Raw genomic sequence first — 72,089 nt, 5'->3', positions numbered from 1 at the left:
AAAGTTACTGGCCCTAACCGCATATATATATTAGGAAGTCTATATGGTAAAAATGAAAGTCACTTTATTTAACTATTTTGATTGCTTATGACGGATTTGCCCTTAACAATGAAGTATACAGACAGGCTGCTGGTTTTGGCCAACATGGTGAACTAACCTGGGGATGCCACTGACGAGGGAACAGAAGGCTGGCTGAGGACAAAGCAAAAGGCAGACACCTTGCAACCTCCCCCCCTCCACCCGCAGTCCTGGGTGGGACATTCTGTGACATTCTTTAGGAATCTCCCACCCATCTTAATGTTGATACCTTGCTAGAGGGCAAAACGACCTTGGTAATGGCAAGGCTTCCCCATCTGATGTCTTGTAGGTCCTCTTTAGCATATGAAAGTTCTATTGAAACCTCCCTTTTCCTTACCTCCCCCACCCCCATGGTACATAACCTGCCACCCCTCCCAACCCCGGGGCAGCAGCTCTTTCTGCCCACAGGTCCTGTCCCTGTGCTTTAATAAATCACCATTTTGTACCAAAGATGTCTCAAGAATTCTTTCTTGGTCATCGGCTCCGGACTTCACCCCACCGAACCTCACCTTTAAGAACTTCATCACCACCTTCTTGCCAGAGAGTAAACGCTAAGGATGTCAAAAAGGACTTCAAAAATGTGTGCTAAAACACCAGACAGTAAGCAGAGGATATTGTGGATACCCGAGGAAGGTGACAGCATGCCAATGTTGTTTTCGGGGGACAGCATACATAATGAGTAGAGGCGAAACCCTGTCCATTCAATGACTGACTTTGGGAAAAGCTAGGCTGCTAAAACATATCTGATAAAAGAAACTCAACCTTCATAGTTTTCCAATACACGTATTAGCTTTTTCAGGCATCAGTTACTAAAAATTAGAAAACACTATGGCTCTGCAATAAAACCATAGAGGGATGCTGATCAAACAAACAAGGAACATCAGAACTTCTGATATGTTGGGGCCAAAGGCAGGCTGCCCCCAAGATGTGCCACTTTGACAAGAACACTCTTTTGAGTTAAAAGCAATGAAACCCAGCCGAATAAAAAAAGCTCTTTACCTTCTACTCAACTGCCTCTTTGTAACAGGAAGAAAACAATTAACAGAGCCTCCTCTTCACCTAAGAAACTTATCTGCATAATAAAGCAACCTTTGTTTTTCAAACATCTCCTGTCACCATCCTGCAGATGGTCTTTTTGCCCTTTGCATGCTCAGACCTTTACCCCTCTCCTTCGCTCTTATAAGCATCCTGTTGCCTCACTGTCTTTGCACTTTCAGGCCTTCATGGATTTCCTGTATATACACTATTAAATTTGATTTGCTCCCATTAATCTATCTCACGTCAGTTTGATTCTAAGTCCAGCTAGAAGCACCTTGAAGGGCAGAGAAAACTCTTCCTCCGACAGATGAAAGGATAAGCCCGTTTAAGACTCAGTTGCATATATATAATTATGCACATTTGCATGCCTACATATACCAAAAAGCCCTACACAGACATATATGTGTATATTTAACAATTTAACATTACACATACATGTATTTCATTGTAACCCTCTGACAGCTTCAGCCCTTACCATCTTTTTGAACTTTCTCAATCCTCTTCTCACTTCGTAGCCATGGCCTTTTCTGGGCTGTAAGGTATAGAGAGAACAAAACGTTCAAACCCTACAAATCTAATTAATACTAATATAATTGACAATATCCTGGATCAAAATAACTCATTTCACAGAAGAAGGAGAATGTATACAGTTCGCTAATAGAAGAAGAGGGAGCAAAGGAACTAAAATCTTTTGACACTGTTATATCAATATAGATCCCAAAAAAGGATAAGGTCTGAAGTATCATCGGATGTTTTCAAACATGCATTTTTGCAAAATGTAATCATCTCCATCCTTTGTTTACTCTGTTGATTTGCAATAACTCCTTAAAAAGAATTTGCTACCTTGGAACAATTCTATAAAACTCTCTATTTCTGTCTTCAAATTCATCTCCTTTGATACATTTCTATTATTATAGAGAGAATCTATGGGTATAATCTGGCAACTGCAAAGTCTTTCCTGGATAATACGTGTAAAGCTACTTGATTTTCTTCTCAGGGTGGTACAGCCATCTCAAGTTCCTCCAATGCAAATTTTGCAAAGAATCAGGCAATTACTTTCATTATCTCTTATGTACACTAGTTAATGTTAAACTGGCCCACTCGTTCCTTTATTGTTTTCACTGCTCTAATGAACTTGGTTCTGCTTTTAATGTCATTTGTTTAGTCTTATAGGTAATCATTGATATATATTTTTTAAAAAATACTACTGTAACTTGAACATATTAGTATATTTTATGGTCAATTTTATTCCTTCTCATTTTAGTCCAAAAATCATCTATAGACTTTCCATGAATAGATTTTAGCTCTACCACATGGGGTTATATTTCTAACTGCTATTTACTTCATTTGCAAATGACTTTTCTCTTTATATTGTCAATGCATGGGGTGCAAACCCATTATTGGAGCAAATGGAAGTGATATCTGCAAAGTGCAGCCTTTTAGAGAACTTCAAGGCTACTTGTCCACATACTAGATTCTTGGTCCACTTTATTTTTACATTTATAAAAAGACAAAAAAAAAGTTCACAATTGCATATATATAGCACCACAAGATGTTCCTGACCTCTATCCATTTTACATAATTTCCTAATTTGCATTTAAAATTTTTTGAATATATATTCCCTTTCTTTGACCAATATCATCAGAAGTCCCCTACTGATTAATTGTGCTCACTTACCAAGCTTTGGAGTAGAATATGGAAGATAAGTTTAAGTATCATTTTTAATAAGCTTATGGGTCAACTCCAAGTACCAATTCAGAAGTTACAACATTCATACTAGCAGCAATGTTAAATAGAAGGAAACTGATCCTGTCAGTAGAAGAAAAAAAACAACAATGGTAAGTAGAAGACAAGCAACAAGAAGGTAGAAACAAATCTTAGGTTATTGGTAGCTACAATAAATGCAAAGTTTTAAAGTAATTGGTTAACAGTACAGAAACTAAGATTTGATTTAAAAATCATTCATCATTATGCTATTTCTACAGACACATTTAAAAATAAAAGAGAAAGCTTTAACAATAAAATTATTAAAAACATGGGTCAAATAAGGAAAAGGACAAACTATAAAAGTGATCTTTAATGCAATCATTGTCCAAGTTTAACACTGATACAGAAAAATGTACAAATCAAAAGTATGTTCCTTGGTACATTTCCATGATAAGAAGAAACAGACCCAGAAATTCCTCTCAGAGAATTTCCAGCCACTCTTCTTTCCCCATGGACAACTATTATTTGGGCTTCCAAAAGTAGGAAATAGTTTTGCTTATTTTGAACAGTTAATAAATGGAATCGCATAGTATACACCATAGTATACACCATACTATAGTATACACACATAGTATACACCATTGTGTCTGATTTTATTGCTTCAATTTTGGTTTCCAAAATTTACCCAAGTTTTTCATGTAATTATCATTCATTCATTCTCATAACTCTCTCACATTCCACACAGTTAGTTATCTGTTGCTGTAAAATAAATTGCCACAAAACGTCAAGGCTTAAAGAAACAAATGATTATTATATTACACCTTCTGTGGGTCAGAAATCCAGGCAGAATTTAGTTGAGTAATTCTGGTTCTGGGTCTGCCACAAGGCTGTAGGCAAGGTATGAGCTGGGGCGACAGACAACCCAAAACTTTAAAGGAAGAAATTTTGATTCCAACTTAACTCACATTGTCCATTCTGGATGTTGGGCATAGGGACTGATGCCTATGCTTTGTAAATCCCTTCATGGGGCAACTCACCATGACAGCTGGCTTCCTTCAATGCCAGTAGGAAAGTGAGAGAACTAACAAGCCGTAGTTTCATTGTTACCTAAGCACGAAAGTAAACGCTAGCTAGCACTTTGCCTGTATCCCACTGGTTAGAAGTGAGTCAGTATTTCCAGCGCATGCTCAAAGAAAAGTGATGATGCGTAATGTAAATACCAGGAATCAGAAATTATCAGGACCATCGTAGCAGCTGCCTACTATATCTGTTACCAAACTCAAACTCATCCGTGCACCTGATGTGCAGTAAGCCAATGTCTGAGACACCGGTTTTGAAGCAAAGAAGGCTGAGAAGGGCAGCCCAAAGAGAAGATAGGGAATCATTCCTAAAGCTGCCCTCTTGAGATTAGGGACAGTTTATATACATGAGAGGAGGGTAAGGAGTTTCTTGAAACTGGTGGTTGTGGTGGGGGTGGGGTTGTGCCTTGAAATAATCTGGTGGTCAGCACTCTTCCAAACAAGGAGGTGCTGTTTGGGACCTGGTTTGATCAGATACATCAAGATAAATGTTACCATCAAGTCCCCACTATAGTCCTGCAGTCAGTGGTAAATAGGCAGTAGGGGTAAAAAGGCAAAGTTAATGATTGATAGAGTGTGAGGTTAAGTGATGCATAAAACATAATTAAAGAGGGAACAAAACAGAATGTGGAGCGAGTTAGTAAGACAACTGAAACAGTGATCGTTTTGCTTATGCTTTCAAAATAGGTCCAGGAACCAAGCATCCAATCTCAAATCCCCACTTTTATATATTTTATAATTCCTCAATCTAGGGGAAGAGGATAATGACAGCTCTAGCTTCTCCCTAGTGATGAGGGGCAAAGAGAATGGGGAGTGGAAGTGGGAAACTTGCCATGGAAAACATTCTTGAGAGTACGGGTGTAGGGATTGGATCTTCTTTTTGAAAGTCATTGTTTCTCTGGGAGACTTTCCCAAGTTGGCAGGGTGAGCAGAGTAGCATGCTGTCTTATTTCTTTTTGTTTTGCTGTTCTGTGGATATGATCCAGTTATAAATCAAAGCAATTCATACTCATCCCCAAGTACCCATCTCTGAATCTCCTTCTTTTTGTGATTTCTTTCAAACACCTGGGGTGGTTTAGCTAATAAAAGTCATATTTATCATTTTTAAATTTTCATGTGCTTCAGGATTAATATCAGCATACTGATATTGTTGATAGATCCATTCAAGAAAAGATGGGCAGTCTTCTTGAGGCATCTGATTAACTTGTTAAATCTTGTTTAGATACTTTTCTGTAGATACCCCAGATTTTAACCCTACCAGGATTATTCTCAATATTTTTGAAGTCTGGGGGGTCCTCCCTCATTTATATTCTAGTTGGGTCACAAGTTGGCACTGCCTTTGGTGCCGGCGGCCTGACAGGATTGTTTGGATCTAGTAGATAAAGCTGATAGGCTTCTTATCTAACTTTATCTGAAATTACTCAGTCCTCTTCAGCAGCAGGTAAGGTATTTCTGTGGAAACAAAATAAACACACAAGTTAATGGTTGGAAAATATATATATAAACCCAGTGTCCAAATTCTGAGTGCTGTCATTGAAACGATTTTTAGATGTTGGGCTCAAAGCTTTCTCAAAGTAGGCGCAGGCCGTGGCAATCTGACAGATTTCTGGCCTGTCGTTTAAATGTCTCTGGTGATCTTTCCAAGTGGCCCATACAGCAGCAGGCACGATGACTGCCTTAACATGGACTGTTTTGGCAATTTCTCTGAAGCTTACTTTAAGTTGTGCAGTTTTAGTCTACAGGACTTCCAGAAAATAATAGTCCATTGTTTGCCATGGTTACAAGTTAAAAGAATGGGAGAAAACGAGAAACCTTAGCTGGAAGAGTCATAGCTAGATATTCAAAGAAACCAAAAGAATTTAGGATCCACTAGTTTTATAGGCAAACAATAATCATTTAAAGTTAATTAATCAGAATTAGAATTTAACATCCACAAAGGTATGTTATTGAAACATTTTTTTCTTTCTACAATCACCCTCATTTTTATCAAAGACAGTCAAATTAAAACCAGTATGTTTGCAAAATAAATTTAGTTTTAACAAACTTGGCTCAATTATTTACATAAGACCAGTGAGAATAATGACTGGCCATTTAGATTCTTTTAAATCTGCTTTGCTGGAACTTTTCAAAAGGAATTTCAGATTGAACTTTTCAATCTTTCAAGGCCAGAAGCCAACCCAAATATTTGCCCATCAGATTTGCTCTCAATACCTGTAGATTTGGGTTATTTCTTCTCGTCTCAAGGTCCGCAAAATATCCTGAAGTTTCTGCACCTGCCTGGAAGTAAATTTCTTTACTCATCTGTTATGGCTCCCAAGAACCCTGTAACCCTATAACAGGCCAACATTTCCAAGGGGCTTCATTGGCTCTATAAAAAGTCAACCTTAGCTTGTTAAAGTTGTTTGATCATATCTATGTATGTTGTTCTCAAATACGACATTCCAGTCAAAGTCTTAATCAAATAACCAGTGTTTCCAATAATGTCTTATAACAAGGAGAACAGATTCTTATTGAACTTACGTAAATAATTATAATGGCCGTAAAAGAAAAAAATACTCGTTGAGAGTTTTTGAATTCTGGAGGGTTCAGGTAAGGAAAAATATAAATGTTTCAATTAGTTCCCAAAGGAATATTTGATCAAATCTCTATAAGTCATAGATATCTTAAGAGAAAAAAATTTTCTTAAATCTGGAAGAGCAGATATGAGAGAACCAGCAATGTTTGAAACAAGAGTCATAAAAACTATAACAATTCCAAAAGATATACCTATTTTAATTAAACCAACAAACGAGAACTTTAATTTATCAGAGATTATCCCAGATCACATGAACCTGAGAAGCATTTGAATTAGTTTCTATCTTTGAATGTTAGAATATGCCCAATTCTTAGAAGAGCTTGTCACCAAGTGAATAAGCTCGTTTATAATTAATTTTATCAATACCATTTGAAAGTAGAAAACATCATACATGGACAGACACAGATGAAATCTTTACGATTAAGATTTGCATTTATCTTTGACAAATAACCTTGTGGAAGCTGTGGGCTAGACTTTGAGCAAGGCTGTTTTTCTAAGCCATTTGTATTTTAAAAGGCCTCTCTCCCCCTGCTTTTTTTCCCTTTGAGTCTTAGGGAGAATAACAGTTCCCAGAGAGGTTGAAGGACTTTGAATTGTTTCTGTGGTAATATTTTTAGTTTTGCAAAAAAACCGTTCCAATTGTATTGTGGCCAAGCCACATTACAAAGAATATCATTTTTCAAAGACCCCTTTGGCATAATGCAACTCAAAGGGCTATATTCTGGGATCCAGTTGGCATCTCTTCTAATACATATAAGACAGACTGACAAGGCAGGACCTACACTGTAAGCGTCGTGGGGGAGAAACAAAAGCAAATCATCACGATAGATCACAAAAGCAAACTTAGGGTGGTTATACCACTGTTCTGTTTCACGAAAGGTGAGGGTCGTTCTTCAAATGTCTGACTAGGAAAGATTCCTGAAAAGAATGAAAAGCAAACGAGAAGAAACACAGTCATGTGCTTGTCAGAAACTCCCACTTCAACAGAAGTTCTCCCAGCAGCTGATCGGAGTTTTCTTTGCTTCAGCTAATGTTTGGCATTTAGAAGTGGCTGGGCGGTGGGAAGGGCAGCCAGGGGCATTTCCCTAGATCGCATGAAGTTCCAAGCAGTTGTGGGAAATCCCACGTTAAGTCTCCCATGATTTCCCTGCTAGGACACAAGTTTCCTGGTGGACGCACCAAAGCCAGACTTGTTACCAAACTGAAAATGGACCATGCACCCAAAGCACAGTAACCCAAGGTCTGAGATACCAGTTTTGAAGCAAAGAAAGTTTTATTATCATAAGTGTGGCCCAGTGAGAAGGCAGGGGATCATTCTTACAGCTTCCTTGCCCTGTTGAGCCCAGGGTAGGCTTATATACATGGGAGGAGGGGAAGGAGTTTCTTGAAACATTGACGGGGAGTGGGGGGTGGGTGGGGCTCGAAATAATCTGGGAGCAAGTATTCTTCTGGACAATGAGGCACTATTTGAGACCTAGTATGATCAGATAGTCAAGACAAATGATACATCTGGTCCTTGTTAGGTTTCTATAGACAGTGGGTAAACAAACGAGTGGTAAAAAGGCAAAGTTAATGATTGATTGAGCATGAGTTTAAGAGGTGCATAAAACACAAGTAGAGAGCAAAATAGAACACGGAGCTAAGTTAATAACGCAACTGATACAATGATAGCTCTGCTTATGCTTTCAACACAGGTCCAGGAAACAAGCGTTTGGCCTCATATCCACTGTGGATATATCACTTAGATATTTATAGATATATTTACTTATCTCTTCTTAGTAAATGCATAATTGGGTTTTTTGAATTTTTAGCCATTACAAAAGGGGTTTCCACCTTTTTTTGAAGAACTATTTTGTTTTTCTCAAGTTTATACCTAAATGTGGAATTGTTGGATCTACAGGAGATCAATTGATCTATCTATATCTCTAGCTTCTTTAGATACTTAGAGTTATCTAAAGTAGTTGCAAAAATTCAGATTCTACCGGCAGAGGATAAAATAAAAAAGTTATTAATTTTATTTTACTCTAATGTCTCTACTATTTCCTATACTTTGGTGCCTTATGTATCATTTAAAAAATCTGTAATTAAGGTCCCAAATATATTCTCTTATGTTACCTTTTATAGTTTTTGTTATTTAAATTCCATGCTTTGATTTGAGTACATTTGGAAGGTATTTTTTTTTTTAAAGATTATTTATTTATTTGACAGACAGAGATCACAAGTAGGCAGGGAGGCAGGCAGAGGGAGGAAGGGAAGCAGGCTCCCCGCTGAGCAGAGAGCCAGATGCAGGGCTCCATCCCAGGACCCTGAGATCATGACCTGAGCTGAAGGCAGAGGCTTTAACCCACTGAGCCACCCAGGAGCCCCGGAAGGTATTTTTGTATATACTGTGAATTAGAAGTCAAGATGCATGTGTGTCTATTTCTTTTTTTTTTTTTTTTTAAAGATTTTTTTATTTATTCATTTGACAGATAGAGATCACAAGTAGGTAGAGAGACAGGCAGAGAGAGAGGAGGAAGCAGGCTCCCCGCTGAGCAGAGAGCCCGGTGCGGGACTCGATCCCAGTACCCTGGGATCATGACCTGAGCCGAAGGCAGAGGCTTTAACCCACTGAGCCACCCAGGCGCCCCTGTGTGTCTATTTCTGTTTGGATATCCAGTTGGTCCAGGAACTGCAGGAAATGACCATCCTTTCTGCTGCAGGAGAATGCAACATGTCACAGGTGGGACAATTCCTGGATTCTATTCTGTTCCATTTATTTTTCTGTTCTTGTTTCAACATCATGTTGTTTTAGCGATTATATTTTATGATAATTATATCTAGAAATATATGTCCTTATATTTTTTCTTTTCTTAAGATTGCCTCAGTTATTTTTGTCCTTTGCATTTCCAAAAATATTAAAAGTAACTTGTCAATTTGTCTCAAATGCCATTTTTTAAAGCAGCTCTCCTGATGATTACCTACGTGTCTCTGATGTTGCCTTTCTTTCGTTGTCATTCTCTCTGCTGTAGTTTTTCATGTCAGTGAGGTTTAGTCTTTCTTTTTCTCAGTCATGTTGATCACAGGTGATTCTTTACATATTCTCACTCTGATGGTAACTTTTGCTGATGATCATGGTTAATATGGATTTGGTCGTTTTCAACTTGATTATTTATATACATATATGGTCAACTCTGCATGGGATTTACAGGGAGGAAGAGTTAGTTATGAGCAGTCTATTTCCATTCATTATCAAGAAAGAAAGAAGCATTCCTGACATTCAGGAGCTGGTCTGGTAGTTTTAGCCAGTGGTTGGCATTGCCGTGAGCTGGTTTGGCACTCACAGAAAGGCTTTGGTGTTTTCCTGTCGAACATGAGCAATTTAACAGAACATTAAAAGCAGGCAAGGCAATTCTGACCGTGATGGACAGAGGTGAAAATAGCACTAAATACCTACATGTCTGAATTCAGACACAACATGACCATTATTCAAGCCACAAAACACCAAACTTCCCCCTCTCCGCTCTAATATGAGTGATTGTTGCTTCTTTATCAATTATACTTGTGTCCCAGCCTTGTCTCTCCTTCTTCTAAGTGAGACTTATTAGAATTCTCAATCATAGAATTACCCCTATATCCTGATAGCATCCAATTCAGAGTAAAGTCTCACTCCATTAGGCCCTCCCCACAATCACCTACATAGTCCCACATCCTACAAAATTTCACTAATAATATATCATTTCTAATACTCATTTAATGAAACAACCCACAATTTCCCATGGTGTGGCATCTCCCTTGAGGCAATAAGAAATAACTCAACATGTCCAACTATAGTGTGTTCCTGGTTGTCTTTGCTGGAGGGCCGTGACATTAACTAATATGAAAGTCATTTATAGGAAACATCTCCATGATAGATTTCTTCACAGATATGAGAAAAAAACAAAAAGCTTTACTAGGGGAAGTAATTTGTCTTGAAATTGAGAATTTATTTGTAATTTCTAATTACAGATTATTTAAACAAAGTAGGCTGTTTATATTTACACACTTTAAAGTAATATTTACATCAAAATTTTTATTGTTTCAAAGATTTAAGTGAACCAATGTTTAATGAAATTTTTTTCTGAACATTAGTGATACAAATATTAATGTGCTAAATAAATAAAGGAATAAACATTTCATCATGTTTTGTTTGTTTAATAAATCTACTTGTCGCTATCATGTTCAAATTTCTAATCAGATGCAAATATTCACCTTTGAATATCTGCTACTCCATGTCTCTAGAATAGATTATTTTATAAGAAACTGGGAAAATGCAAACATTAAATTGTAAATAAAATGCAGTATCTTTAAAAGCTGCCTTTATGAGCATTATCTAATGTATGCATGCTCTCACATTAATATTTTTTCAACACAGTTTTCATAGGATTTATGTGCATTATGCTATTTATGAAATTTAATATGATTGAATGTAATAAAGGCATTTGCATTTCAACAGGATCCTTCAGTGGATTTTGTGCCAGGAAGCTTACATTGCTTTGTAATTCATTTGCTTCTTAACAGTCTCTGGACAGGATATTTTATGACCTGGCCTTATTACTTGGTGGCATTTAACTCTCTCAGACACTACACGTTTAAAGAATAAAAAGCCAACTGTCTTCATGATAGAAAGTATCTCTATATTTCTCATTCTCTGCTTACTTATATAAATTTCTTTTACATTCTTTTAGCATACAACAAACATAAAACTCGGTTCTCTTGTCCTCACCACTCTGTGAACTTTTTGCCCCAATTGCCCCATAATTCTGTTGCATAGACAAAAATCTTCATTCTTTTTAAAGATTTTTTTTTTTAATTTGTCAGAGAGAGAGGGAGAGAGAGCACAACCAGGGGAACATCAGGCAGAGGGAGAGAAGCAGGCTCCCCGCTGACCAAGGAGTCCGAAGTTGTACTTGATCCCCGGACACCGGGATCATGACCCGAGCCAAAGGTATCCCCCCAAATCTTGATTTTTAACATAAATTCAGTCTCATTGCTTATTTACTTCTTAATCAGCTACAAACTAGATAAGCTAACATTTCACGTTCCAAGACCACTAAGGGCACCCTTGTTTTCATCTCATATGACCTGTCTACAGATATTGATACTACAGGTAATCCTCCTTCATGTTCCCTGGTTTCTATGACTCAGCTTTTGCCTTCCTTTCTCTCTTGTGGGCTTTGCCCTTATTTCTCCTCTGTTAGATAATCCTCTTTTAATGATAAAGTTTTCAAAATCTGTAATTATCTTCCTTCACTTTCCTCTTCACACCTTCCTCTAATTGACATTCACCATTTCATGGCTTTAAAACCATCTGTCTTTTGATGTCTCTTAACTGTACAGCTCTACTGCACACTTCACCTGGGAGCTTCTGGATCAGATATTCAACTTTCTCATTAACGGTTTCCCCTGACTACATTGCAACCTTTTCCCATCTAACATACTGACAGTAAGCTCCTGAGCTGTTAAAACACCCTCTTTTCTAGTGTTCTCCAACCACGTAGAAGGCACCACTTGTATGAATTATCTCTGTCTTTATTCATGCATCTGTTAAACCAGCAAGTCCTGCTGACCTTGTATCCAAAATACATCACAAATATGCCTTTCTCTCTCCATTCCCTTGGCCAAAATCTCAGCATAGGAACAGTGTATGTTGCACTTACGCTGCTTTGACACTTCCTAACACTTTCTTATTACTCTCCTCAAAGCGTAGTGGGTACTGCTGCTTCTAGTCTCAGAATTTCTTTCTTACTTCTTTCAAAAAAAAAAAAATATATATATATATATAAAAGATTTCAAACTGTACAAATTTGAGGGATTAATGTTAATGTCATTTAAAAAAGGAGGTCTAATTGGCTTAATACATATTAACACATCACACTCCCATAAGGCTGGGTTTGTTTAAAGGATGAGTCAATGAGAACAATTGAGCAAATGAGAACCGATGAGATACTATTCAGGAAATATGCTCAAGCTGTAGAGGAACAGGATGAGTGATCTGTGTTTTCTGCAGGATGCTCTTCCATTTTTATTTTTATAGCACTTACTCTTGTACCACCTAGAAAGCAGAGTGGTCCTCACAAAATGAAAGAGAAGTCACAGCATTTGGACTCCTAGAAGTCTTTATTTTCTTCCCAGTAGACTGAGAATAAAATATAAACCCTTTACTTTAGCTTAAAATGCCATGAGGTTCAGACCAAGTCAGTACAGAAGGGCTCACTGAAGCCAGGTAATGAATAGGCTTTGCTAAAGGAATGGTGACTTGTAAACAAAAACAAAAGCAAAAAAAAAAAAAAATCTTAAAATTGTTAACATTAAAAATGTGGACCTGGGGGGGCGCCTGGGTGGCTCAGTGGGTTAAAGCCTCTGCCTTTGGCTCGGGTCATGGTCCCAGGGTCCTGGGATTGAGCCCCGCATCGGGCTCTCTGCTCAGCAGGGAGCCTGCTTCCTCCTCTTTCTCTCTGCCTGCCTCTCTGCCTACCTGTGATCTCTATCTGTCAAATAAATAAATAAAATCTTTAAAAAAAAAAAAATGTGGACCTGGGAAGAAGAACATTCAAAACATCATACCTTTCCTCCCTGGCAAAATCCCATTGCAATGACAGAAAAAGTAACAAACAAATAATCTCATTATCAGCCTGGTCTACTGGGTAGGATATCATAATAGATCAGAAGTATTAAAATATTTCTGGAATTTATAAAGGGGACGACATCTGATTGTTGAGGAAACAGAACTGAGGACATCAGAACTCAGTATAGATAAATGAGTGAAAATCTGACAAGTGTATTTGTTTTCTTTTTAGAAACACAGAAAACAATCTCCAGAGAGCAGAAATAGAACCGTGGTTCAGGGTCAACTAGTAGGAAAATTGGGGAAATGATTAGCAATAGTGATATAGACAGCTGCAACATTTTCCTCTAGAAGAAAATCCAATAAGTAGGAAAAAAAAAAAAAGCTTTATTTAGCAAAAGTGATGGGGACAATTTATTGGAGGGATACCCTACTCTAGGCATTTTGCTATGAAAATAAAAATTGGAACAATGCCACATATAATGGCATATGATACTGTGATGGACAGAGATCTTTGAAATCTGGAAGTAACATCTCTAAAACACAGAAGAGACAGCTTAGCTATGAATCCCCAAACACTTGTCATGGCCAGGACATCTATAGTCATCATCTGTGTTCCCTCTGGAGGACAGTAATTTTACATGAGTGGAGAAACCCATTTAAGCAACAGATACTGAGTGACTTTGGACATATTTTTAAGTATAGATAAGCTGTCTAGATTCACCAAATGTTTGACAAGGTTACAATGTTAAATAGGCATCAAGCTGGAACAGAATCTACAAAACAAATACACCAATAGAGTTATCAATCTTTAAGAAATACTATTTAAAATTAAAGGTAAAATAAGAGGAAAGAAATATAACTTGCTTTCATAAGCATATTTTGGAAAATATCACATGCTTGTGAAAATAATAGTCTACCATCTTGAATAAGGAAATAGGAAGTAACAATTTTTATTAATAACAAAAAACAAGATTGCCAAAATATAAGAATAGATAAACAGAAAGATTCATGATAAGGCTGAAGATTAGGCTGGTTATATGAGAGAGCAAGTTAAGGGACTTCTCTATAAAGAAAATTTAAAAATTTACTCTGCTTGTGTTCCATGTCAACCTTGCCTCCTTCAGGTAGTCTCTGATATTCAGACATAATTTTGCTGTCTGTGTTTGTAAACAAACCTTTAATTTTGTCTGGGATCTATTCTTCCTATTTTTACTTATTATTTCTGGATGATTTGCTTACCTAAATCCAATTCATTGGAATCCAACACTAAAACATATGCATTTTAATGGTACTTTATATCCGTTAGAAATCTTTTTTAGTGAAAGAGTCATTTAGTCAACCTATCATCTGGACATAGGTGGGCTCAGGGTTTGCAGGTTAAACAACATCATCCATAGCTCAACATATCTCTACTTCCTCTCTTGTCTTTAGTGTCTTGGTACTTAATCCACCTGTTCATGGCTTGTATTCACAAGCAATGGCTAGTAAAATCCCAGAACTATTTCTGCATTCATGGTAGAAGGAAAGAACCACAGAGGCAAATGTGAACCCTTCTGTCATACATTTCTCTTTTCTAAGGGAGAACTTCCCTGTAAGATTCTAGAAGAGTGTCCCTGTTATTTCATGGGCATATGCCTGCCATCACCACAGGAGTTAGTACTTCCTTCTTGAAATCAAGGTATCTTCACTTAGCATTTGAAAACATTCCAGTATTCTAGGAGGTGGAAGAACTTTTGTGGTTTGATAGGCATGCCCCAAAGATTGTTGAGTTCCTTGGTAGGGAGAAGTGAAACAACAAAAAGCATATACAAAATCTTTTTGAAAATCTCAGCTGTGAAATGGATTTAGTTTCATGGAAATTAAGGAGAGACGGTATAAAAAGACTAAGTGTATGTAAGCAACTGTTTATGTTGCCACACACATGTACACACACACATAGTTACTGCTATTTTGTTTTTGTTAATGGGATAACCTTGAGCATGGATAATAACTTGGGTTTAGTCTCTTCCTTCAACCTCCATACCTATGGACACAGTTTCTCTTTTGGTTCCTCATCCACAAAATGACAACACACAGCATCTCTTTTAGTCCATAAAAACAAAAAGCAAAGAACAAAAAACACTACCACAAAAACATTAATAAACACTCCAAATTTCACAGAAGGTTTTGAAAGATATATGTAGGAGGAATTTTACAACATATATACACAATAAATAATTTAAAATCCTGGCAGGCATTTTTTTCTTCTTGCAGTGTCCCCTAGTTATGAATAAATTATGTCTTGATTTGATTGAACAGTCCTAATTTACTCTAGTTTTTAATAATTACTGAAAGTAACCTCTTCTAATCTTCAAGTGTCCTAGTTTAGCTATGAAATTATATGTTGACTCTACTACACCTGGGTCAAATAACTAGTTATTAATCAGGAGGGAGATTATAGGGAGGCGATTCTTCCCTTGAACTTATCTTAGTGGGATTTCCTTTCTCCCCCGCCTTCAACTCAGTACTTTAAAATTTTCGTATCTTTATTTACACATGATCTTTCTTTTTATCTAAGCCTTGAGTATGGCTAACACTCATTTCCTAGGCATCATGTTCAACCACAAGACTTATTAAAATCTATTTCCGGCATAACCACAATGAAGATTCTCATACCTCTTGCTAAAACATCACAAAATCTTTCCAAACATAAAAAGGAATGAAAAGAGTGAAAGACAGAGACAGTCAGAGAGCACAATTGAAATCTTATATTTATTGGGATTTTCCTAATACTCATCTTTGTATCAGGCATTGAAGTAACCTATATTTCAAAATATTTTTAAAAAATTGATGTATTACTCAATGTTTTCATATTCACCAGTCTCCCTGCATCACCATCATTTCTATCTTCCTTTGTAGAGAGATTTACTTTTAATAAAACTTTTAAAGCTGTATTAATCCTGAAAAGAATGATTTCTACCAATAACATAAATTTATGTACTTTCAAGTCATACTTCATATTTAAAATAGGTCTTGGCTCACATTTTTATGTTTAAAATTGACACATTTATTAAACATGATGGTATTATTTATTTTTACTTTATTTATTATTTATTTTTACTCCAAACTATCAAATCCCATTATGGACAGATTCTTTTTTTAAAATCGGACAGGGCTTTTTCACCACTCACAAGTTAGAAAAATTAATAATAATAATAATAATATAACAATACATGAGATTCATCTGTAAATCATACTTTCCACAAACAAAAAAAATAAATTCACTCTAAATACTTTTGTAAATGGTTAATTTACAAATGTACAAATATTGGGAAAGTATTGAATAAACATGAAGACATACATCAACATGTATAAAACAAGACATACATCAACAACAGAAAATATGTTATTAATCATACATTTTTCTCAAAATACTTAAATATATGTACCTCATGCATATACATGAGAAAGAGTAAAATGAGCCTTTTCATTTTATTTTAAGATCTTAATCTATTTTCTTTAACTCAATCGCAAACATGGAGAAGGCCTAATTGATTTGGTTTCTTCATGTTTTTATATAACACATTTGATTTTTATCCCAATCATTTGAGGTTGCAATAATATACAATAAGAATTGATTGGTTGACAGCTAAAGAATAGGTTTGAAGCAAAAACACATGCATAAATATAACTGGAAATGGAAGGAATCAGTATTCAAAAACAGGAGCTGTCAAACAATTCCTTATAATGATTCCAATCAAGTGCAGTCCCTTAAATATTCCATTTAAAGTATACTTTGCTATTATAAAACACTGGCATAAAATAAGAACTAGAATTCCAAGTACAGTTCACGACATTTTTTATTCTTGATAATCCTATCATTTCTTCATGCTATTTCAAATGCCATTACCATAAACCCTTAAATATTTTTTGCTTTTAGCTTCTTATAATATCTTGGTATACCAAGTGAAGAACATTTCAAACAAAAGGACACTTTCTACTTTATGATTAGATGAGAAATTGAGTTTCAAATAGATTCTCCTGATGTATTCGTGTATTTTTTCTAGTTTTAAATTATATAATGTATTAAACTTTCTTCTCTTTTAGAAGTGAATTTTGAATGACACTATTTTTATCATGTCTCAACATGAATTCTCTTCTAAACTAGCTGACATTATTATTCTTTTATTTCAAGCTTTGATTTCCCATTCTTTTATTTGCTAAGTGGCCTTTATATGCTTTGATCCTTTTTTGCCTATTATATACCGAACTTAGTCTTTTAACTTACCATCTCTCACCTGAATCCTCTACTTCATTATTATTCCATTTTCTCTAATCTCTTTATCTCTAAATAAGCTCTGTTTTTCCACTCTTACGTTTTCAAAATGACATAAAAACACACATTTTTTATGGTAATGCCTAGAGAAAGATTTTAGTTAATACAAATTGTTTGGATGCAGTTCCTACTATCATTAAAAATATTTCAGAGCGACCCTTGAACAACTGGTCATTTCAACTTAACAGATCCAACAAAGGCATAATTTCTTCTTCTCTTTCTTTATTGGAAGATTTTTCTGCTGGTTTAGCTGGATTAGTACATAAAAATAGCTGAAAAGAGTTTTTGTTGGCTATATAATGGATATAAAAGATACATAGAGAATGAGAGATAGATAAATAGAAATAAATTAAATATATGTATTTATATATATTATTCACTGGACTAGATAGTATTACTATGTCTCAAATATAAAATGATATCATTTGAAATAAAATTCTGCATTTAATTATTGAAACAGCTTAGCAGAATTCAACTTTCTCTTAACAATTTAGTATCAGTATTGTCAGTCCTCATATTTTAATATATTTATAAAATAGATATCATAGTTTCTGCATATTAGTTTTTAAACTTTAAGCAAATTTTACTTTATATTATGAAGAGTGATAGATAATCATATTAGAGCAATCAGAAACCCTACAGATGAAATTATCAAATATATAAGATATAACATAATAGAAAAGAGGAAAATGTCAAATTTTTTAACTAAAACCAAGGAATTTTTTTTTTTTAAATACCAACAATATGATGGATCTTTGATAAGGATAATGAAGACTCAACTAGGAAACACACAAATAAACCCATTAGAAATTCAAATGATAATTTAATACAGGGTAGGTTTATGTACACACAAACACAGATATGCATCTGAAATACAATAGAAATTTAATAATTTAGAATGAAATAAAATTCAGTAAAATTAACTCAGAAGTGACAGAAAATTTTAGTAGTCCAAAATGTCATTATAGGAATTAAGAGATTCAAAGCTATGTCTCTCCTCAAATTCACTGAATTCATCTGTTATCATTTATATATTTATATTTATATATTTATATTTTTGTGGCATTCCACAATGCTTATAAAAAATTAGTATAGCTATGAAAATAAAGCAGAAAAGAAAGAAAAAGACATGACTGGAATGTCTCATCTCCCTTATGAATAGAGGTAGAGAAATCTACGTAAAGACGAGACGATCATACCGAGCTAATACTTGGTTTATTCAGGCTATTCATTATTTCGACTCCATATATTATTCTCAGTAGATGACAAAAAGTTGATTAAATTTGAAAATCTATTCCTGAATAAAGACTTGGAAAACTAAAAATAGAAGATATATTTCATAGATTTGCATTTCTAGGACTATAATAAATCTACAGAAAATTATAGTTAAAGCTCTCTATTAATGTCAGAAAGATGAACAAGTCTTCAATGTGCAGTATGTCATTATTTAACACTTTGCAGTCAGTCTTAGACTGACTGAAAAATAAATAAATAAAAGCATAGATGCTGAAAAGGGCAATAGTTATCAGATTCTTTCTAAATAAATTATTATACAACTTGAGTGTACCAGACTATAAGCTGCAAAATGTTACGCCTAATATTAAAAGTTGGTACATGACATTAATACATGTTCAATACAAAAAGCAACTTTTCTAGGGGCGCCTGGGTGGCTCGGTGGGTTTAGCTTCTGCCTTCCGCTCAGGTCATGATCCCAAGGTCCTGGGATCGAGCCCCGCTTCGGGCTCTCTGCTCAGCAGGGAGCCTGCTTCCGCCCCCCTCTCTGCCTGCCCCTCTGCCTACTTGTGATCTCCATCTGTCAAATAAATAAATAAAATATTTAAAAAAAAAAGCAACTTTTCTATATATTTCCATTATCAAAATGGAATATTCTAGGTGAAAGGAAGAAGACCATGTCCTTCACAAGAAAGTTGTTATTACAGAAGGATATATAGAGACATGTATGCTTCACACAATAAAATCTTATAATCACTAAAGCAGTTTTAATAAAATGTTTAGGGGCACCTGGGTGACTCAGTTGGTTAAGCATCTGCCTTAGGCTGCACTCATGGTCCCAGGGTCCTGGGATTGAGCCCCACCTCCATGGACTGCCTGTTCAGTGGGGATTCTTCTCCCTCTCCCTCTGCCCCTACCCCCACTTGTGTTCACTCTCTTTCTCTCTCTCTCAAATAAATAAATAAAATCCTTTTTATCTTTTTTTTTTTTTTAAGATCCTTTTGGGGAAGCAGGAGACTTGCATTTTATTCCTTTATCAAGAAGATTAAAAGTCCTATACTAAAATATTCTTACTTTAAGGGTACAATTCATAATCTGAATATTCAAGCACTATTTTTTTTTGTTTATTTGTGATACTTTACTGATTCAAGCTCTAACTATCCTATTACATTCTCTAGATTTTCCATGTTTCAGAAAGTAAGTGGAACTAGATTTACTTTCTGTCTAGTATTGCTTTATAATAATTTATGATTCTTTATTATAGCTGAACATTAGAATCATTTGGGTGACTTATAAAAAGGAAGATAGATTCAGAGACACACTGCCAGATTTTTTTTTTTTTAATTCATCTGGGTGGACTTAGGCATCTAAAAATTCACTAGATAAATCAAGTGTACAGACAGGTTTGAGAGCTGCCTAGAATCAAAATCAACTGTCAGGTATTTGAAATGAATATTTACCAGATAAAAAGATTTTCCATTCAATATCCAAACCTAGAAAAGACTAATTTGTGAACTGGAATTTCAGTGAGCTTATTAAAAAGAGGAAACATGAGTTAAGGTCTCTGAAAAATCTCCCAATTCTTATAAAACTGTTGAAACAAAAAGCAACTTCAGGTAAGAGAGCTGTACAGTAAAAATAAAATTCATTGCTTTGTTACAACATTATGATGATGGATGTTTTAATACCATTGTTAATTGTTCCAGCATCTAGATTAATCTCAGCCTTGTATCACTTGGTTTTCAGTCATGATTTTTCTGGTTCTAGGTATGAGGAGTAATTTTTGATGCTTATTGTTTTGGATATTGTATTAGGAGACAGTTGATTCTATTTGAATATTTTATTTCATCAGGCATTTGCCCTATTCAGGTTTAGGGTATAGGTTCTTGTCTCTGTTGAAAGGTTGTAATTCCACTGAGTTTGTTAGCTCAGCCCTTGGAGCGTCCTTCTGGTCTTTGTTGCTCTGACTTAAGGAGCTCTCTCTCTACCCTAGTGGGCACTGCCTATGAGGCAGAAGACCCTGCCCTGGGACTCCCCAGCTAGATGGGAGGATACCGGGTGGAGAATGTTTTCTCTGTCCTGTTCACCACACACACAATGCCCTAAGTTTCCAGTTTATCTTTGCTGAATTGTTGGAGGAAGGAAATACCTCCTTGGGCAGCTTTCTACCATTTGGTGAAGAATCAGGAAATCCTGAACCTAGTTTAGGTTCTGCTTTGGAATGGAGGAACACCAGGGTATCTCCTGACCTGTTGGAGGAGCTGGGTTGTGGTCAGATCCGTTTTGCTGCTGTCGGACACGTGGCTGGGTCTGCCTGCTGGCTCACTGCTCTTGTGACTGCTACTGCGTATGGATCAATGAGTGAATCTCCTTACCAGGTCTCTACTGAGTTTACCCTTTATTGAATCGTCTGACCAGAGAGCAGGCTTTTCTCTGTGTGTATGTGTGTGTGTTTCCTATGCCTGTTGGCCATTCTGGGTAAAAGTAAAATTCTGGAGAGCTCACTGAAGTAAATATCTTCGAGATTGAAGGGCCCTCACCAGTCTATCTTCTTTTTACCTTTCAGAGCACGTTTGTGATTGTTTGTGGACTTATTTCCAAAATATTTTGTTGTATTTAGAGGCTAGGAGGAGAGAAGAATGAGTTTATACCATCATATCTGGGACGCGAAATATTGAAATGAAAATCTTTTTTATCAGTGGAATTATATTGAAATTAGCTTCTTTAAGAACTATAATAGCTAGAGAGGGAAAATTCTCTATTAATAAAATCTGTACTATCATGCAGTTATCTCTATATTTTGTTATCAAAAAATAGTAGAGATCCATAACCCCATCCACTTTTGTCCTGAATTTATCCTTTTCTATTTTTCTAATACTGGATCAAGTACTAAGTGAGTATTTTTAAGTTCTCTAGCAGTCTCTTTCCATGGTTTCTGTTAATTTCAGTTTTATTCCCCAGAATACCTCTCTTCTTCTCTTTTTCTTTTAATATGCTGCCTTTCCTCTTACTAGATTCATATTTATTTAATAAAATTATTGGTTTCTATTCTGTAGTTTACTTTTCATACCTAACACATTATAATAATACCTGGTATTTATAATGTTAATTATTTAAAACTACAAATATTCTACAATTGATTAGAATTTAAAATAAAAAAATAAACACTCAATTGTTATGATGTAATCAAATCAACTACTTTAAGATAATATTCAAAATACTAGGAAATAATTCCAAAAATAAATAACTCAGGATATAGACTACTATTAACTATGACTTATAGTAGTAACTAATTATGATAGCCATAGAAACATAAAAGTAAAATCAAGTCTGTATTCATCTAATTGACATGTTCTAGTAGAAATATTTACCCTAAGGGCAATTAATCATAAGAGTATTAGAATTCATTAGGCAAACTTACTCAAATAAGTTTTCTTTTTTTTTTTTTTTTCAAATAAGTTTTCTGTTAGGATTTAAGGAACTTTGCAAAATATATAGTAATTAAGAATAAATTATTTAGGAGGGTGCACAGTAAGCAAATAAAAAATGTAGACTTCAATAGTTTTCCAGTCAGCGATTCTTGGACAAGCATTCATGATTCAAACACTTACAATTTAATTTTTTTTTTTTACAATCCACATAGCAAGATAAAATTATATAATGTTTTAAGTTATTTTATGATTATGCAAAAGACTCTACATAACAGTAAAATTAAATCACTGTGCATGACCAAACAATTAAAATATTCGTTCAGAGACACAGGGTACCTAAGTTAGAAATGTAACATGTATGGTGGCTACTGTTTACTACTACACAGAATGAGGTAGAAATAGTATTCTCCTAAGAATTCTAAAATACGGCTAAATCAAAAGTAATGCATCATGAACTGCTGAATTAGAGGAGCTCTCATCTACAATTTATTTCCTTATTTCTCCATTTTTCTCTTATAAATAAACTGCTCTAGTTCCTTAAAGATTTCTAGGACCCCATCACTGTGACAGCCATCAAAGACCAGATAATATATATTAATTCTTTAGACATCACACTGTAGTTTAATCCTCATTCTTAAAAATACTTTTCTAGGGGTGCCTGGGTGGCTCAGTAGGTTAAGCCTCTGCCTTCAGCTCAGGTCATGATCTCAGGGTCCCGGGATCCAGCCCCACATTGGGCTCTCTGCTCAGCAGGGAACCTGCTTCCCCTTCTCTCTCTGCCTGCCTCTCTGCCTACTTGTGATCTCTCTCTCTCTCTCTGTCAAATAAATAGATAAAATCTTTAAAAAAAAAATACTTTTCTATACAATAATTATATAGTTTAAATAAAAAATGTTTAGAGATATTACATTCTTAATAATATATTTTAAATAATGATTTATGGTATATTGAAAATTGATAACTATTTTTATATTACAATTAAAGAATACCAAGAAATTAAAGGTTTCAAGGGAATTAAAGAAAGCAGCAAATGTGACTTTTCTCTTTGTGTTGAAATAAAATTAAATATTATGTTATGGCATCAAATGTTGATTATTTAAATAGACACCTGAGGCATTCCTGTCACTGTACGGAAGATAAAAAATACTGCTGATAAAAATAAAAGATTGAGGTGCACATTAGTTGTGCTATACTTGGTATTTTCAGTTACTCTGAAACTGAGCTGTATTTGACATTCCATTAAGTTTTTCACTCTGTGAAAACAATGGTATCAGTACTAAGAATAGATAAAAGATGACAAGTTTATCTAGAAATATTGTAATAATAAGTGTTTTTTGGGGGCGCCTGGGTAGCTCAGTGGGTTAAAGCCTCTGCCTTCGGCTCAGGTCATGATCTCGGAGTCCTGGGATCGAGCTCCACGTTGGGCTCTCTGCTCAGGAGGGAGCCTGCTTCCCTTCCTCTCTCTCTGCCTGCCTCTCTGCCTACTTGTGATCTCTGTCTGTCAAATGAATAAATAAATCTTAAAAAAAAATTAAGTGTTTTTTGGATAGAAATACATGATATAAAAATAAAAGTCAGTATTTGCCACCTGATTTAAAAATTACATAGGGTATATTCATTTTCATTTTTCAAACGAAATTTATTTTATTTATTATTAATACTTAGTTTTGAAAGTTTCACTATGTAAATAATAGACTAAGTATGATTAATGAGTATCAAACTACCTTTCTAAAATCATAAAAAAGGGAAGGGAAGGGAAAAGTAGGGAAGGGGAAAAAAGTGAAGGGAAGGGAAGGGAAGGGAATCAGGCCCCTAAATTTAATTGTCAATTCAAAAACACTATGGATGACAAAGGCACTTGTTTAACAAGTCTACAAGGATACAATCAGAAAAGAATCTATAATGTGTGTATCTCTATACAAAGTCTATTCAATAAGTGAATTGTGATGGATAGAAAGAGAGTAGACTTTGATAACAAAGTTATAATTTTTTATTTTGGATTTATTAATAGTGTTTTAGATATAAATGTATGTCCTTATTTTTTACAGATATACACTAACATGTTTATGAATGAAATTATATGATTCTGGAATTTGTTCAAAACAATCCATCAGGGTGTTAGAAAATGTATGTGGAGTGTAAATTTAAAAAATTCTTTATGAATGGATAATTGCAAAAATAATTAATTGTTCATTATGTATTGACTATATTATTTCTCTAGCTTTGTAAATGTCTTTTAAAATTACTATAATACATTTAAAAAATAATGTCTTGTTCTGTTTTCCTTCCAACCAGTTCTAGTATTCGGGATTTGCAGTGGTAATTATTTTGATTAAATAGGGGTAATGGTTGGCTAAGTGGAAATTTTTTTTTTTTTTAAAGATTTTATTTATTTATTTGACAGATAGAGATCACAGGTAGGCAGCGAGACAGGCAGAGAGAGAGGAGGAAGCAGGGTCCCTGCTGAGCAGAGAGCCCGATGTGGGGCTCGATCCCAGGACCCTGGGATCATGACCTGAGCGGAAGGCAGAGGCTTTAACCCACTGAGCCACCCAGGCGCTCCCAGCTAAGTGGAAATTTACTGCTTGAAGGCAGCAGTCGATGTCAGAACTAATATCATGGTGTTTTGTCATTAATTCTAAGATGAGATTTCATTGACTTTTCTTGACATATGAATTGCGACAGAAGATTTTTATTATGCAGACTGGGTTTCACAGAAAGAAATTAGGGTAATTTTTGATGAGGCCCCTGATTTTTATTTGAGGGTTTGTTTAATGTGGTATTAATTAAACATATACCAATAAATAAAGGACATTAAGCTTCATGCTTGTCATTGCAGCAGAAAGAGAAGATGTTAAGAAAAATGTAGGTTAGAACAAATTAAACAAATTTGCAATTTAATTTGAGTAACCTAAGTCTCATACGGTTTCATTTTGGGTGTTGATATTCCATGTGTTCTACTTTGATATTCCAAAAATAGAATATCCATAAGATGCATGATCAATAAATCTTTGAGTCATACTATTATGAGTACTGTGATAATTTCTGAAATTTCCTGTGACTTCACATAATATACCTCACAAAAAAATATCACTGAAAACATCAATGTCTTGAGAGAAGGATGGAATTCATGTGGTAATATTCTACCAATATTAAATTTGGTTCATCTGAAAGGGGCAATTATGTGCACACTCAAATGGTAATATCTTGACACAAGAATTTTTTCAAAAGAGTTTTACACTATAAGCACAGGCACTATATATATGACTAGCACAGTGTATAAAAATGAGTTTAAGAATAAGTCGATAATAAAGAGAAGCAAGGTAGGTAATGAAGAGAAAGACATTCAGCAAATTGTTTATGTTTGGAAATGTCATTAAGCTCTCTTTGGGTACCAGCTAATTTAAAATAATTTGGATACAACTCATACTTAAATCGTTCTCTATAGTAAAAGAAAAATTCAAGTGTAAGAGGCAAGGCTGTACTTTACCTCTAAAGAATATTTACTTGTGAGGGGCGGCGTCTGGTTGGCTTAGTGGGTTAAGGCCTCTGCCTTCGGCTCAGGTCATGATCCCAGGGTCCTGGGATGGAGCCCCACATCGGGCTCTCTGCTTAGCAGTGAGCCTGCTTACCTTCCTCTCTCTCTGCCTGACTCTCTGCCTACTTGTGATCTCTGTCTGTCAAGTAAAAAATTAATAATCTTTAAAAAAATATTTACTTGTGAATGTTTCACTCATAGTGAATATATATTCAAAAAAGCTATAGTCAGTTTCCCAGACTATAATTAGAAATTATATAATGTCTATATGTCATATTGAAGTTTCAACATAAACGTATATTGAAATAGTTTATGTTAGCATAAATATTTGATACAACATTTTAAACATTTCTAGTGCTTTCTACACTGAAGTGTTCCTCTTATAGAAATAAAGGATGTTTAAAACATGTTCATTTCTTCACTTTAATTTATTTGTTGATAGAACAAAACAAAATTGCTCTAGTAGTAATTGTAAAAGAAGTGTTAATTTTCAAAGTTTCTTTGAATGAGAGGTCCAATTATAATTAATGTTGTTCCAAACTTCATAAATTTCTCTTTCAGTTAATTCATTTTCCCCCAAAGTAAATCCATTTATATTTCTCTTAGAGTATTTTGGTGTTGCTTAAATACGAATTTGTTATTTTGAGTGTGTATTAACGTATGTATGTTATAATTTATTTTTCTGTGAAATATTTGTTCATAGCTCTAGCATACATTCTGTCAGATCTTTCTTTCTAGCTCTAAAAAGTTCTTATATATTTAGAATATGCTGAGCAAATATTTTCCCAGTGGGTAGTTTGCCTTTTTACTCAACTACAGTTGTTATTTAACATACAGTTTTTTTAAAGGCCTATGATTAAATTTGTTGATATTTTTTAAAAGATTTTATTTATTTGTTTGAGAGACAGAAAAAACATGGGAGGGGGTCAGGTCAGAGGGAGAAGCAGACTCCCTACTGAGCAGGAAGCCTGATGAGGGACTTAATCCTGGGACTCCAGGATCCTGACCTGAGCTGAAGGTAAATGCTTAACCAGGCACTCATGTTATTTTCATTTTAAGCACCTGGGAGTTTGAATAATAGCACATATTCCTCAAATATTTGTGAGATATTCACCCACATTTTCTTCTATCATTTGTTTGGCTTTATTTTCAAATTAAAATCTTTGATTCATTTGAACTACATATCCTGATGTATAATATGAGGAAAAGATCCAATTTTAACATTCTCCATATGAGTTTATAATTATTCCAGAACCACTTATTTAAAACACTATTCTTTCCATGTTAATTTGATATTGAAGCTTTATCATATATGAAATTTCCATAGGGAATTATTTTTTGCATTTCCAAGATTTCTTAGGTAGATAGATCTGTGTAAATGACTACAAAACTGTACAATTAGACAATTTTTCTAGAAAGGCAGTGTTTGGCAGAGTAATAAAAAACAAACGAGAAAAAGCTTCTACTTGCTTTTCCGAAGACCTCTCCAATGTATCTTCCAACATCCCTAATAGTGTTGGCTTTATCAGAGCTTTTAAAAAAATCCCAATTAGAAGTCCAGTGATGAAAGCTGTCTTTAATTCCACATGTTGAATCCTTGATCTCTCATCTATTACCATCCCAAGGTAACCAGATGGCATTCTAAGCAATGTAGTAAAGTCTACAAATTAATTATTTTGGGTCATGTCCTTATACTACCATATTTTTATTCCTAATAAATGGGCTAGATCACTGTAATCAGAAATACTCTCTTCGATAACCTAGAAGAAAGGCTGAGCCTAAGCAGGCCAGTGGCCTCCTTAGCTTTGCCACCCAGGTTTCATGTAATAATCGCAGTCATTATAATGAAATTGGCTTAAGACAGGGAGACTCATCTTCAAAGTTAATCACAGTGAGGGAAAATGAACATTTCTTCTGTACTAGAGATATTAGCCCAAGTGCTTGTATGAACTCTTTTTCCTGTCAGATCCCTGGTTTGTTTTCTGAGGATGAGAGGAAAGTTAACAACTTCAAAGTTAAAGAACCTGGGCACCATTCTTCTTCCTACCAACGGCACAAGAAAATATCAACATATTAAAACCAAAAGAGAATACATTGATCTCCATTTTCACAATGTTTAACACACCCCTTTTTTTTTAATTAAAGATTTTTATTTATTTATTTGACAGAGATCACAAGTAGGCAGAGAGGCAGGCAGAGAGAGGGGAGGGGAAGCAGGCTCCCTGCTGAGTAGAGACCCCCCCCCATACGGGGCTAGATCCCAGGACCCTGAAATCATGACCTGAGCCGAAGGCAGAGGCTTTTAACACACTGAGCCACCCAGGTGCCCCAAACACATCGTTTTTTTCACCCATCTAGCTTGTACCCCTTTTGAGCTCCTCTGTAAAAAACAAAATAAGGACATAAATAAGGTCCATTTATAAGATTGGGGAAAAAAATGACCAGGAATTAATATGTATAAATTCACTGATCCCTTTCCTGCAGAATCTTGCTGATGTTTGCTTTTCAAAGTGTTTCCCCTCTCTTACTTCTGGAATTCAGTGAGCGTCACTATAATACTGACAGACCTAAGGCACCATTGACAGAAGACTTAAATAGCTCAAAGATGGCAGGGAGTCACAGACTTACATTAAACAGGGTGTGAGACATGATTCCAAGAGACTTCTATCAACACAAAACAGGGATAAGCCGTATGTGCATGTGACTTATGTAATCAAAGGTCATAGTGGGCAGAATATGGACATATTCAGCTATCAGAATGATTGATGTCACAGAGGTCTAGCAGAAAACTGTGAACATGGTGGGGAGCGTATCTGGCCATAGACTTGTCTGACACTACACAGGAAAAATGAATGGTAGGATATTATCAACATTGTAGAAGTGTGTCAATATATGGCATGAATAAGTATGTGTACGTGTCTGTGTGTGTCTGTATGTGAAAGAGAAACTGAGAGAGATCTAGTTAAAAATAAGCTGGTCAAGGGACACCTGGGTGGTTGAGCTGGTTAAGTGTCTGCTTTTGGCTAAGGTCATGATCCCAGAGTCCTAGGATCAAGTTCCACATCAGGCTCCCTGCTCAGTGGGGATTCTGTTTCTCCCTCTGCTCCTCCACCCGCCCCATACCCTGGCTGGTGAGCTCACTCTCTCTCATAAAAATAAATTAATAAAATCTTTAAAAGAATACAAAGGTCAATTTCTAATTTTAGAATTTTCAGTTGCCTCCGCCACCCCCGCCCCAGATTTTTATTCCCAGAAGTTCTGAGATAAGTGGAAGGTAAACAAGGAGTACGTGCACACAGGAAGCCAGAAAATCTGATTAATATGAAAGCAAACACTTGAATCTAAGAAAAAACACTACCGTTGGCATCTGAAACTTGCAGTTGTTTCCATATTTGTGTATTTTCCTTGTCTATGGAAGTTGCCAGTGCCTGGGGCAGGATAATGAAGTATCTCACCAAGGAGACAACATGTCAATGCATAATGTTAGGTTCTGAATGAAAATCTGAGTTGTCAAGGATTATCTCTGACCCAATAATAATTTTATGTGTGTTGTGCAGAGTCAGACACTTAAACTAGATTTATTCGTATTTTCATGCAAACGTATCGTTGATTAGAATAGAAGAGTTTATTCTAACATTTGTTCAAAAAAATTAATGCCAATAGGTGTGCCTACACCCAAAGAAGTTTCTTTCTTGAATCTTGCATTTTCTTCTGGGTCTATTTCAAGCAGACCAAATAGACCCTGTAGTACTTCAAGAAGTTTTACCCCCACAAGAAAAAATTATCTTTGTCTTTGTTTCCTTTGAGTAAAAAAAAATTATATCTGAAATGTTTTGTCTACCTTTAACTAATATAAATGATAGGAGTAGTTTATTTTGTAACTAAATCTCATGCTGAAAATTCCTTTGCCCCAACATTCTCAAGACATTATTCCACTGTTTTCTGTCTTCAGTTACTGGTAATAAAGTCTTCTATTAGTCCCAGTATTATTCCATTATAATTACTTATCTCTGTGCCATCTTTGATTTGTTTTGAGATTGTACAAGTTCAATGTTTAGTTTCAGATATGAGTTCATTTTAGTTTTATTCGTTTACTCTGTTAGGAACTCAAAGGTTTTGTCATCTTATCATCTCTGAGAATTCTTAGCCTTACTTCATTAAATTATTGTATCTACTCTTATTCTTTTTGAACTCAGCTTAGATGTGTGTTGCAACTTCTTACTTGAGCGTCCAAGTTTTATCACCTGTCCTGTATTTTGTTTTCTTTTCCTCTCGATGCTGAACTGTGGGGAATTTTCCTAAAACTATGTTTTAGTTCTTTAAACTTCTCCAATTAATTTGAAACATCTATGATCTACCATTTTTTAAAAAATTAAAATAACTATATTTATTATTTATAGGACTTTAAAAAAATTCTTTTTGACACTTCTTGCCTATTTTAATGGTGTCCCAGGTATCCTTCCTTTGAACTTTCTATAGAGTCTATGTAATAGTTTTTTTATCTGAAGATATACAAGAATTGAATCCATTTTCTTTTTTTGTAGATGTTGACTCTGATTTATGGTGTAATAATTACTATTACATCTTTTTTTCTGAATTATGAGCTCATTCGCAGGAAATCCTTCCATATGGGTTTAATTTTTTAATTTTAATTTGCATCTTTTCTGAAAGGATTTTGTGTTTTGTTACATAAGTAACATCTTCCTAAGATTTTATTTTACTATCATTTTTGGCATGGATTTCACTTCACTGGCCTACATGTATTTGCATCCAAGATAGTGGATGGAAAGTTCCAAAATTAAGAATTGTCCAAAGATACTAATTTCCCCTCTATTAATAGGCTGAATATTTGTCTACTCAAATTACCAAAGGAATTTTCACACTTTGAAGTTTTAAAATTTAATCAGGCATCTCAGATCCAAATAAAAATCTAACACAGGGTAAAAAACTGGTCTCTGACTTTGATATAAACTCAAGATACTTGTTGTGCAAGTCAGAAATCCTTAAGAATACTGGTTTCTCATCCTGGTTTTTTTAATTATCTTCCTCTTTTATTTTTTTTTTTCCTGGCCCCCAGTTAAGTGCTATTATTTTTATCAAGATCTTATCTGTGCTTTTAAAAATATGTTATTTTATTTAATTCAGAATTTATATTGGAACATCAACCTTGCTGAAGGAGAAAGAGAGTGGGAAAAAGAGAGGAAGAGAAAGAGAGAGGCAGAGAGAGAGTTAGGGGGAATTACATACAAATAATGCAGAAGAAAGGATTTGGTCACACACTAAAGTAACAGCACAAATAAAAGAATCTTTTCATTATATCATAACAAATCTTCATTAGTATCTTAAAAATTAAACATTCTCTGCTCAATCAGTAAGGCTGTAAAAAATAACTTCACTGAAAACAATAAATTAAAGGCCAGGCATGCATGAAAATTGTTAAAAGATTCTTTTCTTAGTAGTATAGTTAATTGTCTGAGAAGTTTTAAGATTATTTTAAAAATCCTTATTCAATTAAAACTAGACTGTGTACATTGAGGTATTATTAAAATAATTAATTGTTCTTTCTTTATTCAGTCTGAAACTAAACTATTACATCTTCCAAGTCAATATAGCAAGTGAAATGAAAATATTAAAAATTAATTTTCCATAATAACTCTTTATTAAAATAAATTATTTAGAATTAATATGTAATAATTTTAGTACTAATTTTCCTTCTAGGTCTCTGATAAGTTACTTAATCCTTTAAATAGTGTGAGAGTCTGTGTGAGAAATAATTTGCCTTTGGAATAGAATGGGCTACTTCGGTGGGGGAAACATTGAGTGGAGGAAGGATTATAATTTAGTAGAAACATTATAGATGGAATATCACTATTTAATATATATTTAGCATGTTTTTTCATATTCACAGGATTCCTTCAGTGTCTCCATGCCATAGTCATTATTTCTGAAAAAAAAAAAAAAAATGAGATTTATTACTTTCAAAAAAATCAATACCATTTCCCCTCATTTTTATTAGCTGGCGACTGAGTGATCTTTTTTCTTGAGACTGGTTAGCCAGAGTTTACAAAAGAAATAAAACAAAAATCTTTGTCTTTCTTTTCCAAAGAATGGTCTAAGACAGACAACACTTTCTGAATGTATTTCAAAATAATACTTCCTTCCTGGGTGCAACCAATACATGCAATTCATGCTATTATTGATTTGCCTCACCAACTGCTCACAACTATCTTTAGAGAATCACACAATTTAAGATTATTGTTGATGAGAACACTTGTTTTCCTAGCTGTGAAGACAAATGTTAAGTGGTTTTAAACCTATAGCTGAGTAAACTATTTGTATCTTTTTTTTTTTTTAAGATTTTATTTATTTATTTGACAGAGATCACAAGTAGGCAGAGAGGCAGGCAGAGAGAGAGGAGGAAGCAGGCCCCCTGCTGAGCAGAGAGCCCGATGTGGGGCTCAATCCCAGGACCCTGGGACCATGACCTGAGCCAAAGGCAGAGGCCTTAACCCACTGAGCCACCCAGGCGCCCCCTATTTGTATCTTCTTAAAAAAAAAAAAAAATGCCTGCACAACAGTAAGTCCTTGTAAATAGCCAATATTAATTTGAAAACTTCCACTGTTCAATTCTACACCATTGGGTTTGAAGACATCGATAGTCATCAGTTGGTCGTTTATACCAGTGAAGTATTTTATACACATCTGAACCACAACCAAAGGGAGATATTCCACAAGAATGCCTTCTATGACTACTCTAAGGATATTCTATACATTTCCCTCACCTATATTTAGGTAAAATGATAAATAAAAATTGTATACTTTTAAGGTGTACAAGTATACCACTTGATGTTTTGATATATGATGAAATAATCACCGCATTCAACCAAATTAACATATTCATCACCAAAGCCAAGAATAAGCCTACAGACACTGTGTTTTATTTAATTTCGCTTACCTACTTACAGGTTTAATTCACCACATTAGTGACTTACAGACATCTACTGGTCTTTGCAGTAATATACCAGATAGAAATTTAGGCAATTCACTTGCTTAAAACAACAAATAATTTAACAATGTATTGCTAACCCAAAAAAAAAATTTGTCTTGTTGAAAATTTAAAAGATCAAGTAAATATGTATGCAATTAAATTATGATTGACTTTAAAAAATTCCAGATACAAAAAAGCTCTAAAGTGTGAATGTAAGTTTAGGAATTGTCACTTTTGATACTATAACCAGGATATACTTTAAAAATGGTGATATCTCCAAATTGCCAAATATTTTGGGGGATATTCCCAAAATTAATACATCTTTAGCTATGGTATGTAGGTGATTTTGTGTGTGTGCCAATCAGGATTTTTTCTAACATAGAATTATACCTATAGCTATTACTGAGCCCAAATAATATATAATCCTGAAAACTCTTACATGCTTTTTATCCCTGAACAGAGAAAAATGATGGGCTTCCTAATGTATCAGAAAAAGTAAGCTAAAAATCATGCATTGGTTTTTGTGTCTTGAAGGTTTCCCTAAAACCTTACACTCATGGTTTGTTCATAAGCAGCAGATTCATCCCTGAAACAGAGAAGGGAAATTCACCAGAGGAAAGTTAAGTGGATGGAAATTTACCTTAAGGTAAATCACATTTATTCTTTCTTCTCTATGAATACTGAACTATCCTGATACTTACACTACTTTTGAGGATCATATATCTACTACCTCTCCATTTTAGTGATCAGATGATATTTGTAACATACTTTAAATAGATAAATTGTGGGGCGCCTGGGTGGCTCAGTGGGTTAAAACCTCTGCCTTCGGCTCAGGTCATGATCCCAGTGTCCGGGGATTGAGCCCCACATGGGGCTCTCTGCTCAGCAGGGGGCCTGCTTCCTCCTCTCTCTTTGCCTGCCTCTCTGCCCACTTGTGCTCTCTGTCTGTCAAATAAATAAATAAAATCTTTAAAAAAAATAGATTAATTGCCATTTTAACTTATCAGTCTCAAATTCATGTCACTAGTGAATCCCCCCTCCTCTAGAGATTGATAATTCATGTTGAAAAGATAAAACTGAGTTTCTGAAATTGTAATGCCAACAACCACATCTTAAAACACCATGGCAAATGTAATACAATAAAAATTACAATTATATCATGTCCATAAATATAATACAACACATTAATGAGACAAAACACTAGTTAGCTTTATATTTATGAAAAGAATAAAAATATTTAAAAGAGATTTTAACATGTATATTGGAATTATATAATGAAATATGAAACCTTAAAGATAACTTTATAAGAAATATGTCATATTAAAATATTTAGTTACCTCTTTATAGTCTTTCAGAAAAATTTATATTTCTCAAAATTTTAATATACTGAAATGCAGTATAAAAAAGTATTACCACTGTGGATATCTATTATTGCAGATAACAGAATTTTTACTCAATTTTATTAGCATATAAATAAGAGATATTTAAAAAGTCATAGTGGTTAAAAGATGGCAAATATAGAAATCTGTTTTTCCTCTTTCAAAGTGCTCATTTTATTTCATTAATTCAGAGTGGATTACAATTATTTATAGATACATGTATGGAGGAAAATCCTTACCATTCATATTTGGTTGGCTATTACTATAAACTCTCCGACAGCTAAATTGTCATTTGTAACTTACATATCAGTAACTATACAGTAACAATACATCGCTGCTTCAAATTCTTTTTGGAATGAAGCAGTTATAATAAACAAGGGAAAAAATAAGTGAGAACAATTTAAAGTTTTTGCTGTATAGGATTTTGACTTATCTGTGGAATCTATGTAAGCAATTCCTGGGGACTTAAATACTTCAGGGGTATAGAGTGATAACCAAAAGTTAAAATAAGTACTGCCTGAATTTGCTGTCATGCTCTGGTTGTATCAGCAAAATGGTTCATAGAGAACCTGACCAAGAATAGCTTATTTAAGTTTTCATTTCTGTAAGTAAAGCATATTCATTCCTGAATTGTTTAAAGGTTCCCAGCTGTGGGGTTTGAAATATCATTTATGTGTTTTATGAGTCCCACAGTGAGAGTCTAGACATCTTTCCCAGCTTCTCAGCCTTTAGAGAGCCTGTCGTAACTCTAAAGCTCAGCCTACAAGGAGATTAACTGAGACAACCCACAATGCTAGGTTAAATGTTGGTGTTGGACAAGATTTGTGGAATGCTTATTTTACTTACAATTTAGAAGTGGGACTTTCTAAGAGTCACGTCTTTGTGCTTACCTCTATCATTATAGATACACTGCCCCGGGATGACTGCCTAACAAGATGAAGATTGTCACTTTTCCAGCCCACTGAGTATGGAGGTTCCTTATATCCAACCTAGTTTCCCAGGGAAATAAAGAGGACTCAGAAAGTCAGGTTGTTGAGGACATAATGAAGATAAACTATATTGTTCAAAGTATATTCGCTCATATGACTGAATCCATAACACCATTCTATGACTTCCTGACCATCTCTTCATATCTGTAATATATCCTAAAAGGAGGCTTCTATTTTTTACACTATTCTTACTACATACTGTTTTTCATTTTTAGCTTCTGACTCTGCTCATTGCCGTCAGGAAAAAAAAAAAAAATAATAACTTGTCCTTCCCTCTGTGCCACTCTTTCATAAGCAACTCACTGCATACTATCCATAACTGATTTTCAGTCTGAGTTTATATAAAATTCTGCTTAATTTTCTTAAACAGTTAGTAGAATTATTGAATCATTTCTGCTTTTTCTTACAACTGTTTAGATAAAATATTACTTTTTAGGATCTATTTCATTGTTCATTTAAGTGTTCATTAAGAACACTTAACATGGATCTACCCTCTTAACAAAATTTTAGCTGTATATTATATGTGCAATATTACTCAGTAGATTTCTAGAACTCATTTACCATGTTTAACTGACATTTCATGCCCTCTGGTTAATGACTCCACATTTTCCCCTCCCCTCATCCCTATTCCATAATTTTTTTTTCTTAAGAATTATTTATTTGAGATAGAGCGTGAGAGAGAGTGCACATGAGCAATAGGGAAGGGGAGAGGGAGAGAGAGAAGAAGGATCTCCATGGAGCAGGACCCTGATGTGGAGCCTGGATCCCAAGACACTGGGATCATGACCTGTAGATACTTACCAGACTGAGCCACCCTATTTCACAATTTGATGCTATCAGTTTCACTACTTTAGAATTATGCAGTATTTGTCTTTTTGTGCTTATATTTCTTTTTTCCTCTGTTCATTTTTTTGAGATAATTGAATTTTGTCTGTTTTTTTTCTTATTTCATATTTATTTATATCTACATTTATAATTTATACATAGAATGTCTAGTAACAGAGTCAGAATTTTGCCATGCATATTTAACTTAGCAAAATTGAAATTTATTTTTTATTATTTATTTTTTGCAGAACTGAAGTTTAAATGCCTCTCTTCAGTAATTAAAATGTTAGAACAGTTCAACTATGATCATCTTCATCCAAATGCATTAACTTTTGTGGTCAGCATTTGAGTTACTTTATCCTCATAGAATGCTGAGTGTTCTTATTAGTATTGTTATTATTTTGTTACAGACACCAGACTTTATTCAGAGGACTTACAACAAATTTCTAAAAACAAATTGTATATAGCTTTTAAAAAAATATTTATTTGAGAGAGAGAGAGAGAGCATAAGAGGGAGGAGCAGAGGGAAAGGGAGAGAGAATATCAAGTAGGCTTTGTACTGAGTATGGAGCCCCATGTGGTCCCATGTCCCTCAGATTATGACCTGAGCCAAAACCAAAAATTGGTTGCTTAACTGACTGTGCCACCCACGCTCCCCCCACAACTTTTTATTTTATGTTATTTAAATTTTTCCTTCTTCCTGATATTTTTCCTCTAGATATTCCCTTATTAAATTTTCTAGCAGTAAACGCTGTTATCACTATATATCACTGTCTAAATCCTAAAATATAATACTATATTGTGTGTTGTGATAGAAACAAAATTCATACTCAGATGGAATAATACAGAACAAACTATGTATCAAGGTGTGATCAGATAATGAAAATCAGCTATGTATAATGAAGCATTCTAGAGCTGGAAACATTAGGGAGAAGCTCTGACCTCAAGGCCTGAAGAGTTGATGGGGCAGGAAACTAGAACCAGGAAGAGCTATAGCTGTAGGAAAGGACCAATGCAAGTGATTTGAGGAATTTGAAAGAAGGAGCTCCATCACCTATGAACCAATAGAGAGAAAACCTAAGGACTTCTATGCCTCCACCCTCTGATCCCCAGTTGAAGATCCCCAAGTGCTGAAACAAAGTAAAGGTAGAGCCCAAGAGAGCTGTTTGATGCTCACCAAAAACTTCCAGGAGCCCGTAGCATGAAGCGGGACTAAACCCAGAGAGTTAAAAGGAAAATATTTGGGTACATATTCTAGATTAGTACTTATTTTCTCTCAACATTTTGATGACAGTATTCCTCTGCTTGGGTCATCTGTCCTTGCTGCAGTTTTAATTTTTACTCCTTTCACATAATCTCTCTCTTTGTGGTTGTGTTAAGTATTTGTTTCTGTCTTTGGTGATTTATGAGTTCACATGGTATGTTAAGGCTTGAGTTCCATTTTATTAGTCCTGTTTCAGATAGTGTATAAAACTCAAACATTATTTTCAAAATATTGTTTTATTTTCATTCCTTCTACTCTCTACATCTGAGATGCTGATGGTATACATTAAATCTCAATTTATCCTTCATGTATCTTGATAATTTTTTCACCTTCTGTGTTTCTATGCCTTTGACACTCATTTTGTCTTCCTCTTTGCTTCTTTAGTTCATTTTAATATGCTGTTTACCTAATATATTGAGTTATATACTTTACACATAGAAAATCCATTTTAAAAGAGCTAGTTAATTCCTGATAAACTTTTGAAAGAATGTTTTTTATTGTTTCTTTCATTTCTTCAAAATTTTCATGCATACATCCTTTATAATTTTTATATCATAACTTTAATTCACTCAGACTTTGGTATTTTAAATGTATTACTTCCATCTCTAGCCAAATTTCACTTATAGTGGGTTGCCTTTTCTTATGCCAGGTGATCTTTACAAATCCACACTTTGGTTTGAATATTTGCAACTCCTACATGTCTATATTAGGGAAACATTCCTTCAATAAGGATTTGCTTTCACCTCTGGATGAAGTCAGTAGGACACTAGTTAGTGAACACTCCCTCCATTTCTCAATGTATCAGAAGTATCTGCTTCATTCCCCAGCTCATAGCTCATCAAAGATTGAGGTTCTCAGTTGCAGGGTGAAATGGGTATCCACCTTCTGGGCAGAGCTATTGACATAGGCAATATACCTACTCTTCTAGCCTCAGTTCAAATTAATTTTAGGATAGAGAGGCAGACTTAGCAGACTTTTCTTACCTCTTCTGATACCTTATTATTATTATTTTTTGAAGCCATTTATCTCAAGTTCTCTGTCTTCCCTTTCTTTTTTAATGCATGGGTGACTGGGAGCAAATATTTAGCCACATTGACAGATGTAGTACTACTCCTAAACCAATTTTAGCCTATAGTGTAATGCAAATGAAACAGTTTTCTATAGTTAATGTTGACTTTCTTTTTCTTAAATATTGGTGTGTTTTGCAACTGTTTTATAGTTTATAAATACAAAAAATTGTTTTTGCAATTAACTTATAGTTTCCTGTATAGCTACCTATGTATCTCCACTTAATGATTAAATACTGAATTTCTTCAAGATTTGTTCTTAAGACTTCTAATTCTCTACTCTTTCCCAAATGATCTTATTCATGGCCAAAGCTAAATACTATAACCAGATGAATGAAAATGAGAAGCGTATTTCCCACCTAGATGTCTACATCAATTGTCAGATATCTTTAAAATATTTTAAAATATCTCAAAATATCTCAAATATTTAAAATATCTCAAAACCTAAGTAGAAAACACACAAAAAAGACCTCCTAGCCTATTCCATTCCATTTTAACCTCTGAGTAAATGAACCAGCATGAATTAATTTACTCAAAGCATACATTGAGATTTATGTAGTACATTAATTTTACCCCCTTCTTCCCTCCCTCCATCTCTTCTTCCTTCCGGCCATCTTTCCTGCCTTTCTATGTTGCCTACCTCTTTCTTTCCTTAAGCAATTTTTAGAGCAAATTATGCATTGGATGCAATTTTAGGCACTGGGGTTTTATCAGACCTAATGAGTAGGTTTGTTTACTTGTGGAGTTCAAGCTCAAGGTATAGAAAATCTTTATTTCTAGCTTGCTTTCTTTTTGAAAAAATTTTTTCTTAAGATTTTATTATTTATTTGACAGAGATCACAAGTAGGCAGAGAGGCAGGCAGAGAAAGAGAGAGGAGGAAGCAGGCTTCCTGCTGAGCAGAGAGCCCCATGCGGGGCTTGATCCCAGGAGCCTGGGATCATGACCCGAGCCAAAGGCAGAGGCTTTATCCCACTGAGCCACCCAGGCACCCTTTGCTTTCCTTTTGAATGGTATTTTTTAGGGATAAAGACTTCTAAGAATTCTAGGGTTTTGTTCTATTTTTTTCTTTTAACACTTCTTAAAATATCTCACTTTACTCTCCTTTTATTTACATGGTCTCTGTCAAGAAGTCCACTGTAATCCTTATTCTTGATTCTTTGTAGTTTAGAACACCGCACCCACAAATCTTTTATTCTATTTTCTATCAGGGTCTATATTGATTGATTGATTGATGCTACTCTAAAGTTTTGAGTCCCAGGTATTTGACTTATTTTACTCTAATAAATTTATATTATATATTGGATTTCCACCACCCAAATTCATAAATAAAACAATTAAAATCGGGGCGCCTGGGTGGCTCAGTGGGTTAAGCCTCTGCCTTTGGCTCGGGTCATGATCTCAGGGTCCTGGGATCGAGCCCCACATCAGGCTGCCTGCTCAGCAGGGAATCTGCTTCCCCTCTCTCTCTCTGCCTACTTGTGATCTCTCTCTCTCTGTCAAATAAATAAATAAAATCTTAAAAAAAAACCAAAAACAAACAATTAAAATCTTTGAGAGGTCTTCAGCTTTAAACAAATGTAGTCCGTGAATTCAGTTTTATTATGTACATGTAAATAAGATGTTTTTTTATTACATATATATTTATAATGAATATATTTACAATGGTTTTTATTACATAAAAATTTATATATTTATTAGGGGCGCCTGGGTGGCTCAGTGGATTAAGCCTCTACCTTTGGGTCAGGTCATGATCTCAGGGTCCTGGGATCGAGCCCCGTATTGGCTCTCTGCTCAGAAGGGAGCTTGCTTCCCCCTTTCTCTCTGCCTGCCTCTCTGCCTACTGGTGGTCTCTGTCAAATAAATAAAATCTTAAAAAATATATATACATTTATTATATGTATTTATAGAAAACACGGCTTTTGACAAAACAACTATTTGAAGGCATCTTACACATTTACAGTTATACAAAACAATTTTTTTATAAATGTAACATACAAACTTTATTTAAGAAAAGTAACAGAAAAATCAAACAGGCCCTTATAGTAAGAGAAAAACTGACTAGAAGAAATTTTGTCTTCAGCATCTTATAGTAACTTACTTGCAGTTGTATTCAACTGAGCTCTGTTGCTGCGACAAATACAGCTCACACACAGGTATGGATGAATTATTTGTATATTTTTCAAGTATTCACTGAATACTACCTTACATACACATAATACATTAAATCTTTCTGAAAAAAATTTAATTGACCATCCCAAGATATACTTCAGTTTTGTTGACCTTTTGGAAGAGATGTTCTCAAGAGAAGAATATATGCTTCTGGCTCATGAGTCATGTGATGAACCCAGCCTAGACTGTTGGACACCAAGTCTCCTCCACTCCTCTTCAGGCGTCAAATGGGTTGTCAGTACTTGTCTGGAAAGTTCTCTGGGTGACATGCTGGTAGTACTTGTGGAAGTACTTGTCCAAATACTGAATCTGCTTCTGCACCATCCTGTGGGCAGGCAGGGTGAGGAAGGCATGAAGAGTGGGCGTGGCAGACCACATGTTCAGGTAAGGCCAAGGCAAAGACTTGACTGCTTATGTAAAATAGATTTGACATCTTATCGGTTATATTATTTAAGAGTGTATATTCTGGGTCTCATAGTCTAAAACTCTTGTGATTGAAAAGATAGCTGGGATACTTGGGTGTCTTAGTCCTTAAATGTCTGACTTTTGATTTTGGCTCTGATCTGAGGGTTGGGAGATTGAGCCCCACCTCAGGCTCTGTGCTCAGCACTGAGTCTGCTTGAGATTCTCTCTCTCCCTCAGTCCCTCCCCCTACTCCTGCATAAATAAATAAAAAAAAATCCTTAAAGAAAAAGAAGGAAAAGGTAACTATTAGAGCATCAGGGTGCCTAAACAATGGATTTCTTAAGAAATTTCCAGTGTTGGGGCACCTGGGTGGCTCAGTGGGGTAAGCCTCTGCCTTCAGCTCAGGTCATGATCCCAGGGTCCTGGGATCGAGCCCCGCATCGGGCTCCCTGCTCAGCAGGGAGCCTGCCTCCACCTCTCTCTCTGCCTGCCTCTCTGCCTACTTGTGATCTCTGTCTGTCAAATAAATAAATAAAAAATCTAAAAAAAAAAAAAAAATCTAAGGATTCTCCTATTTAAAAAAAAAAAGAAATTTCCAGTGTACATAAAATAGGAAATGAATATATAAATATAATCAGAAGTTAAATACATGTCTCTAAAAGGAAAGTTATTGTCCTAATAACACCATATAGCTTGTCCTAAAAATTAAGTAATTTGTTTTCATGTCCAACAGTCTTGACCTTTTTCAATATATATAAAAACATTCTTTCCAGCAATCATTTGTCCTTTGTTTATATATTGCATCATAAACTATTGTGTCTGTAAATATGTTTTGTACACTCCGAATGTGTTCCAACATTTATCCTTAAACCCATGGAAATAATTAAAGATATTTTTAATTTTTAAGATAAAACAATTCTGTGTGTTTCTAATTTTGTTCCAACCCCACAGAAATTATGAGAGACAATGGGCATCAGTGACCTTTCCTGGTGAACTGTGGGCCATGCTTTGCATTTCTGCATAGAAGGTAGTGGTTCACATATATTCTCAGAATCCTGCCAGGTAAGAGGGAGTGGAGAATTATAAAAAGGAGCACAATGGTTCTGTTTCAAAACCTGGATATTTCCCTCTCATCTGGACAGGTACCTTGGGATGAAAATGTAAGAGCACTGACAACTCCAAAAGTAGCCTCTTGCATTGAAATTAAAACAGTTAGTGTTATAAACCACATTATTTCAAAATACAGATTTTACTTTAAAAACACAATTAAATCAATTATAACTCATCCCTGCTTGCACATTATATATACATATGTATATGTATATATACCTATATATAATCAATATATGTATATGATTATAGCTGATAGATTAACAATTTTAATTCTTATGTATAATTTTAGGAGCATCGGACCCTTCCGAATTAAAAAAAAAAAAGAAAAAACTTCTTGTATTTAATTTTACACTTAAATTTACAGTAAATTTTTGTGACAGTTTCTCTCTCTTTCCTAATTTGTTCAGAATATCTAAGTAATGAATTAAAATTTCTGAGAATTCTGTAAATTCCAAATGATGCATTTATAGTGATTTGACCAATATTCAAATATAGGTATTGCATAATAATCTATTTTTAACCCTATAAGGAAAAAAATTGACATATTGTTCAATTTTATGTTTCAGTCAGCCTCAGTATATACTCATAAACAACTAAATCTAATATACTGAATAGATATCAAAGGGAGAACTAGGTATATTTATTCTCCATTTGTCCTTCACACTATCATTTAACAATATATCTATAAAAATTATTAACATATATCTACCTGGGTGAAAATATATGCTCCTATTTTCAATAGTTAAGTTTAACTTCAGAAGTATTATGCTCTTAGAAACAACAACAATGAACAGTAAATAAAAATAATTTTAGATGATAAATTATAAATCTCTCTATTAATCACTTAAATTGTGGTCTTTTTAAAAACAAAGTATCATAAGTAAAGACCTGTAATTGGTATTATTATCTGACTGAATCAATTTCAAATCAAGCAAAACATTTTCTGAAACATATTCTCAGAATAAAATGAAGATTATCTCGTAAAGGAAAAGGTTCCATTATATGAGCACTTGTCTAAGAGATATTAAAACTGACTATATTGTTTTAGCTTAAACTAAAAAGGAGTCATCAACTCCGAGTGACCCTGGGATGTCAGGCCTTTACCAGCTATTAACTCTCTTGACCAAAGGACAATGGCAGTTTGTTCTTATAAATTGCCTATATTTCTGTGAACTTCTCTTTCTTGAATAAATATCTGAGAATAGATACTGAGTCACAGGGTATATGTATGTTTAGCTTATAGAAAAGTGCCCAATTATTTTCCACAATGCCATTTCCAGGAATTCTTTATGAATATTTTCTTTAATATTTTGCCAACTTTTGGTATTATCACTGTTTTTCATTTTAGCCATTCTGTTGTAACTGTTTCTGGAGCTGGTTGCACAGTTCACATTTATGACTAATTCTATCCATTTCATACTTCTTATATACCTAGTGAGTGCCTGAGTTGGTTGTGTTTCATCAGGGTTACTGAATATTCATTCCTAAAGATTCTGGGCCATTATTTATTTACTTATTTATTTATTTTTTAAGACTTATTTATTTATTTATTCATTTAAGAGAGAGAGAGAGTTGGGGGAGGGGCAGAATATAGTCTTCAAGCATACTCCCCACTAACCCACCCAGGCACTGCACGATTCTGGGCCATTATTATTAGACTTGCCTTGATTGTTGGGTTGTCATAACTGTTTTCAATATTTCAATGTTTTCAACTGTTTTAATCACAGACTCCGAGAGCACTAAGTGGTGCTCTGGGGATGCCGTTATAATTAAGGGGTTGACTCCATTTTTTATATTTCACCATTAATAGTTTTAATCCCCTGCTTGCTCCACATTAGGAATCCAAAGAATTTAAAAGCCCATCACATGTCCTTTGATTTTGCATTATCTCTGGGAATTTCAAGAAAGTGAAAGCTCTAGCTTGTTTGTGGGAACTCTCCTGTGCTAAGCACCCCTGCTCTCCTTTTTATCTGAACCCTTTATGTGCCCTTCACCTCAATGAGCATCTCCAGTTTGTTGCGAGTACGAGATATTCTTTATTCGTACCCATGGGTGGGTCTGTTTTGTCAACTGTCTTGACATCCAAATGAATCCCTGGGAGGATAACCACATTTGTCTCTGCATATATAAATGCAACACTCCTGCTCCTCACGTCCATTGTGGAGTAGCCGCCCAATTCCCCTTGATACTCAGGATCAATAGCCCAGAATCAGAATAAGTGTTTTTTTGTGTGTGTGTTTTTAATCCCCTATTGATTTCATCACATGAAGCATCCAATGTGACCAGGTGGTGGTTTTAATTTTTAGCTCATTGGCATCATTATTGTGTCCTCAGGTATAAGTAGTCCTCTTTTTGGAACGCAGAGCTCCGGTCCAGCAGAATCTAAAGTCATGTGGGCAGGAAGCAAATACTTTGCTACTGAATCTCCAGGATATGAGGGAGAGAAGCCATTTTCATTTCCATCCCTTGATTCCCAAACCCACGAATTCAGGCTATGAGAAAAATAACACTATACTTTGGATGCTAATTTAGGACATAGATCTCATCTTGGCAGATAGTGCGGCAGCCCAGCAAGGTGTTGCCACCTGGCTGGCGTTGTAACTGAGTCTTCAAAAGACTATTCCACCATTCCATTAAGCTAAATGCTTCAAGATGATGGGGAGCATGGCAATCCCTGTGAATTCCAAGAGTGAAGGCCCATTGCCACACTCCATTTACTGTCAAATGAGTTCTTTGATTAAAGTTATTTGTGAACAGAATGCTATGATAGTGGATAAGGTACCTGTAGTTTTGTCAGAAAAATTGCAGAGAGGAAACACACACAAAAAGGTATTCACAGTCTATTTCAGTAAGAAAATAGTGTTGTTCATTCTACAATATTAAGGGTATAACATTGTCAGTTTGCCTTCAGTAACCGGGTCAATGGCCTTGGGGAATTTGGCCACAGTCAGGGCTAAGGATCGGTCTTTACTATGGCACATTAGATATGCAGCAATGGCTGTACCAGATCACTTATAGTGAGTATTTCTGTTGAGATAACAATATATATTCACCATTGCTTTACTTTTGCTATTGCTATTTTATATTCTTCATTTGGGATTTATTCATTTTTTCATTCATCCAATCATTCATTTATCATATGTTGTACTACTTGCAGATATTTCCTGGTTTGTTAAATATTGATGTTATATTTCTTATTTTTCTCTTATTTTGGTAATTTCTGGAGAAGAGAGTACTTCAATACTTAAAATTTTAAAATCAAAGGTTTATCTGGAAGTTGCCTTTGGAATTTAAACATACTCCAGAATATATCCCCTTCTGGTGGTGTTTGTCTAATCCACTCATTAAAACGTTCAACTCAACCTATCACCCAATAATTTGGCAAATGTTGATAACTATTGCTTGGTTCAACTAATTTTCATCAAGGGGTGTAAAATACTATCTATCTTTCTATGTTATTAAGTTTATTATTCATGATTCTTCTTTTAAATATAAAGCAACCAGCCCTTATCAAATGTTATCAAATGGCTGCATCAGATACAGCCAGTAAAGGAAAAACATGACATGTACTTAATTCTTTCTCTTTATATGAACTTACCCATTTGCATAAAATGGTTCCCAGTAGCCTTCAATTATTTTTCACATCATTATGAGGTTGTGAATTCTTATTTTTAATGCTTTTTAACCCATTGAAATAACTTATTATTATTATTATTACTATTGTTATTATTCTGCTAGTATTGTCTAGTGGGGATTCTCTGACAAAACCAAAATCAGTGAAAACAGAATCTGTCAAAAAATTCCGAAGGTGTCCAAGTGGTGTTTGTTTGTTTGTTTTGTTTTAGGTCAGTATATCAAGAAAACATATTTACATCCATAAGAATCAATATAAGACAAAATTTTTTCCTGAAAAAATTTAAGACTACATATTTGATAACTTATCAAGTACAAATAAAAAGATATTTTAGATAACTTTGCTGATTTCAATGTTTAGTAATTACACTATAGACTGTAATTTTCCCCTGCTATTTAAATTGTTTTATATTTAAAGTTCCAATCATATATGTCAAATGCTCCAAGCCCTAGTAAATGTTATCATTTTTGTGACTTTGAACATTTGATATTTTCCCTGGTGATCCAAAGATAACTTTCCTTTTGCCCGGTATCTGGCCAAGATATTTCTTTGATAAGCAACAAACTAAGCATGGAAAAGAAAAATGCTGTGGTTATAGTCTCTATCTTCAAAAAGGAGTGTACATATTTTAATATTTCACACACCCTTTTCACATGCTACCTCTATATCAAGGGTTTCTTATAGGCTACTCAAAAGAGGTTTGGAAGTAAACGTAAGTAAATGATTCAGTATACTTTAGAGTGAGGTAAATTTTTAAAAATATAATTATTTATTGGCAACAATAATAAACCTAGTATGTATGTCTCCCTGTTGGTGCATTGATAATCCATTTCACTAGGTCAGCTAACTTGCATAAACAATTCTAGAACAGCTTCTTCAGAGAAAAATCTTAACAGAAAATCTTCAAGTTTGAAAAAACACGATTTGCCCTTAAGTATCTTTAGCCCAATGTCCCTCACAGATAAGTCATTATAAACAAGTTCTTTCACCGTAGCTCATAAAAGTTTAATGATTTTTTTTTTTTCCTTTTTAAAAAACAGATAGCTTATACCCTCAGGTAGGTCACCAATTAAGTGCTTGACCTTAGGAAAAGAAAGAAAATATTCAGAAATGTCTTTTCAGTTTTCATGCAATGATTTATAGACAGTGCTCAGAAAGAGCATTCTTCAGTTGGATAAAATTGACCCAGCTCCAGAGCTGCCATTTATTAAGGTCATGATCTTGGTCAAATCACAGGTCTGAACCATTTTTCTCATCTTAAGATAAAAATAATTTGGAGCCTCTTCCAATTCTTACTGTGAAAATTAAACATTTTTTTTGGCATGTGTGCACACAATTATGCATATGTATGCATTACTGTCATATCTGGTACATATATTATTAATAAACATTATAATAATTTATACCATAACTCTTGTCATTATTAGTAGTAATAGACTCTCAGTGTCCTGTATTTACCCTTAAGAATAATATGTAAGAAAAAAAAAGGAGTCTAAATCCCAATAATTTAAAAACTCATTTAAAAGGTACTTTATTTCAGTCACAGTATTTTTCTCTTGGTTATGAGTCATTCCCAGTTAGAAATGTTAGAGTGTTAAGAGGTAGCTTAATTCTCTCAGGCCATAACGATAACATTTCTGCACTTATGCACTTATGTAGTTATTTTTAATGAGGTCCTGTTAACTCAAATATTTTAAAGCAGCTTGTAAATGTATTTATATATTTTCAAAGACTGTGCCATAGACTGGAAGAATGTGGGTATTATATTTCTTTCACTCAATATTAGTATTTTTGGAAACCAAAGTAAACCTTTGATAGAGCCAATTAAGTTATGATTACAGAAGAGCATACGCTGCTTAGAGACTTCTAAAGTACTTAAGCATAATGAGGAAATTTGGTGATGGTAAAGAAATTCACTCTTTATCAATTTATTCCAGTAGCCACTCCAATCATTTGGATGTACTCATTTGAAGTATAATGGAAAGAATTTATAATGTCAAATCCAGTGGCAATATGATTTCATACTATACCAAATGTCTCATCATAATAAATCTGTTATCCTGTTGTTACACAATGTAGTATTTCAAATTGTTCCTGATTGTGTATCATAGCTATTCCTTTGAGTTATTAACCTATTGATATATGCAAACATAAAAAAGGATTCATTAACCACATCAATGCAGGTGTTTAATAAATGCTATAGTATATTTTATTGTGATTAAATATAATACTAAACATAATTTTCCATGGCTCAGTATATTGATATTTATGAAATAAAATATCAAATGTGTTATGAGCTACCAATATGTTGATATATTATTGTTTGTCCCATATAAGTGACTGCTTGTCCATATAAGTGAAACCTACACCACTTTAACCAGTCTAATAGGTGTCCTTGCTTCCACCCTTACTATCCTACACCTAGTTACCTACATCTCTAAGCACCTAGTTATCCTTTCAACATATAAAAAAAAACAAAATCATGTCATTCTATTCTCTAAAAAATATGTCAAAATCGAATTCAAGCCCTTGAAATAATTTTCAAGGCCCTGCATGGTCAGGATCTCCTGCCACCTCTCCCATTCCATTCCCTGCTGTTGTTCTGGAATATTCACTCACATCACATTGATCTTGTCATTCCTGACCCCAGATATGTGATGGTTCAGTGGCTTACTTCTTTGAGGTTCCTGCATACATGTCACTGTCTCTGAGAGCTCTTCCCTAATCATTTTATGTAAGATGACAATTCACACTACAGTTTGTTACCTTTATTTTTTTTTTAAGATTTTATTTATTTATTTGACAGAGATAGATCACAAGTAGGCAGAGAGGCAGGCAGAGAGAGGGGGGAAGCAGGCTCACTGCTAGCAGAGAGCCCGATGCGGGGCTCGATCCCAGGACCTTGAGATCATGACCTGAGCTGAAGGCAGAGGCTTAACCCACTGAGCCACCCAGGCACCCCCAGTTTGTTACCTTTATTTTTAACCCCAACACATCATCTGATATTAACCATAGCACTTAAAACATTCATTTTACATGTCTCCGCTCATGCAGAGCATGTACAGGGTTATTCACAAACAGAATTTTATATAGGCAGTCAATGACTGACTATTTGATGAATCAATGAATGAGGCATAGGTCCAATTTTTAAATTTATTGAAATCTTCAATTTTCTACTTACAGATACATACTTAAATGCTATACAAATTATCCATTGACTATTTTTAATTTCTTGCTTAAAAATGTCCAGGATGCTAAACATAATGGAGAAAACAGTATTAAAAAGTAAAAAAATGACTAGTCACTGTGGATATTAAAATGAATTGTAAATTGCCACCTCCTGACTGCGCACAGGAGAAGAAAGAGGCACAAAGAAGTCAGCTACAAGAGAATGGGAACAGAGGATGACAGTAGAAAAGACTGTCCCCCAAACAACTCCTCAGTCTCATATTTATTAGAAAGTGAGTAACAATTAACAAAGAAATCAGAGTAGATTACACATTGGCCATGAGTCTTGTAGATACGTAAGAAGAAAGGCAAAATATGTCTGGTCACGTAGTACATGACTTATAGTGAGTAAGCCCAAACTAAAGGATTGTCTGACTAACCGCTGATGCTCTCTGGGCAAGGGAAGATAACGGAAAAATGAAGCAGGCGGCGTTCTGCCCTGAGCGAGCAGGGCATCCCCAGCTGCTCGGCTTCAAGGACGTATATCATCCTCTCCCCCAGAGGCCTGTTGCCAGTACCTGTTTTTCTTAAGTCTATATCTAAGCATGCTTGGTAACTAGTATAATTTCTCGTAGGTTATGTTTTAAACAGTACGTTGTTCTGAAGGACGGTTACAGTAAATTTAATGAGAAATTTAAATTAATCTATCATGGTGTGGTTTATTTTTAAAGGCCAGTCAAAAGTCAACTAATGTTTCTTTAATTTTTTAATCAAAGCATGCAGGTGACATTTCATATTATATACTATAAATTATATCAATAAATCATATAACAAGACATAGATTTTATAATTTATTTGTGTTAAACACTGATAAAATACCATCACTAGATTTTCCAAAAATGGCAAAATTTCAAACATTGAACTTCAGTGAAAATATAAGTTTATGGTGTTGCACGAAAAACAGAGCACTTTTCCTATACTGTGCTACTGTCAAAGTAAACCAGGCTTAATTTGACATAAGAGTGTCATTAAGGGTATTACCTATAATATAATTTTGCACAATGATTAATTATTTTATTCACTTGACAAATATTTATTTTGAACAAATACTCTTCTAGCATTGGAGGTGTGACTAGAAATTTTATTCTAGATGAGGGAGACAGAGTCAGTGATTCTTTTTGTAAACGTCAAAAGATTATATAAAAATTTTTGAGGTGTTAAAAGATTAATATAGAGGACTAAAGATTTTTTAAAAAGATTTATTTGTTTATTTGAGAGAGAGAGACAGTGAGAGAGAGCATGAGCGAGGATAAGGTCAGAGGGAGAAGCAGACTCCCCGTGGAGCTGGGAGCCGGATGCGGAACTTGATCCTGGGACTCCAAGATCATGACCTGAGGTGAAGGCAGTCATCTAACCAACTGAGCCACCCAGGCATCCCTAAAGATTTTTTTTAACAGGATATGGTTTAGATTTAGTTTGAGGAGGTGAAGAATGGGAGCATATCAGGTCAGAGGTCTTGTTTTGAGCAAAATGGCACACTCCTTGAGCCAAAAGATAGAATCAATGGAAAGTGGCATAAGAGCTGCAGACGCAGTATAATGTGTGGGAGCTTATAGGTCATTTAAAAAAGCATAGAAATAACTCAAGAGAGTAATTATGGTGCCCTGGACTGGAGAGGTATTAGAAATGCTGAGAAGCTGAACTTTTGTGGATGTATTTTGCATTTGCTAACGACAGGTAAAGGATATGAGAGAAAGACAAGTGTCAAACACTCTACCACTTTTTTTTTTTCTTTAGCCCAAGGAACAGAAAGAGTTGTAAAACCCTGAAATTGGGTAGACTTAATAATGATGAACAGATTGAGGAGTAATGTGATGCTTTCTTTGATGAGTCAATTGAGCTCGGCAACAGTCACCGGTTATTCAATTAAATACTCATCTAGATGTTGCCATGAAGGTATTTTGAAGACAGGATTGAAGTCCATTGTCAATTGACTTTAAGGAAGTGACAATATCCTAGATAATCTGGGTGAGCTTGATTCAATTAGTTGAAAGCCCTTAAAAACACAGCCAAGCCTTCCCTGATAAAGAAATTTTACCTCTGGACAGCAGCTTTAGCTTGTGCTCTGGAAATTCAGCCTCCTCCCTTCAACTTGCCCTGTAGTTTGGAAATTGCCCTAGTCAGCCCCTCAAATTGTATAGCCAATTTCTTGCAACATGTCTCTTAATATATATCTTCTGATTTGCTTCTCTGGTTGGATCCTAACTGATAAAACTAGGTAGTGGTGTTTTTTATTTTTTTTATTTTTATTTTCTTTTTCCCTCTTGAGACACTTATGAATCTCACAAATGAAGATGTCAGCCAAATATTTGAAAACGAAACAAAATATCATGGAAAATGTGTGGTTGGAGAATTATGTGTTGAACTTATTAGTTTGCAGATCATCAAGATAGGCCAAAAAAAAAAAAAAATCGCTCAGAAGCTATCTGCTGGAGTCTATGAAATCTGGGAACCTGTGTATAACAACTTGCTTACAGATGGACTTAAAAAAGGACCTTAAGATAGAGAGATTTTCCTGGATTATCAAAGAGGTCAAAAACCCAGTGACAGGTGCCCTTGTAAGAGATAAACAGAGAAATGACATACAAAGAAAGAGGAAATGTGATTACAGAGGCAGAGGTGGCAGCCATATAGCCCAAGTCAAGGAACAGTGATGACTGCCAGGAGCTGGAGAAGATGGAGAGCAGCCATGGGGGCACATTCCAGATTCTAGGCCCTTGCCCTTTAGAACTCTAAGACAGTATTTTTTTAAGCCACCTATTTTGTGATAATTTGTTAAAAAATAGTATAATTATACTTAAAACCATAAAGCTGAAGAAGAAAAAATGAGGAAATGACTATAGATAGAAATAAGAATAAGAACTGACTCCTGGAGTACTCCCAAATCAGGAACTTAGGAAATTAAGGAGAACCTAACAAGGTATTTGAGAGGGAATACCCAGAAAGGTATTAGGAGAACTGGCAGAGCATTACTTCAGGGTCTTGGACAACTAAGCATTGTAAGGAAAATGTGGACAACTTCAACAAACTCAGAGAGGTCAGGAGAGATGAATATTGAGAACTGGCATTTATATTTGGTGAGTTCTAGTCATCAATAATCTTTATAATGAAAGTTTCAGTCTTGTGTGGCAGTAAAGGGCTGATTTCAGTGTTCAACAGAGAATTGCCAGAGTGAAAAGTAAATCATTGAGTAACAACTTCTTGATTGTGACATTTTTGTTTTAAGGGAAAGCAGAAGAAAATAGTAGCTAGATAAAATAATGAGGTCTAGGATGTGTGTATATCTGTGTGTGTGTGTGTGTCTGTGTGTGTCTGTGTGTGTGCCGCATGTGAGTATGTATGTGTGGGTGTGATGGGAGACAATACATTACATTCGCTCACTGGCGAACTGCCATCCCTACTAAGAAAGTTATAAAATAATAAGAAGTAACAAAAGTAAAAACAATAAAAACCTGCCCAGAACGTGTTATCAGAATTGATTTATTGAGCTCCTGGGGAAAGAAGCAGCCCCTATTTAAATGAGATTACTGGCAAGTGGACTTTAAAACAAGGGCTCTGGAACGTCTCTGACTCAGAATATAGAGAATCAGGTGTTCTTTCTGAGAATAGTTAGTGAATTTCTGCTACTTTAGTTTTGCAATTAGACAAGAGTTATTGGCCTCTATTTTCTACTTCAAATGCCCAATTTGTTCAGTTCCAGAAAAGATATGGCACATGCAGAGCAGGTGTGGATGACTGACAAATAAATGAGGTTGTGACAACAGTGGCTAATATTGTCTGCTTTGTTTCCATAACAGAAGAGTTTCTTTCTCAACATTTATTTGTTTTTGGGGTGTGTGTGTATGTGTGTGTGTGTGTGTGTGTGTGTGTGTGTGTGTGTGTGTGTGTGTGGTGTTTTGGTTTTGAAGGTATTGTTCTTTTTTTTTTTTTTTTTGGTCATTGTACTGACTGAGCATTTATTTCTCTGTGTATTTCTATTATTTGCCAGTTGACTTCAGCATTTTCATAAAGAGAGCTGATTTGTTTCTTTGGATAAAGGTTAATGTTTATTACAAAAAAGGCTGCGGAGGTACATTTTAGGACACCAAAACTGAGAGACTGATTACAAAAATTTTCTGGTGTTCCTTTAATTTCTATTTAAAATGATCTTTTAAAAGATTATTTATTTATTAGAGAAAGAGAGAGAGAGAGGAAGCAGGAGCAGGGGGTGGGACAGTAGGCTCCCCACTGGGTAGGGAGCCTGAGATGCAGGGCTCCACCCCAGGACCCTGGCATCATTACCTGAGCTCAAGGCAGAAGCTTAACCAACTGAGCCAGCCAGGCATCCCTATTTAAAATGATCTTAAATATCTTTTATGTTTTAAGCTTGTTTCTCTGCTCTTCCAATGTGACTTTGTTCTTTTCCTCCCCTCCTCCCTCCCTTCTTTCCTCCTTCCCTCAATTCCTTCGTTCGTTCGTTCCTCTCTCCCTTACTCTTCTCATGTCTCCCTGTGTTGTACAATCTTTTATCTTAGTAGTTGTGGAACAGGCAGAGAACATGCAAAATTATTTTTCCTTATGATCAGATTCTTCCAAAAAATAAGGGGAATTTTTAAGAGAGGAAAATGTATTGACCTCTTATTTTATATCTTTTCCAAAAATGGTAATGATTGACAATGTCAATATCCAATTATACATTTCTTACCCTATTAAAAACACTAAGAGGAAGATTTTTACTTTGCTATCAAACTGTTAGAAGGTAAAAAGTATATCTGTTTCAGAGAAAGAGAAGTACCAGAAGAATCTCCAAAAATAACATGTACCTCTTTCCTTTCCTTGCTGCCACATGCATCTCTTCTCCCTGGTGATGTTCTGCTCAGTCTTTCAGTTCTAAGGCATAGAACTCCTGGTGACAGTTTATCAATCTTGTCTCTTTGTAGACAAAGAAAGCCTTGACATATGGCCAATAGCCAGAGAGCTCTCTGGCCCGAAATCAAGACCATTCAAGTATTTCCCGGAATGGATTAAATGTATTGTAATGATTCTTGTATGGTGCCAAATGCTAGATAACAATACTGTGAGCAACAAAGGCTTTTTAATTGATAGATAATTCAACTCTTCCTTGTGTCAGAAGAGGTTAGATTCTCTGGGAGGGAATGTGAACATAGAACATGAACCATAGATGGGCTTAAGGGGAAGGTGATTTCTATTTGAATACTAAAAAATTAGGCACATCAGTCAGTGAGGAAGGAAGAAATAATATGGAGCTTCTGAGGGCTTAGAAGTACACTGGTTTTTGCCACAGTGCACAATAAAAGCAGAAGGTAGGAAAAGAACCTAGTAAGAAAACTTTGTGGCCTTCTTTGTATCTTCTTATATTTTAGACATATGGATTTTTCTCATATTTATTTTCTTTTTAAAATTCCCCTTGATGTGAAGACGCTAAGTTCACACCTTGACAAGATTACAGCAGAAGAAAGGAGTCATGGACATAAAGGAGAGACTATGATATCTTCTCCAAAACACTGTATTTGTATAACATTTAAAATTTATTAAGCAATTTCAAAGAGCCAATCATTATTCAAAATCTTCATATTTTAACCCATTGAATAATTACAAGCTTGGGAAGGAGGTCATTTTGAAAGTGCCCAGCAGTTTGCCTATGGTTATGTAAGTAGGCAGCCACATACCTGGGACTGAATTCTAGCTGAGACTGGCAATGCAATGCTCTTTTCTCTTTTCGTTTCTTTTTTCTTTTCTTTCTTTCTTTCTTTCTTTCTTTCTTTCTTTCTTTCTTTCTCTTTCTTTCTCTCTTTTTTTAAGATTTACTTATTTATTTGAGAGAGAGAGAGAGAGTGTGTGTGTGTATGTGAGTGGGGAAAAGGGCAGATGGAGAGGGTCTTCAAGCAGACTCTCCCATCAAGCCTGGAGCCCCTGGTAGGGCTGGATCCCATAACCTGTGAGATCATGCCCTGAGCCAAAACCAAGAGTCAGACCCTCAACTGACTGAGCCACCAAGGTGCCACTGCAGTGTTCTTAGTACCTATACTGTAGGTCTGCAGGGTCAATATTTGTAAGAGAAATACACGTCTTACTTACATACATAATCCAATTTAAGTTTTTACTTCAGCAATATCTTGTTCCTTAGAAAGGTTTCCATTTTTTTCTCCTAGCTCTCTTGGATGTTATGTATTTCAAAAGATGCATCAAGATGCTTGCAAAAGGCCACATAACACTTTCCTTTTAATTTGAAAGCTTTGTCTTCCCAGAATAAAAGGAAATATTCCAGAGGAAGTGTCAGGATTGACTCAACGAGCACTCTATCATATACTTCAAAAACACTTCAGACCTGTAATTTCTCTTAGGTTTTCCTGATTATGTCTCTTGAAATTCGTAACACATACACTAGAGAGATCATCAGTCCCTGATTTTCTTACATTTGTGTGGCTCTCTAAATTATTCTGTGGTCAAAAGTATTTAATTGTTTGCCGTCATCCTAGTTACATCATGAATAAAGGTCTCATATCAGGGTTGGAGAAGGGAGGTCAATGAGATTCAGATTCTTTTTACACTAAAATAAGGTGGCTGATCTACACAAACTTTAAAATTTAGTCTGAGCCAAAAACATTTTATGTCATTTGGAACTATTTCATAGATATAATGAAATCATAGAAATAGTCATTGATATTTCTTATAAGGTTTCAGGAAAAACAAAGCAAGAAGGTAAACAAAACATCTTGTAATTTTGTATTAACTAGTTATTTGTAAGCATGTGTACTTGTATGCAAGCTAGGTATCTTGTATACAGGTTGTATTTGGTAAAAGCAAACTTATAGTATAGAGGATATGTGTATGATATTCTCTTTCTTTAAGTACTTTTTAAATTTCAAATTTCCTTTTGAGGAGATATTTGACCCCACAATAAATTAAAAAGATAAAATTGTTATTGAAAGATAATTATTTAAAACATTTGAATATTATGATAAAAGAAAAGTTTACTTTATTTGCAACAATGTATCTGTAAATAAAACCAGTCAGCTCTATGTCTAAACTATACTTTGTGGATACCTAAGTTTCTATTACACTATTTCATATGTTTCTTTGAATGCTTGCAAAAATTTGCAAATAAAAATAAAATAAACTTTGAAAAATAGACTATGGAGATAGAAATAAAGACAAAATTTTATTTTAAGGATAGCTAGGTAAAGAGCTGCAAGTAGTCTAAAATATTTTTAAGGATTAAAGACAAAGAGTAGGGGAGTAACTTTTTTTTATTAGATGGTCAAAAATAAATATGGGCTATATATACCCTACATCACTTCAGAATATTGCTAGGTGTAATACAAAAAAACAAATATACTCAGAAATGAAACCTCTCAATTCACATCAAATTACATAACATAAAAATATACTGGACATAGAAGGAAAATACACACACACACACACACACACACACACACACACACACCCCTCAAAGAAAGGAAACCACAAGATTAAAATAGGCTATAACTCAAATACTGTTGGATAAAAGAGTTATTTAAGAGGTGAATATATCTTCTATGTTGACCACATACATTTAAATTCGTAAATAGATCTTTCTCTGTAATCCATTCAAGAATACATTTCTTGCTGTTTTTACCTTCCATAAATACTATTTTATACTGAAAGTGGTCCTTAGGAGGCTGTGAATAATTGAAAAGGAAAGATAAGGCATCCAATAAAAAAGAAAAGCAGGCCAGTATTCAGAAATAATTTTTTTACAATGTTGAATAAGAAACACTTGAATGCACTTGTGACGTTCCATTTGTATTAATATCATAAGGTAAGGGTTTTCCTTTTTTTATAGCCTTGAAACCATCTCTTTAAACAAAGTCTTATTCAGAAGCATAAACAAATAAAAATATAAACTCAGCCCCATGCTCGTTCAAAAGACATTTTGGGGGACAGTAGTATAGAAGGTTCTGCCTCTTTATAGACAGACAGACATACACACACAGACACAAACACACACAGATAGCACCAAGTGGCCTTGATTACAGTTCTGTTACATTTTTCAAACATTTCATCTTAAATTCTTATGTATCTCAATCCTTTAAAACTTAGGGCAAAAAACACTTAATGTAATTATATCATAGTAAAAATAGAGAATTTAAAATAGGAAGTGTAGGAAGTGAAAATTTTACAGATAAGAAGTAGATGCTTAATTATATAAAACATTCAGGAAATCCATGCGGATATATCAGAATACCAGAGATGAGGCATTAATTACATGATTCTCCACTTTTTCCAAAAGGTCATACTTTTTTTTTTTTCAACACCATATAATGCCAGTTCTTCACATATGATGTAGAGCATCTAAATTATACCTTTTGCTGGAACAAATCCACATACATTTGCAAATAATATATGAGAATATAGTCCAAATCTATTTTGATCTTCCATTTAAAATATTTGTTCTCACACAACATTTTGAATAGAGATTCAGTTCATAAATTCCCAGAATTATATCTCATACATGTGCCACTTGTCTCGGTGTATTCTAAAAGGATACATGTTGATGAGCCATTTCTGGGCTAAACTATCCAAAGTGAGGGTGAGAAAAGTGTTCAGTAATGGATCGCATCCAGAAATAGTTCAGTAGGGACTGAATTAATTAATATTTTGGCAACATTCCTACATTGACAGCAAATTTTAGAAAAATATCTTTTTGTTTGTCGTTTAAAAAGGTCAGAATCTGCCAATAATAAAGGGAAGAAAATATTGCACAAGGAAAAAATGTTGATAGGATCAAGAACTTGTTTTCATATTATATCCTTCTGCAAATACTTTCAAACATATTCTAACATTCAGAAGTAGTATATAACTATCTCCAAGAACTTTTAATTTAAAAATTCTAGAAAAAGCATAGTATCTGCAAATTAGTTCAACAAAGACCTTATCAAAGAACACAAAGAAAGCCAGTTATATTACCAGAAGCACTGACTATTTACCTAAATTACAGTCATCAGGAATACCAGCTGCATCTATACTCCCTAGATTTTTGCTCTAGGCGACTTAAATCTTAAAACTACTTTTGGTAAAGGGATCTAGGAAAATGAAATGAGATAACTGAGTGTTACATTAAACTTACTGTGGCACAGGAAAAAGAAAACTAACAAAGACATTTGGTAAGAAGGCATGTCCCACTAAAAGCCTGTATTATCTAAGTTTAAAGGGGTCATATCCATAAATCTTCTATGTACTTTCTTGTTTTATTTAATAATGCTTGTTTACAACATTACGCTGTCCTGTGTTTACTGAGAACTTCTACTTTCCCATTCTCCTGCCTCTGTTGGACTCCTCTCCAGCTTCAGACTTTGCAGGGGTCTGCAAACTTTGCCATACATCAAAGTTACTTGAGAAACTTGTCAAAGATCCTGACTCCCAGTCCCAACTCTAAGAGTGATTCACAAGCTCTGGGGGAAAGCCTGAGAGAGGATTTTTTAAATAACAAACAACAGCTAAAAAATAAATAAATAAAAATAAATAAATAAATAAAAATCCAAACCAAAGAAACAAAAACACTCTAAATCATTCTGATAAACACATTCCTTTGACCCATCTTTGAAATCTCTGTTCTGGTTTTCCCTGGCGTACTTTTGACCTGTTATAAAAGAAACATAGTAATGTGTCTTAAAAAATAAACTATCAAGGGAAAATGCAAATAATCATTTTTCATCCCAAATTTCTGCACCTGAATACTCTCTCCTCAAAAAGAATCACTACTAACACACCAGCTCTTGTTAGTCTTTTAGATTTTTTGGTGGGTGCCTTTATCAACAAAATAGTATTTTTATATTGATTTTTCTTTTCATCTGCTTTAAGCATCACCTATATAAATAATCCTATGATTGATAAAGGTATAGCTCAAACTTCCCAACTCTCAATAAAAATGTATTACTAATTTATAAATCTGAAACTAATATAATACTGTATGTCAATTAATCTTCAATACTTTATAAAATTAGATAGATGAATGGATGATAAAGAATTTTAGTCCTCTGTAGTTCTATATTAAAATACTTAATTCTACATAAAATTCTACTAAATTCTATATTGTTAAAATTTCATCAGTTTTACAAACATTCACATATTTCAGATTTCTTTCATCTATTCTTTCTGTATCTATTTGCTGGGCTTACTAAAGGGATTGGGGAGACTATGTTTCTGTTTCCATCATCTGATTTGCTTTTGAGGCCCTGACTTGCTGAGCAGAGGCAGCAAACTTTGCAAGTGACAGTCTTGGAAAATACACGTGCTGGACTTTCTTACCTCTTTCCCCAAGTACTTCGAACAGTGACAAGACTGCTTGCATGATTTATTACTGAATTTGAAATAAAGTAGCAGAGGCCCAATGTATTATAAATACTATGTACCCCTGTTAACTGGCTAAAACTCTTGTGCCTGGATAGTACATAATTAACATGTCACAAAAACTTACTATAAAACTGCTCACTATTTGGAAGAATAAATTCACATTCCATTAAATAAGGATCATCACCACTTTAATGGTCTACAGGTTGCATTTTAATCGCCATATAAGCAACCAGAAAATTAAATAGGTCTTTTAGCTAATACGTATTTTCACATTTGAGTGTACTCCTGGCAGAAGATAACTAGGATAGCTGCAACTGATCAGATCCCATTAATGTGGGATTGCTTGTGAAGGAGTACATTTTCTATTATCTTGTGTGGAAATGTTATGCAAATTATTGGTAAATGTGAAATCCTCAAGAGCAAAACTACATTAACTGTTCCTATTGCGAAGGTATGCTCAATAATTTACAATCCATCAATGGCTGAATTGGAAACAAATTGTTTCTCTGCAGTTCCCTAACCAATGGAAATGTAAACAGCACCATCTTCTGGATTAGACAAACTCTCCTAATTGTTTTAGAAGATGCTACCCATGTGTTCTCTGAAACAGGAATCTAACGAATATTGAACACTACACGGGTACCTGTGTATCTTGAAGTATTTATGGTTGATTTTAAATGCGACAATTAGATTTAGACACTAACTCAATAATGTGTGGGGAAAATATAAGCATTTTTGTGTACATTAATTTGACTATTGAATTATATTCCACATATAAATAATTTTGAATGTAATAAATAGGGGAATGTATAGTTCTGATCTGATTAGCTTCATCCTTCCACAGCCAGAAAGTATATGAGGTGGGGAAAAAAAAGCATTTTATAACTTGAATATTTCTGTGGAAAAGTATAGTAGAAAATAGACACAAGGTAAATATGAACAGTCAATGCCCTCATCCCAAACTACAATAAATGATTCTCCCAAACTCTGATAGCTAGAAAAAAAAGTTATATTATCATTTCTTTATCTCACTAATAATTAGCCTTCACAGGAAGAAGGTATTCAAGGAAATTGTGTGTTCCACAATATCACCGTGAGTATTGTGAAATATAATTCTAGTTACTTAAATTTACATTTGCCAACATAGGAGGTACATTTGTGATACTTTATTTTTTTTTTTCAGTTCAAGAGAATGTAAAAAAGAAAAAAAAACAAGGAAATCAAGAAGGAAAATTAAGACATAAGGATTAGAAACATAGGTAACACCAAGAATATAGTTCATAAATATCTTATTTTTATTCCATTTGTCACTCCCACAGCAAATGCTCTTTGCTCTGCCATGCTGTGCCCTCACCTTGCTTCCAGCCATTATTAGCCATTTCCTGTAGTCAGTTTAATTTCCCCCTCTGGCTAGACCATAGGATCTTGCCCTTTAAAGACTACCTCCTTAATAGTTTCAGGGATATGTGTGTCCCTTCATTTGTCTTGATTACAAAAACTCAACCTTGAAAGACAGACCCCTGTGATTTCATTTATATGTGGAATCTAAAATTCAAAACAAATGAACCAACAAACAGAAAAACAGAAAGAGACTCACAAATACAGAGCACAGAGTTGTGGTTGACAGAGGGGAGGGAGATGGAGCGGTAGGCAAAATAGGTGAAGGGGCTTAAGACATACAAACTTCCAGTTCAGCTTAGGAAATAAGGTTGATAATATTGTAATGTCATATGGTGACAGATGATAGCTATACTTATTGCAGCAAGCATTGTGTAATATGTAGAATTGGCAAAGTATTATGTTGTATACATGAAACTAATATAACATTGTATGACAACTATACTGCAATTAGAAAGAAAAAAAAAAGACTCCTTTAGATCAACCCAACTCTCCAACTTTTCTTAAGCTTTTGGTGGGCTGAACAGAGCAGGCACTAAAAGACAAATACTATATGGTATCACTTATATGTGGACTCTGAAAAACCAAACTTACAGAAACAGTATATAAAGGTGGTTCCCAAGGGCTGGGAAAGGGGGGTTGGGAGATGGGTAGAGGAGGTATCTGTTAAAAGACTATATAGGCTTCCAGGTAGAAGATAAGTTCTGGGGATCTAATGTACAGCTGGTGTTTCTAGTTCACAGTACTGTATTACATACTTCATAGTTGCTAGAAGAGTAGATTTTCAATGTTCTCACCATAAAAAAAGAGAAAGTAATTATGTGGTGTGATGGAGGGGTTAGTAACACTAAGGTGGTCTTATTATAACATTTAACTGTATCAGATCGATGGTTTGCACACCTTAAAGTTACACAATGATATATATTTATATAAATGATATGTCCATGAAGTTGGACAAAAAGAAAAGCTGAAGTTGTTAAAAATGTAAAACTTAAACTTGATTCTTTAGGTTGAGGATGATTGGCATGAGGTTTGGTGGTCTAGCCCCTATTTTGCCAACTGAGGTGTGAATGTCTGAGTATGGGTTCTTTAGGTTGCTGATTGCTGAGTCACTCTCCAATTACTATTTCCTGATAAAAGATCAAATATGAAAAAAATTACAGGGGAAAGCTTGGGAGCAGAGGTTAGTTAGCCTATGTACAAGCCCATAGGCAAGATACATTATAATAAATTTGAATATAAATAGATATATATTCAGATTTTGATTTTGTATGTATTTATATTTATATATATGCAATTACATATACATAATTATAATAACATAAACAAAAATATGTAAGTGTATTTATTTTGTATTTTATTTATTTATATTATATACTTATATATAAATACAATTACATATCTATATTGTGTATATATATAAATAAAATATAATATACAATTATATAAGCTATAATCTAAATGAAATCTTTAGAAATATGTCTATATTCCTTGGAGGTCTGTCAGGAGTTACTAATGATGTTACGCAGGGAGTGGCATAATGAAATTTTTGTTTCATGAAGCTCCTGTACTCCAATATAGAAATTTAATTGAAGGGAAGCAATATGGAAGAAAGAACTAAGAAGGAGTCTATTTGGTGTTATTAAGGTCTGAAGGCAATTTTGGTTTGATGGTCAGGTAAGAACAAAGGAAAGAGAATGATTCTCAGATTTCAGTCCTCTGTACATATAAGATACTACTCAAAAATGTGTTAGGGAACAGTGGAAGAACAATATTTAGGGAGAAAAAAGATAATTTAATTTTAAAAATGAAGGAGTTTGAGGTGCCTGCTGTAGATATAAGAACAAAAGATCAAATGTCAACAAAATTTGGTCGTGAGCTCATTAAAACCATCTCTATTTTGTTTGCTAACTTAATCCAAGGGAACAATTGAGGTCATCTGGAGATTATATTGGGATATATAAATGAAGTGAGTATCTTAGGTAATAGGATAGCTAAAGATCAATGGCTTTACGGGTGGCTAAGGAAAGGTGAGAGAAGGGGCAGAAAATGGTGTTATAAAATATCTGGAAATAAATTCTGGGAAGGAATATTTAAAATGGCCAAGGCTGCAGACAGTCATATGTGTCTAGTAGAGTTTTTGATCTTAGCAAGAGCATTTGTTCCTCATGAATTTTGGGTGTTAAGAAACTACTCATAGTTCATCTAATGATTTTTTTCCCCCTAAGCACAGTCTTGTCTTTCTTTTGTTCCTTTATTTACCTTTCCATGGGGCTTTGCAGTGACTTATTTGTATGTTTGGTATGAATAAGTGAGCATGCTTAGCTCAACCACACACTTTTTGACCTTGAGAACGATTCTATTTACCATATGACTTTCTAGTGTTTTTGGTTTCCTCCTCAGAGGAATTCCTATCTCTATCAAATGATACTAGGGCCGGCAGGTGTACGAGTTTCCCGGGACTGCTGTAAAGAAGTATCACAAACTGGGTGGCAACAGAAATTCTTTGTGTCATAGTTCATGAGGTTAGAAGTTGAAATCAAGTTGTAAGCAGAGTTGGTTACTTCTGAGCTCTGTGAGGGAGAATTTATGTCTCTTTCCTAGCTTCTGGTAAACTCAGGTGATCTTTGGCTTGTAGGTGATATTCTACCTGTGCCTTCATAGTCTTCCCTCTGAACATGTCTATCTCTGTGCTTAAATGTCCCCTTTTTATAAGGACACCAGTCATATTGGATGGGGGCCCACTCTATTGCCCTCATCTTAACTTGATTATATGCAAAAATCCTATATCCAGATAAAAACCCATTCACAGGTAGTAGCTAGGACTTCAACATTTTTGGCGGGGTGGGGAGCTCATTCAACCTATAATTGTGGGGAAGTCTAACTAATGCTGGTGCCCTTTGGGCTGTCACACCTGAAGCCATTTTCCCTAGTTGAGTTATTATCAAAAAGGTTAACTTTGGGCTCCTATCCATAGATTTGCCACTTCTCAATTTGTTCAGAAGTCACGTAGGGAAAGATATTTCTTATTTGGCACTCTCAGAGTTTGCACATGTAGGAGGAACGCAGTTGGTAGAATTCTTGGGATCATCACAATGGCAGGTTAGAACCAGTTTGTGCCAGCTCACAAGAGCCAACTGTTACATTTTCAACATTTTGAAAAGTAATTACTAATATGGATGTTAATTAAAATCTTAAACTTGACATATGAAGTCATCCCTTCCCAATTGTCTTACTGCATTTTCCTGTCTGTGCTCTTGGGTTATTTGCCTCTGTGTGGTGGAAATACTACACAATGCTAGTGATGTGCTGCTACTGTACATCTCTTTCCAACTTTGTAATCAGTGACATCATAATAGTAATTTGAAATGGACAATAGGAGGCCCATTTACTCCACACAAATTAGCAAACCGTGTTAATCAGGAATTAACATTGTTTTGATAAATCCCTAGAAAAAGAGTGTGACTGAGAAAATGTTGATCATGCACATTAAACTTAAATTTGTGACGTCTATAGCTGATAGACTTTGTAAATAACAATGACACTGACATTGTAAATAACAAAAAAAATTAAGAAAAATCATTTTCTAAGATTCTAACACTATTCTGATTAAACAAAGTACCACCTGCATCATTGTCAATGAGAGGATTTCCAACATGTATCTGCATTATTTCACTTTTGTTTGACTCATTAACATAAAAATACCAATCAACACTCACACTGAAACTACATTCGAACAATCAGGTGTTAAATCTTTACTAATATGTCAGAAGAGCGAGGAATTAGGCATAGCATCGAATTTTTTTGTAAGAATCTTGACACTGTAGTTTGGTTGAAAGATGTGTAGTCAGTGTAGTTTTGTTGGTTTGTTTTTGTAGTGGAAAAGATTTAGGAGGTTTAAATATTCAGTAGAAAGATGTAGGGTGGATGGGAAGAGGGAAACTGAATCTGAATATAAAGGAAATACTTCAAGAGAAAAGACGCGAGTTAACCTATGTTATAGTCAAAGACTATGGCCATGAGAGTTGAGGTGACTCTTCCAACCTGAGAAGGAAGAATGAAATAATGGGTACAGGTATATGTATTTTGTAATTGACATTACAGCATATTGAAAGAATTCATACTGGTGTTTTTATATTTTTCTACAAAACAAGTTTATTACTGAAGATGAAATGGAAGTCAGAAAAATAAAGGACTTTAAATCTAATGGAGTGGTTTTGAGTTATCCACAAATGGTAGTAAAACAGAATATTGGGAGGAAGTGGGGATTGGAAGCAATATGTAAGGCTTTGGGGGAATCCTATCAGTTTGCATATTATTCAATAATTGAATTATTCTGAGATAATTATTCTGGAGATATCATTCTATATGGATATATCTTAAGTCTTTTTATCTGTTGACATTTTGGGAAGAAGCAACTTGGTTTTGATTAAATACAATAAATTATTCAAATTAGGGGTATATTTGCTAAAAAATAAAAAAAATCTAATAAGGAACATACAATTTGTGATATTGAAATTAGAGCAAACGTATTTGAAATGTATGAGTTTTTCAGTAGGAACTTAAGGATATTTTATATATATATATATAATATATATATATTTTTTTAATATATAAAAATAAATTTCCTTAAATTTTTTGTTTATAAATATACTATAGTAGAGTAATATCAGGGCAATTGAGTGATATATGTATTACTAATTTTCTAATTTTTAATTTCTACTTCTTTCATAAAAAATTTACTTTAAGGCATATATTAGGAGAAACTGCAGAAAATACTAAAAACTAAGCAATGGTGAAAATATGTCATGAGGAATTTCATTCTTGCATTATTTTTTCACATGATTTATATTGCCTGAAAAGGTAGTAAAAAAAACTTCAAAATTTGATAAATACACATATTATAATTTTAGAGCTTTCACCAAAATAAACCATATACTAATACATATATGTTTGAATTTAGAATTTTTAAATTCAGAATGATATCTCCAGACTCTCCCTCAAAAAGGCATTTTGAGCATACTGGTAGCTAGTATTTTTATAAAATACTTTTTTCAGAATATTTTTGACATTTTTTTTTATAAGAAAATGACCTGTTTGATAAAAAGGTAAATTAGTTTTAATGATAAACAGGATAGAATCAATATGTCTATTACAACTTCTGTTCCTAAAACTATTATTGTATTTTAACAATTTAATAAATATTATTTTAGATAATTATCTCCTCTGTTAGGTAGAAAATAGATTGCAGTTAAATAATACTGTTGTTTATTATTACCTTCTCTTGAATTACAGAAAATTCTTGATAAGAAATATGAGTACTGTTTGCATACTCATTTATTATTTAGACCTTTTTCTGATCATAATATTCAGTTTGTCTAAAAGACTAAATCATAATAATAGTTTATATACACCTTTACCTGCAGGTAGCAGCAAAATACTATTAACTGAGAACAATTATCCTCCATGCTATCAGGATTTTTGTTGTAATAAACATGCTCAGATGCAGGATTCTTATTCCGCTTAAGCTACTGTTACTTTTTTTTCTATAAGTTTATGCATATAGATTAATGATGCTAAATTAAAGGCTTTATTTGTGATTTAAAGAGGAGCAACTTTAATCTTTCTTTGGAACTTCATAGAAATTCAATTCTTAGATATCACGTTAGTCCTACTATGGACGGAGAGTAGCATACTGTTTAAGAAGCCTTTCAAGTGATTCTGGGGCAAACTAAAATTTGAGAAATATGGGTCTAAGTCAAGGCTGTGCAACAGAACTTACTTTGATGATGAAAATGCCCTATGTTTATTTTTTCCAAAGCAGTAGCCAATAACCCATATGCCTACTAGGTACCTTAAATGTGGCTAATACAATCAAGGGACTGATATTTTAATATTACTTAATTTTAATTTATTTAAAGTTAAAAAACCACGTGTGGTCAATGGCTATTGTTTTGGACAACACAAGTCTGAATGAGCCCCTAATTTCAAGTGACTAGAATGGCAGAAGATTAGATTCTAAAAGGAACATAATTATTGCATCTTTCAACCACTACTGGAATCCTTGGTGTTTTAATTTACTGTAAAAAAAAAAAAAAGATTAGCCTGATATAATTTTGATCCTAATAAAATGAGTAAAATAGTAGAATCAATTACCTTTGCAAAATTTGTGAAGTGAAATGGATTTAACAACGTTTACATTTTTCCCAAAAAATGTTGTACCTGAGTGTGGTAGGCACAAAGCTCAGATGATGTATGTGTCCTGTATAATCTCCCTTCATTTAGTGAAGATAGGACCAATGAATGTGATGGAATCATGTTCATGGTCAGGTTACTTTTTATGTTAAAGATAATTAGATTTTGCTGATACAATAAATGTCCCTATGCATTTGATAGTAAGTCAATTAAAAGGGAGATTATCCTGAATGGGACTGTCAGGTGAGTTTTTATGAGAGGGTCGTAAACCAAGTGTGATTTGTCAATGACAGGCAAGAATGGTTCAATATACGAAAATCAATTAATAAGATAGACTGTGGGAATTCATAGTGCCTGGCTAGATAACACATGCTTCGCTAGGTGGGAAGAGCTGAAAAGCGAAGAAGGAGTGTCCAGAAAACTGGGCCTCCTTTAAGGTTTCTGGGCTGAAAACAGCCAGATCCTCTTTGAGGCTCAATACACTCATCCAGGGAGTAAATGCTTGACATAGGAGAGGCATTTATCTTTGGAGATCATGTACTCTCTGTCTACACATTCATCAGAAGCACAGCTGTTCTAATCACACCATACTCCCTATGTCACTGTTCTGATTATTAAAACTTCCCACTCCCTTTTGTTTTTCTTATTCCCTTGATGTATTGGTAATGTTCACAATAAAAGTGGAGGTAGAGTTTGGTTTGGACCTTTCACCACTACAGTGTCTGGTCTCCACAACCTCTCCTTTCTCCTACTAAAGTGTCTGGAATAACCTTTTCTTTTGCTGTCCCAGGTTTTGTTGGCCAAACCTGACAATATACTACATTAAAAGAACAAAGGACAAAAATCTCATGATCATCTCAGTAGATGCCTTTGACAACAACCTTTCATAAGAAAAACTTTTTTTTTTTTAAGATTTTATTTATTTATTTGACAGAGAGAGGAGACACAGACAGAGAGGGAATACAAGCAGGGGGAGTGGGAGAGGTAGAAGCAGTCTCCCCATTGAGCAGGGAGCCGGATGTGGGACTCAATCCCAGGACCCTGAGATCATGACCGGAGCTGAAGGCAGATGCTTAACAACTGAGCCACCCCGGTATCTCTAAAAACTCTTTATGATTAAAATTAAACTGGATATAGAAGGAATTTACCTCAATGTAGTATGAAGATCACACAGATAAAACCAAACTCACCAATGAAAAACTGAAACTTTCCCTCTAAGATTAGAAACAAGGCAAGGATGCCCACTCTCATTACTTCCATTCAACATAGTACTGGAAGTCCTATCTAAAGTAATTAGGCAAGAAAAAGAAATAAAATGTATCCAAATCAGAATGGAAGATGTAAAATTATCTCTGCCCACAGATGACATGATCTTATATTTAGAAAAATCCAAAGACTCTACAAAAACAAAACAGGTAAACTAACACATGAATTCAGTAAGGGTGCACGATACAAAGTCAACACACAAAAACTTGTTGCATTTTTATAGAGCTAAAACAAACTATAAGATGGGATGCCTGGGTGGCTCAGCCAGTTAAGTGTTTGCTTTCAGCTCAGATCATGATCCCAGAGTTCTGGGATTGAGTCCCACATTAGGCTCCTTGCTCAGTGGAGGCCTGCTTATCCCTCTGCTTGTGCTCGCTCCCTCTCTCTGACAAATAAATAAATAAAATATTCAAAAGCAACCATAAGAAAAGGAGATTAAGAAAATGATATCATTTAATAGTATCAAGAAGGATAAAATGTTTAAGGATAAACTTAACCAAGAAGGTGAGAGACTAGTACACTGAAAATAATGAAATATTGATGAAAATTATTAAAGAGATTAATCAATGGAAAAAACATCCATGTTCATAAATTGGAAGACTTAATATTGTTAAAATATATATACTACTCAAAGTTATGTATAGATTCAGTATAATCCATAGCAAAATCTCAAAGGCATTTTTCACATAGAGAAAATCCTAAAATTCACATGGAACCACAAAAGATCCCAAATAACCAAACATCTTGAGCAAGAAGAACAACTAAAGGCATCACATTCCCTGATTTCAAAATATATTACAAAATAAGAGTAACTAAAATAGTATGATATTGGCACAAAGATAGACATAAATCAATGGAAGCCACATAAAACTGAGCTTCCACAAGTTTGCCAAAAATACAAAATAAAAAATATTTAGTCTCAAAAACAACTGATGTTGGGCAAGATGATATCCACGTGTAAAAGAATGAAATTGGATGCTTATCTTACAACATACATGGAAATCAATTCAAAATGAATTAGATTTAACTGTAAGAACTGAAACTATAAAACTCTTCAAAGAAAACATAAGAAAAAAGTTCATAACATTTGCCTTTGCAGTATTTTCTGCATATGACACCAAAAGCACAAGCAACAAAGGCAAAAATAGACAAGTGAGACCATATCAAACGAAAAAGCTTCTGTACAGCAAATAATCAACAGACAAGGTAGAAAATAGGTATTGTAGAATAGCTTACATAGACTGAGTTTTTAATATACGCTAAGTACTTTACATTTATTAATTTTTTAAGTATCAGTGACAAAACCACTGAATGCTGGCCATTGTTATTAAATTTTCTTGTTGCGCAGTTTGGGCACACAGAGATCTAAGGTAATTTATCCAGAATTACACAAGGAAGTTGTAAATGGAGGACTTCACAATAGGGCTTATAGTTCCAGAGTCTTTTGTCTTACACAATGCTCTATTTCCCTTTTAATAGGACAGTTAATTTTGGAATGTGGAATGAAAACTCTTTCTCTTCTTGAGAAAAATGTTGAGATTATAGATGAAGACAAAAGGTATTTGGAGTTGGAGAACAGAGCATTTTAGGGGATCTTGATATCGAAGGAAGTTGAAGGAAACTCTTGAAAAAATGCAATGATTCCAAAGGTTAAATGGAAAGTAGATGATACTCAGAAAGTGGGAGATGTCTAAGTAAAACTGACAAAGGTAGCATATCAGAGAATGTTTGGAATAGATGTTCTGTGATATTTAATACATCTTCAAAGAAAGAAAAGTAGTTACTGTTTAGGGTGGACAGGCCACAACTATAAATGTTAGCCATTAAATGTAAAGCCTAACAACCAGATATTACAAAGTGGACTGGTATGAAAAGGACTTGCTAGTGGTTTAAACCAGGTGCCTGGGACCTGGAGAAATATGTAGATTTTTCTAAAAGTAAATGTCCTAGTTCTTTTATTTGAGACATGTGGTCTAGAATCAAATTTTCCTACTAGCATTCAATTAAGTTCTAAAGAATAGGAGTAGAAGAGATGCTGAAGGAGAAATATGGCTGACATTTCATTCATACTGCTTGCAATCTGGTTGATACAAAAGGAAAATAGATGAAATTGAAGTGTGATAAAGAAAAAGACACAGTTAAAAATTTTACTCTGACCAAAATGAAATTAAATTAAAATTAATAACAAATATATCTGGAAAATTCTGAAATAGTTGGAAACTAAGCAATAGAGTTTTATATAGTCATGAATAAAAGAATTAAGTGAATAAAAGAATTAAGTAAATAATAAGAAAATATAAAAACATTTTGAAGTACATAATAATGAGAACATAATCAAAATTTAAGTGATGTATTTAAATCAATGTTTAAAGGGACTTTTATAGCTGTGAATGTTTATATTAGATCAGAAAATTTTAAATCAACGAACAATGTTTCCATCTAGAAACTAGGAAAAGGGGAGCAAATCAAACCTAAATTAAGTTAAAATATGGAATGAAAAAATAGAAGAGCTACATCAGTGAGAAAAGGACAAATAAGAAAAAAAAAATGGATGAAATTAAGTGTAAGTTACCTGAAAAGATTAATGAAACTGATGAAACCCTAGCAAGACTTAACAAGAAAAGACTGAAATCAAAATGTCATCAACAGGGCGCCTGGGTGGCTCAGTTGGTTAAGCAACTGCCTTCAGCTTAGGTCATGATCCTGGAGTCCCGGGATCGAGTCCCGCATCAGGCTCCCAGCTCCATGGGGAGTCTGCGTCTCCCTCTGACCTTCTCCTAGCTCATGTTGTCTCTCACTGTCTCTCTCTCAAAAAAATAAATAAAATCTTAAAAAAAAAAAATGTCATCAACAGGGGTGGCTGTTAAGCATCTGCCTTGGGCTCTGGTCATGATCCCAGGGTCCTGGAATCAAGCCCCACATCAGGCCTCCCACTCAGCTGGTAGCCTGCTTCTCTCTCTCTCTGCCTGCGTGCTTTCTCCCCCTCTCTCCCTCTGTCAAATAAATAAATAAATAAACAAACAAATAAATAAAATCTTAAAAAAAAATTGTCATCAAGGGTTGGAATCTCATGGTTTAATGTCCTTTTCCAACCTCACTGTTTTTGGTAAAATTACTAATATAACAAGTGAAAAGGGGACATCACTACAAATCTTATAAACATTAAAAAGGTAATGAAGAAAAAGTATGTACAATTTTATGAGAATCAATTTTATATCCTGGAACAAATGGACACATTGCATGAAATACACAAATTAGAAAAGTGGCATAAGAAGAAAGAGCAGCTTACATGGAAGAAATTGATCTTCTAAGAAAAATAAAAAAAAAGAATAAGTCATTTGAAAAGAAATTTTAGATCTATATTATTTACAAGTATTTCCTTTAAAATATGTAGAAAAGAAATAATGTTAACATTTTACAAAGTAATCAAGATAATATAGAAAGTAAGTAACATTCCCCATTTATTAAATGGGGTCAGCAAAATATCGACACCCAATGCCTACATTAAGAAGATGTAAAAAAAAAAAAAAAAAAAGAAGAAGCAGGTGTAGATTGGATGATATTTGTTGCTTATGGACTGGAAGATTCAATGTTTTTGAGTTGCTCATTTTTCTCAAATTGACCTAACCATTAGAAAACAAAACAACAACAACAACAAAAAAAACAAATTCACCAAGCTCTTACATGCTGAAGATTTATATTAATAATGGCAAAGATTTTGCATTAAATTATAATTTTTATTCTAGTTAGCAAGTTAGAGAAAGCAATTAGTTTATATACACATATATTTGTGTTGTCTCAGAGGGCAACAGAGACTCTACAGAACACAAAGTTTCTTTAAAGAACAATAGGCCTAAATATTTGGTATTAATCAGGAAATGGTCAAAGGAAGATTTTGGAGAATTCAAATAGTAGGGGTTAAGAGCAGTGAGTGTGGACTTTTAACCACAGCTGCCTCATGTTGCTGCAAGGAATAAAAGAGATAGCTTTAAAGCACTTTAAAGAGATGTCCAGCACATAGGAAAACATCTTATGCAGTGTTATCATTACTAATATTAATGTTGGAAACAAGAATGAAAGAATAAGAGTTTTATGAACTCTGAGATTCACTTTAGTCAGACTGTTAGGTTGGGAAAGCAGAAAGAAGAAATGGAACAAGATCATTTGCAATGATACAAGTCCGTATTCTACATCTAGATAAAATATTTTAGTGAAATTGTTTTTATTAGGCATAGTAAAAGTCCTCATAA

General features: G+C 34.4%; 1 pseudogene; it reads right to left on the bottom strand.

Moving 5' to 3' along the window:
* Positions 1-40,362: 40,362 nt before the first annotated feature.
* LOC111153419 lies at positions 40,363-40,589 on the bottom strand (annotated as a pseudogene).
* Positions 40,590-72,089: the final 31,500 nt, after the last annotated feature.

Source organism: Enhydra lutris, unplaced genomic scaffold (assembly GCF_002288905.1).
Source record: "Enhydra lutris kenyoni isolate GAN:26980312 unplaced genomic scaffold, ASM228890v2 scaffoldscaffold32, whole genome shotgun sequence".
Classification (NCBI taxonomy): domain Eukaryota; kingdom Metazoa; phylum Chordata; class Mammalia; order Carnivora; family Mustelidae; genus Enhydra; species Enhydra lutris.
This window is presented reverse-complemented; position numbering and strand designations above follow the sequence as displayed.